The sequence below is a fragment of the Opisthocomus hoazin genome, chromosome 5, assembly GCF_030867145.1.
Source record: "Opisthocomus hoazin isolate bOpiHoa1 chromosome 5, bOpiHoa1.hap1, whole genome shotgun sequence".
NCBI classification, from domain to species: domain Eukaryota; kingdom Metazoa; phylum Chordata; class Aves; order Opisthocomiformes; family Opisthocomidae; genus Opisthocomus; species Opisthocomus hoazin.
The window spans coordinates 57,358,134-57,408,896 of record NC_134418.1 but is presented as its reverse complement, the minus strand read 5'-3'; the positions used below and the strand labels follow the sequence as shown (position 1 = coordinate 57,408,896).

At 44.6% G+C, this 50,763-nt stretch overlaps 1 protein-coding gene and 1 long non-coding RNA gene across 2 annotated transcripts; one reads left to right on the top strand and one right to left on the bottom strand.

Moving 5' to 3' along the window:
* Positions 1-10,243: 10,243 nt before the first annotated feature.
* Positions 10,244-49,709, top strand: ARHGEF38 (Rho guanine nucleotide exchange factor 38). The gene is made up of 14 exons (XM_009945266.1): positions 10,244-10,439; positions 20,418-20,608; positions 26,537-26,660; positions 30,636-30,783; positions 33,765-33,782; positions 38,167-38,366; positions 38,883-39,016; positions 40,726-40,830; positions 42,004-42,123; positions 44,846-45,166; positions 46,788-46,928; positions 48,113-48,311; positions 48,488-48,747; positions 49,524-49,709. Exons 1-14 carry the CDS (start codon positions 10,244-10,246, stop codon positions 49,707-49,709), a joined length of 2,343 nt encoding a protein of 780 aa, XP_009943568.1.
* On the bottom strand, positions 31,482-46,839 carry LOC142361343 (uncharacterized). Its single transcript, XR_012763930.1, has 4 exons — positions 46,774-46,839; positions 45,989-46,093; positions 34,358-34,501; positions 31,482-31,684 (listed from the first exon to the last, which is right to left on the bottom strand). It is a non-coding gene; the product is annotated as an uncharacterized LOC142361343 (long non-coding RNA).
* Positions 49,710-50,763: the final 1,054 nt, after the last annotated feature.

Here is a 50,763-nt window from a genome sequence, read left to right as displayed (position 1 = left end):
TGTTTGCATGGGTTCTCGATGGTAGATGCGTTTTTATACTCAAGCCTGCAGATACTTCAATTAGATTCTCGTCTGTGTTTAGGTTGTGCTGTTTATAAAGCTTGTTGCCCCTACATATGATCCGATTCCTTTGATTTCTGTTGTCACTGATCCTTGAGGAGGATTTCAAGTGAATTTCATCAGTTGATACAGGTGTTAGTTCTTGGAGTAGTGCTTCTCATTCATGGATCTTTCAAAAATTCCTGAAAAGGGGCAGATACCACTATTTGCATTTTATTGATGGAGAAACTGAGGCAGAACAATTTTTGTTGTTGCCATCACTCTTTAAATCCCAAGCCAACCATCTTGTGTATTTTCCTCTAAAGGTAGTCAATATTAGCTTTGAATTTGAACTCTGATTTGAATTACTCTGAAAGATTTCTGCAGGATGACTCCATGTTACCCTGATTATTTCATACAGTATTTTAATTGTTACTGGGAATGATCTATTTGCAGCAGAAAGGCTAAGTCAATCTCTTCCATGAGATTTAAACAGCATGTAACTTCTTCCCTTTATTTGTCCTCTCTACAGTTTGGTAGATTGGGCTTCAAAAGCGTCAGGATTGTCTGTTGGGTATGTACAGTAAGGACCCAGCATTATTTTACACCAGAGTGGGAGATTTTCATGATGGCCTCAGTCACTGTTCCCCCATGTGCTCCTCTGAGATGTGTCAGTTGCTGCTCTGGATCTTGGAGGGAGCTGTATTCTAGCGTGTAGATTTTCCGTGACAATGAAGGCTCTGGGGAAAAAAGTGCTATGGTCTCCTCTGATTTGTGCCACTGCTTGCTATATTTGTCACAACAGACTGACCTCCAGGAGAACAGAGAGGCTATTTTGCAGGCCCTTTACCCACCTCTGCAGAAGTTGCAAAATAGTAGTTGGTGTTTCACCAGAGGAGTTGACGTCTTTCTTCACTGAGTTCACCAAACACAAGGTTTTTAGGGGTAACCTTCCCAACTGGACGTGTGAGGGTGAAATTCTTTATGTACGCTCTCTGTTTGAAGTTCTTCATTTGTAAGTTTGTCAAGGGGGCAAATCATCTGCTTTTCATGTGGAATAATAAAAAAAAAAAACAAGTAGAGAAATTTTTTCTATTATTAAAAAATCTCTTCTGTGCTTTCTTTGAGTTAGCCTGCTGCTGAAACAGGCAAGGTTAAACACAAACGTGCCGTAGGCCTATTCTTCCACCTCTGCTTAGTTCTGAGGAATCTGGATTTCATTTATGGAAGGTCAGAGCCTTTGAAAAACACTTACTGAGCACACACACAGTATTTTTACACTTGCAAAGTTGGCAGTGGGGTGTAAGGTTATTCTAGAAGGAGTCGAATATATATTTATTTCTCTGTACAAGCTGGGAAGTGAAACACACTGCTGTGGCCCAGAGTCCCTGTAAGATGCATAAAGTCTGAGCGCAGAGTTCTCCATTGCCTTGTGTTGTGAATGTGGTCTTATCTGAAGCTTTCTCATCTGTAATGGGAAATCAGCTGCGAAACAGTTTGAATTTATTAAATATAAATGAGTTTCTGGGCAGGCACTTTTTAGATGCATAGATGCCATCATGTTACCTAGCAAGAGTAAATCATGCAGCAGAAAAACATGCAGAAGCCCTGTTAATGCTGCCAGAGCAGAAAACATGATGTTTTAGTACTCTAAGGTATCCAAAATTCTCTTAGTACTGCAGAAATAATAATAATAAAACTCTAAATAGGTTTGACTGCATTTCTCAGTATTATGCATTATATTACACAGAATATGGCAGAAGTACACACAGTACTCTTCAAGTCAGATTTGGGTAGGACCAGCTTCCTGGTTAGAATAAATTTACCTAATATTCTTGAATCTTTGAAACAAATTAATGTTTTTGTTCCAGTATCTACAGTAAGCAAATTCTCCAGAAATACCAAGGCTTTTACTACCAGGGTATTATTTCATCTCTTTTTATTCCCAAGCGTTTTACATCCAGCTCCTTCAAGTATCATTCCAGTTGGGCCAGCAAAAGGCATGTATAGGACTGATCCCATTTATTGACCTTGAAACAGCTCCTACTGAAAGACAATGAAAATATTGCTATTTAATTCAATGGAATTAGAACCAGGTCCTTAAGACTGAAGTAGGACTTACATGGTACTTAGGTTTTATGCTTGCCCTCTGCATAGGGGTGAATCTCATTCCAGCAGAATGCCACTGGAGTATAGCAAAAATTCAGCAGCAGTATAATCACCTAAGCCTGAAGGACATCCTTACTTTAAAAGTTTGTGCTCTGCAGTGTACATGTACATTTATATATATTTATATATACACACACATATATAAAATGAATGCTTTGCTAATAAAAATGCTGTGCAAATTAAATGCAGAAAACATTATCTATTATAATAAAAAAAAAGCTTCCCTTTCTCCTGAATGAAAATCATTTTCATCTTTTCAGCTAATAAGGCTTTGAAGAATTTCATTAGTACCACTGTGTGCTATTTTAGTGCGTTTGCTCTTGACTGGTGATAACATCATTATCATTAACTTTTGCTGTAATGTAACTTCTAGCTCCACAGCTTATAAGACCATTAATCTGAAGGAATCACTTCCTGACAGCCTTCTCTTTTGCTGCTACCTGTCTGCAGAAGGCCAGCAGTCACGGACAGCAGTCCTTCCCATCCAGCTGCCTTGGTGGAGTGGGTCACTGCCTGCACTTGCTTGCCAGCGCTCATGCCTTCAGCTGCCACCTTCTCACCAACATAATGATGGATCAGCTCGTGTCCGTGCTCCCTAGTCCCAGTCAAGCCAAGCAAGGCTAGCTGGGGCAGTTCAGGGATGTGGGCAGTTTAGGATGTCAGGCTGCTTTTCAGCAGAAGCGAGTTAAGAAGCATGAACAACTCCTTCTGCAGATCTTTGCACTGACAGTCTGCAGCAGGAGGAGGATGATGAGTCGTCGGAGTCATTAACCTCTTTCACTGGCACAGCTGGATTTGGGAGAGGATGTCTATGCGCAGCCTACTCACGTATTTGCATTTTATGTGCTGACGAATGCCTGATGGCAGCAGAAAACTACATCATCTAATTAAAAGGAACAAATTGTGTATTTCAGTAACTAGAATTAGGTTTATTAGGTTACGCTACTTTCTATTTCAATGTGAATAAAGACAGAGGCTTCTATTCCAAAGAAACCAAGTACCCTGGGTCAGATTGTGAACCCTTTTTTGTAGCAGTGAACTCACTTCAGTAACTCTGAATAAATTGTTTCTCTGAGCTGTTAGTTGCATTTTTAACCATGCTTTTCGATAGGCTCCCCATAATGTATGTTAGGATTCGCTTGCCAGATTAACTCCTCTGGACTTCTGCCTAGAAAGGGATTTGCCTATCAAGAGGCCAGGAGACTGTGGCTGAGTCAAGCTTTGTGGGATATGCCCATTTCTTCGCCCCGGGCGTCTGTACTGAGTTCATTTTAAGCCCTGTGAACCAAGGTTTTTCAGCCTACCGTAACTCAGACCAAAACTTGTTGGCGAGTATGAACTAAAACCTAGGGTTTTTTTAAGACTCTTACCTTTGTTACTCCAAAGCCACGTCCCCATCACAAAACAGAAATCACCAGTCTTCTTTCCTGTTCGTTCTTTCATTTGTTCTTTCACATATGTTTACATACACAAAAAGAGAGAGAGATAGAAGGTTCCAGTTCAGCTGTAAAAATACTGTCTGGAAACATGAAGTTTTCGTGCGAAGCTGCGAATCTAGAATCATTCAAAATAGGGACCTAGAAGGGAAATCACACCTGTTGCTCATGATAGTCTAAAAAGACTATCATTCCCCTCTGGATCTGTGAATTGCCAGCCATAGGTTCTCAAAGAATCCCACAGAAAATATTTCATCTGTGGTAATTTCTACACCCCCCTGTTTTACATCAAAACATAGCAATAATGCAGATTCATCTTCCTGTCCTTTTATCTGTGCCTCGCTTTCTTCCTTGTCTTTCCTCATTAGCTTTGATATCACAGTGCCATCTACTTGATCAGAAGAGTCAGGTTATTTTCCTTAGCAAATAACCGCGCGGCTGTAATCCCAAAGAAATCAAAGGGCTGCTCAGTTCCTGAGTGAGTTCCCCCCTCTCTGGCACCTCGGAGCCCTTTGAAAGCCACACTGCCCTTAGATGTGCGCCCTTGGGAGCTGAGCCTGGTTCACAGACTGACACAATGCCCTGGCTGGGCAGTGACGGATCCACTGGCGCTGTGAAGACAATTCAAGCCCCACTGATCCTTCTCTCAGCATCCCCTCTCCCCTCAGGCAGGTGTTTCGTTTGAGAGCCGGGTCCCTCTTGGTAGGCAGAAAATGTGTCAGCCTTTTGTATGTCTAAACTGGGGCAGAGGCTTGTTCGGAGTAAGAAAGCATCGCAGCAGTCAAAGGAGATGGATTGCAGAGCCTGATAGGTTGAGCCATCCCTTCTCAAAAATATCTACAGCCTAGCCTGAGCCCCAGCAGGCATATGCTTTTTTAATTTATTCTACAAATATTTAGACAAGAAACACTGTAGACAGGGCTAAAAGAAATTATCGCTGTGCACTTACTTCTAAAGACCTGTTTCTCTACAGGAATCACCAGTCTGGCAAGATGAGCTGTAGGAGTGAAGGTGACACTGCCACGCTAAATAGCTTTTCACCAACGAGACAGGCTTTTTTCTCTTTTTGTACTATTGAAAGGTGTTCGAAGTTTTTTTTCTATGTATATTTCAAAGTAATTTAGATTCATTCATTGTGAAAAATCAATGTGTAGACTCCAGTTTTACCTGTCCTTGAGCCTTCCCTTTTTATTGCTTTTATCCTCACCCGTCACTCTGTTCTTATCTTACCAGTATAGCTGCGAACAGGTAGGGTGTACGTACTAGCAACTTTCTGGTGCTCAAAGTCCTCAGTAGGCCTTGCGCATAATTGTTCTTATCAAAGCCTCAACTTTTTGTCCCTCAGAAGACATTTTTGCTATGACTTGTGCACACAGGCAGAGTGACAAGAGGTACATGCTTTGTTTTGTGCACACCTAGGCCTCCTTGCACCCACGAGTGCTGAGGGAGCTGGCGGATGTCATTGCTGAGCCACTCTCCATCATCTTTGAGAGGTCCTGGAGGACAGGAGAGGTGCCCGAGGACTGGAGAAAGGCCAATGTCACTCCAATCTTCAAAAAGGGCAAGAAGGAGGACCCAGGGAACTACAGGCCGGTCAGCCTCACCTCCATCCCGGGAAAGGTGATGGAGCAGCTTATCCTGGAGGCCATCATGAAGCAAGTGGAAGAAAAGAAGGTTATCAGGAGTAGTCAGCATGGATTCACCAAGGGGAAATCATGCCTGACCAATCTGATAGCTTTCTACGATGACATGACTGGCTGGGTGTATGAAGGGAGAGCCGTGGATGTTGTCTACCTTGACTTCAGCAAGGCTTTCGACACAGTCTCCCATGATATCCTCCTGGGGAAGCTGAGGAAGTGTGGGCTGGATGAGTGGTCGGTGAAGTGGGTAGAGAACTGGCTGAATGGCAGAACTCAGAGGGTTGTCATCAGCGGCGCTGAGTCTAGTTGGAGGCTGGTGACAAGTGGTGTCCCTCAGGGGTCAGTACTGGGCCCAGTCTTGTTTAACTTCTTCATCAACGACCTGGATGAAGAGTTAGAATGTACCCTCAGCAAGTTTGCTGACGACACCAAACTGGGAGGTGTGGTAGATACACCAGAAGGCTGTGCTGCCATTCAGCGTGACCTGGATAGGCTGGAAAGCTGGGCAGAGAGGAACCTGATGAGGTTCAACAAGGGCAAGTGCAGGGTCCTGCACCTGGGGAGGAACAACCTCATGCACCAGTACAGGCTTGGGGTGGACCTGCTGGAGAGCAGCTCTGCGGAGAGGGACCTGGGTGTCCTGGTGGACGACAGGTTAACCATGAGCCAGCAGTGTGCCCTGGCTGCCAAGAAAGCCAATGGGATCCTGGGGTGCATCAAGAAGAGTGTGGCCAGCAGGACAAGGGAGGTTCTCCTTCCCCTCTACACTGCCCTGGTGAGGCCTCATCTGGAGTACTGTGTCCAGTTCTGGGCTCCCCAGTTCAAGAAGGATGAAGAGCTACTGGAGAGAGTCCAGCGGAGGGCTACAAGGATGGTGAGGGGACTGGAGCATCTCCACTACGAGGAGAGGTTGAGGGAACTGGGCTTGTTCAGCCTGAAGAAGAGAAGGCTTCGAGGGGACCTTATAAATGCCTACAAATATCTGAAGGGTGGGTGTCAGGAGGATGGGGCCAAGCTCTTTCCAGTGGTGCCCAGTGACAGGACAAGGGGCAATGGGCACAAACTGAAGCACAGGAAGTTCCGTCTGAACATGAGGAAGAACTTCTTCCCTCTGAGGGTGACGGAGCACTGGAACAGGCTGCCCAGGGAGGTTGTGGAGTCTCCTTCTCTGGAGATATTCAAGACCCGCCTGGACAAGATCCTGTGCAGCCTACTGTAGGTGACCCTGCTTCGGCGGGGGGGTTGGACTAGATGACCCACAGAGGTCCCTTCCAACCCCTACTATTCTGTGATTCTGTGATTCTGAGGCGGGGAGCTATAGACGCCTGCACTCTTTGCTGTCACGCTCCACCTGTGAGGAAGGTAGGACAGCTTCCTGCGGCAGTGCCCTGGTACCTTTCTGCTTCTCCAGTGCCCGTCGGGGGGAAGCGCTTTCCGTGGGCTGGTGAAGTCACTCCACAGCTGCGTATTGAGACCCTTTCTTTGCTTGGTGGCTGTGCTGGCCATTGCAGTGAACAAACATGAAAATGGCAGTGCGGTGTCATTGCCGCAGGACTCCAACAGTAGTCTGCACCTCCACTCAAAGGGAACAGGCACAGTAGTCAACCCGCACCAGCATTTTTCATCTATGCTCTGGGATACTAAGTCATGAAGAAATCTTCTGTAACAGCTGTGAGGTGTTACAATAAAACAAATAACTGTTTGCTTACTTGATGGCCATCAGTCTTGATGGCGCGCCCGGTTTGTTTATGGCTCAGGACCGAGATAAACGTTCGCATTGACCATACAACAATAAGCTCTTCTATGCGTCTAATACAGTTGCTTGGGAACACAATGCCAATATTTTTCATGTTGACACCAGCACCTGTTCTGTCTTTTAAGCAGGGTGGCTTCCGTGCAAAGAACTCCTATGTGACTGCTCACATCAACTGGATTCCAGTTTGCTTAGGAGAATTAAATGAGCACAACATACAGCAGTTAAAATGATTTTCACATTAATTTTAGGAAGAGTATTTTTTTCCGTGTAGATGCCAAATATTCCCTTTTGTCTTATGGATTAGTGACTTTGATACTGCTTGACCATCAGTTGTGACCGGGGCCAGAAGGAAGGAGGAATAATTTGGAAATTGAGAGAGGGTTGCCTGCCCTATTGAGAGTGGCAGCTGAAGTTGAGTACTTCACAAGCAGTCCTGAGTGTGCTTTCCGTGGCATTTTGTTATAGGCCAGGTAAAGTACGGTAGACAGTAATAAGAGTTTACAGGGGTATCTCGCTCAAATATGCATCTGATTATTTTTACCTATTTCTCCTACTGATTGCACTGGCACAGCCCACTAGTGTAAAACAGTCACTGAATTTAACGCGATGATGACTAAACCAGGATGCGTCTTAGACCTCCAGAGGGGACAGGGAATACTCCGGTCCTTAATGCGTCTCCATCACTTGGAGTGTTATGGGAGACATGCTGTTTTCTGCCTTTTCCATGCTGAGTGGCACAGAGGAGATGTTTTGAGGTTGCAGATAGTACTCATGTGCATTTCCAGACTGCGGTCTAAGCTAGCTCTGGGCTTGTGGCTGCCTCAGAAACAGTGCTGCTGGCTGAAGCCAGGTAAACCATTGCAAGCACAAAGGCAGCAGCAAACCACAGCCGGCTTTCCTCACAACCGTTCCCTTGCTGAACGAACACATACCTTTTCACACCCTGCGACTGAGTTGGGGAGGAAGAGGAAGGCAACTTTTGCATGTGGGTAGATTGCTGTGGTAATAAACACCTGAACAAACTTTACTGTATCCTATCTTGGCTGCAACTCTGCGTATGTGGCAGAGAGCCGACAAAGCCAAGAGTTCTATAAAATTTGCTCTTCCACCTCCACCCAGCCAAAATATATTCCCCAGTTCTCCCCCAAACCATCTTGATTTAAATAAATATAATGGAATCTCATATAAATGGGGGGACCTGTGTCTTCTGAAAAGCAGGACACCATAAAATCCTGGCTGGGGGAAGTACCTGCTCTGGGCAATACTGGCTGAAGCAACCGCCAGCCCTATGCCCAGCTGCTCACATGTGCCCCTGCATCATCCCTTGCCTCATGCTGCCACAACTGCTTGCGTAGCTGGGTGATGAACTAAATGGGAGCACAGATCCAGATGGAAAACAGCCCAGGGGAAGGGGGGGGAAGGGGGGGGGGGGAGTTTTCAGCCAGAGCAATTCCTCCATCGCAACTCAAATGCGGGTGTTTACACCCTGCAGCAATAGTGGGAACAAAATTGTCCGGGGAAGGGGGGCAGTCAGACTGTTTAAACCAGTTTTACCACCCTCGCTGAATGCCAAGTCATTGCTTTGGAAAAAAGCCCCTGAGGAGTCCCTAGTGTAAGGAAATGGGATCGTTGATTTCCCTCAGCTCCCACCTCATAGTGTTTACTTGTTGCTGGGGCTTTGATGCTTGTCACAAGGGTGTCACCAGTGGGTCCCTGTGTACGCCTCTCTCTGCTGTCACCAGTGTTCTGCCTTTCAAGGAACTTTCGTGGTCTGACTTGCAAAACAAAGAGTTTCTTAGGGAATATCAAAGAGGAGGCGAGACTTAACACATGAATTGCCTACGTAATACGTGACTTCTCTGCGCGAGCACAAAGTCTTCTTTATTCCTCTGCCAGGCTGTGTTTGGGCTGGACGCTTTGCGCAGCACTGGCATGGTGCTGCAATTTGACATGGTAAATTGCTTAACAGTTTCATAACCTTTTCCTTTTCGCTGCCGGGTAGAAATGAGGGGTTTTGATCAGGAGGTTGCATCACAGGGCCAGCTTCTTAAAGAAAAATTTGAAATAAGGTTACGCTACTACGTTGCATCCCCACTTGTTTACTACGCAGTCCTTCAGGGACACGGCGTGGCAATGCGAAAGCAATGCGCTCGGCCAGCGTAGGTCAGAGGGACAGGGGTTTTGTCCCCCGGCAGATGCTGTGGCAACGCGCGTGCATGCAGCTGGCACGGATCAGGCTGCACGGCGGGGCTCCCGCCAGGCATTTCCCAGGGCAGGAGGCCCGCGGGGCGCGGGTGTCACCGCAGTGGCCCCGATTGCTGCTGATGGCTGTTGGGGCTCTTCCCAGGAGAAGTCCAGTCCAAGCTGAGATGCCAGCAGCTCCTGCTCTTTCAACATGAGCTTGATTAGACCGGTGCTACGGAGGATCGCTAGAGAGTGCACGCGTGCCAGAGGCCACTGCTAACAGACAGGGTAACAGGACCTCTTCCAGGGGCTGATCCAGAGCAATGGCGAGCAGGTGTTTTGGTGTCCACTTCCTCGGGCATCAGAGCACAGTGGTTTGTTACGACAGCCTCCGCAGGTCCTTGGCAGGCTTTCATGTTGCCTCTCTGTGCAAAGTGTAAAGCAGGACACAGCCTGGCTTGAGACCCTGCTTCTCACCTCCCGAAGGGGTTTTCGTCTCCTCTTCAGCCCTTCTCCTCATTGTCCTGGGGGTCACTAGACCAGGGGCTTCCAGGCTGAAGGCTACACCTCTCGGTGGGGTTGGGAGCTGTGGTCCTGACCCGGCTGCCGGCTGAGCAGCGGCCCTGGGGAAGGAGAAGGAGCCAAGGGGGTGGGTGGCCTCCCCTGGCCCTCTGCTTCCCCGCCGCCGTCGGGCATCTCCCTGCTGGCTCACGGCGGGGCGGCCCGGGCACCCCCGGCCCCGCGGCGGGGTAAGGGCCCCGGGGGGGCGGTTTTGGGACCGGCTGCGGAACCGGCCCCGCCAGGCGCGCCGGCACCCGAGGCAGGTGAATGCAAACGCTGCCCGGGGCGGCAGCTTCCCGGGGGTGGAGCCGCTCCGGCACAGGTGGCGGGGCCGAGCCCGGGGCCCTGCCGAGCCCGGCTCCAAAACCAACCCCAACCCCACCAGCCTCCGCCTGGGCAGCGAGTCCACCCCCCTGGAAATAAAGCTGTTGCCCCCCCATCACCGAGCAAGGCTGGCCATGGCGAGCGTGGACTGTCCAGGGAAGGAGGGTGTCGGGGGCCGGAGGAGGAATCTGGCCCTGCTGAGGAGCAAGCTGTACGTGGGGGAGAGAAGGAGGACGGAGCCCTTGGTGGAGAGCACCGCCGGCGGCGTGGACCAGGGCACCTTGCGGAGGAGTCAGTCGGACAGGACCGAGTACAGCCAGAAATTACAAGGTACCGGGGAAGCTCGCTTGGTGCCCTGCTGCCAGGGATGCTCTGGGCTGGGGGGTGTCGCGACGCCCGCGGCCTCGAGATGCGGGAGGCTCCAGCAGTCTCTGCCCCAGCGCGCCCACCGTCGCAGTGAGCGACTGGCCCCTCTCGCCCTTGCCCCCCACCTCCAGGGTGTGAAATGTTTTCCCAAATTTTCCTGAATAATGTCGCGTAGACCGGATGCGAAATGCAATCGAAGGTTTTGGTGGGTTCCTGCAAAATGCGTGTGCAACCGGGACCTTTCCCGTTCGTCAGCAGAACGCATCTGCGACACAGAAGGTAATGTGAAAATGCAGTGGGTCCATCCTATCTGTCTTTGGCTGTTGTATCAAGTGGGGCATATGCTAAGTAATTAGAAGCATCAAGGGCAGTTTTATCTTTCAGTTAAAAACACCAGGATCTATGATGTGTTTATCTGTTGCTCAGATTGTACTGAGGTACCGAACTGTCATATGTCCAAATACATGTTTTGATGGATATGCTGATTCAAATTATACCATTATGGAGAGGGTTTCTTTTCAAATAACTAAATTGCATCTGGACCAGAAATTGGCAAAGTATATCAGCATTGGTCCTGTCAATCAAAAATTAAATGCGATGCCACAAATTGAGGAAAAGCATGAAGAATGTGTATGGCTATTTGTGGGAGCGCTCTGGAACACAAACTGATGAATATCTGTGGGCTTACAGGGTCTTGAACAACAGGATCTCATCACAAATGTGGGGTTTGAGTATTATTATAATAACTGTGTATTAGTAATAGCAATATAACTGCCTAGTGACAGTCACTCTTGCAGCAATAGTCCTTCACGGGGAAATAAAATAGGAAAATACTTTGGGTTGCTGTATTATGGTTCTGATGCACTTAATTAGGAAGTAGCATTCCTTCAGAGAGACAATAAAAGCAGAAAATAAAATAATAAACCTGAAAATAATAGGATTTCTATGGGGGCTGCATACGCTAAGAACAACAGAGCGTCTCATCGATTATGCTGTTCCCTTCTAGTGATAGCTAATCAATGCAAAGGCGAAACATTTTCAGTTAAGTCAGGCACGCGCTGCAGCAATCTGGCGAGGCGGTTTCAGGGTACAAGCACGGATTGCTATGGCTGGGCAGGCAAGTTCCTGGCAGTTGTCCCACCAAAGCAGCAGTTTATTTACTTGCGAAGGGGGTTGCCCAGGTGAAGGCAAGGTTATCAGAGTGGTATCCAGCACAATGCGTGAGATCTTTCTGTCCTGTGTCAAGTGTATTTGAGCCATGAACGGCTCCTGTTTAAAATCAGGAGCAAAGGAGGTGGGGAAGCCTAGGTAGTCACGGCAGAGCATGAGGTTATGTTTATGGCAGCAGTCCAAGGAGACAGTAAATCCGGCTTTACAGCTCCTGCCACCGGCAGAGACTGCCACGGCCACCTATTGCAAAGCACTGCTCTGGTATCAGCTCACTCTGCTTGCTTGCATTTGTTCAAGAAAAACGGTGATAGGTTAACAAGGTACCTTCAGGCTTGATATTGGATTAGAAGTTACCTGTCCTCGGAGTGAAAATACAAAGTTGGTAGAAATTCCTGTGAAGTGTATTTACAGTCGCAATGGAAGGAAATGTAGTTGTGTGCAAAGGCCTGATCTGGATCAAATTTTGCTAAGCTAGATGTGCCTGAATCTGATAATGATCATGGATTCCAGACCTAATGTGATACCTGCTGGTGCTGCTGACGTGCTATGATTGTATGCCTTTATGTTCTTCATTTTTCTCACTGGCGCTTGGATGCAAAGCAGCTTATTCCAAGCTGAGGGAAGTGGGTTTGTAGGTACAAAGCTTTTGGGTTGCCCATTCTTGGTAAGAAAACCCACCAGCTCTGCTGGTGACACAGACAGTCTGTTGTGTATCGCCAGGCTGGGACTCTCTGATCACCCTGGAATGGTAAATGCTTTGCAAAAAGATACAAATGGTAATAATTTGCATTTGCTTCCCGTATGAAATGGAGGGAAAGCTCTGGTTTTAGTTGCGCCTTCTTTCTATAGTCCCCTGTTAATATGTTTTCTAACTCAGTCTCCAGAGCTGCGGTAGGTATTAGCACAGACAAGGATGTCAGGGAGATGCAACAGGAGCAGACCCTGCAGAGGTGAATCTCCCGTGAGGTTTCTGTAGCTAAGGTTTCCACAGCTATGAGTCAGAGGCTGCAGGACTCCCATCTCTGCTAGTGGCAGGCAACCTAGGCAGAGCACAGGGGACCAAGGTGTCTCTACACCCTAGTGCCTACGTCAGCATTTCAACAAATCGTGCAAGGTGGGGGCAAGACCTCTCTCAAAGGCCCTTCCATCCCTCTGCATGCTTTAAAGGGCTTCCTGAGTAGAAACCAGGCTGTTGCCCCCGCAGCCATTTCTAGCAGCTCTGAAGTATATGCTCAAAGTGCAGCTCAGTGTGCTAGAAATATAGGTACCCAAATAAAAGCCTATAAACAAACAAAAAAAAAAACCCGAAACACAAATGAGAAGCAGTCAGACATAAAAACTCCTGAGAATTCAGTTTCTGCCATGGGATTTCTCTTAAGTTTTGTTATTTTATACAGAATCTAAAATGTTTTCTGTACAGAGTGAGAAAGGGAGCTTACCACCCGGTTCTCCAGGGTAATCACAGTAGTTTGCTCTATAAGTCTATAAAGATGAGCACAATAGCATTGTCAAAGGTGCAAACTTCTGCAAGTGTTTTTCACTTTAAGGATTCATTAAAAACTCAAGTAAGCGTTTTCGTGGTTAATTATACTAGACACATCTACTCAATACCTTATCTTGGTGTGAATGGCCATGTAACACCTCCTGACTTTACTCTTTTTAAAAAGGAAACAAGGTGCAAAGTAACCATTATATTCTCAAAGAGCTTGGCAAGCATTAGTGCATCTATCTCAGCTCATCCTGTGAGATAACCAAATGCCTGGAGCCCCATTTTAGATGGGGGAAAATAAGGTGATTGCTATCAAATCATGATACAACCATGTAGTCACCTAGTACTTGGGTTGCAGTTGCATTCTTGGATGAATCCAGAAATACCTTGATCAAGCCATATACATTTTTTTTCTTTGGTAGTTCTCAATCAACTGGACAGAAGCATCGCTTTTCTAAAGAGGGAAGACTGGGGTTAAGGAAGATCTATTCGCTAGGATTTGTGGTGGATGCAGAAATAATATCAAGGGTCATTATAAGAGCTAAGACTGAGCTCCTGTGATATTTCTATGCACTGCTCTGCTCTGCGTTCACCAGAAAATCCCGCACATATGCCCTTTCAAGAGGAATGAAGGACTTGCTACCATGGCACAAAATGGTATTTGGTAGCTCTGTTTTCAAATGTATTATCCATAGCTGTTTAGGAGTTGGTCTCTTTTCTACAGTGAAAATCCATCAGTAGCAGCTGTAAAAGTAACTATATTAATATCTGTGTATTGCATTAATGTTGGAATCAGTCTTTGAATTAACTTAAAGCTACCATTCTATGAGTCCCTATGTATTTCATTAAGAGGAGTTTGCTTTATATAGTTACTGGCACATAAATGTTTGCAAGGTCAGGGCAGATTAAGATACAATGTATCATGGGGATAGATGCTATCAACCAAAAAGGGCAGACCATGAAAAGGAATTTATAACATAGCTCATTGACCTTTAAGTTTTGGACAGATTGTTGGTTTTTGTTAGTAATCATATACCAAACTTGTGTTTGGTGTGAAAAATGAGCTATAGAAAATGGTGGATTTCCAGAAGGGACAGGAGATCACATTTGCAGTGTTCAGCAAGACAATGGCCGCTTTGAAAACTGTCCTTGTTTTACAAACCTATTACATACTAACTTCCTTTAACTTTAGCTGTGAATGGGTCAATTGCTCTAATAAATGATTTGCACGTGCTTCCATTTAAAAGACATCAGTGACATACCTGTAATACAGTGATTCAAATCACACAGCTACCACAATATAATGCCTCAGAGCTCGTACCTGAACCCCAGATTCTGTGTTTTGCCTGTGTCTAATGTAGCTATGAGAAATAACCAACACCAGAAATTACTCAGAAACCTGCAAAATTATGCAAATTCCTGGAAAGCTGCTAAACTGTGATATACAAAAGCCCAGTCAGAGGCAACTCATCCCCCTTCGCTCCACCAGAAGCAGGGCACCTTCCTCCATGCCATCCTCCTCCCTGCCTGCAGAGCATGCCACTTCTTCCCACCTGGGCTGCCCATGCAGACAGCTTCTCCGCACCTCCTGCCACCAGCAAAGATCCCCCCACGCCCTTCTCCAGTTCCTTATTTGCTTTGCGCTCTACTTACTGATTAACCTTCTACGGACTACAATGCAGATAATATCCTACTTCTCTGCAAAATCTATTGATCTTTGGAGTGGCTGGTTTGCTCAAGTACAGTAAGGAGTAAAAGTCTGGATTATTTCCTGAAGTGCAGGAGACAGCTTGATGAAAATACCTCACTGTGCCCTGTGATGAGAAATCACCACCTAACAAACACTTTTCTCCCGTGCAAATTTAAGCTCAGAGGATCTAATTCTGTTAACTTGCACTGCAATGAAGCTGGAGTTATTCCTTGAACTTATTGCAGTGGCAGCCGGGCTGGGAAGTGAGCTCATCTTTTCAGAGCAGGATCCATTTTGTGCTGCTGTGTTTGCACAAGCAAGTCCTGCCCTGTGGCTTAGGACTCTTAGGAGCTACTGTACCATAACTAGTGACAGCAGCCGGGGGAAAGGAGTGAAGACTAGGACCCAAGGAGGTTTATGGATGCTTCTCTGAGCATATTAACAAATGTTTTATTAATTGGGATACTTTGTGTTGTGGGTCGCACAGCTCACAGTTCGTACAGCTAATCTGTGACAAATCTTGAGGTGCATGTGTCCCAGGGGAAGCCATTCAGATGCGGCCCTTCCTTGGTTGTGGCTTTATTAACATATTAGCTCAATGCCACAGGAGTGGTATATTTATACCGGTATATGACATACTGGAAAGGTTTATTGGTAAGTATTGGCGCTAACAATAAGGGCATTCTTCTGTCACCTGATGATAAGCTTTCTTCCCTTCCACTGCGGTCACATGGGATCTCTCTGTAGTCCTGTCGGCACACATATAATTAAAGCGGTCTGCTGTCAAGGAATTGAAGAAAGAATTTGCATGTTGAATGTAAATATTTTCTGTACCTTATGGAACAGAAAAATGATCAAAGATTGAATGACCCAATTGCAAGGAGGTCTCCGATGCAGATTTTATGAGTGGAGCTGTTGCCCAGGAAGACTGGTGCGAGGTCATTCTGGTCCTGCGGTGTTGTCCTCCTGTGTTCAGAAAAGGGGCTTTTTGCGTGTGTAACTCGCAGCCCGTGTGCAACAAACCCAGTCCTGAACAATGCTGCTGTTATGTGTGGCTATGAGTAAATGAAAAAAAGGCATTTTTCACAACCCTCTCCCAATCCTTTTGCGCTTCAGTGCCCAGCTTGGAGTTCAGCAGATCTAATTCACACCATGTTTGCACTGTATTGTTGCACTGTAATAACTCTGGTGCAAAACTGTAATGACACCCCTATGAAGTGATCCCTCACAAGGGGAGGCATCTCTGGAGTAAAACTCCTTGCGTGTTAGCTCATGTGATGAGCTTCTCCTGCACGCAGTGGGACACTCCATCCTTTTCCACTGCTTGTCCCGCTTCAGGCTCCCTCACTTCCAAGGATCCCAGTGTCGCTGTGCCCCACAGCCTTGCCAGCACCCGCAGTGGAAGCAGCGATGTAAGGGGCAGAGCCAGGGCTGCAGTGCGAGGCAAGATGTGAGGGGGACGAGGAAAGCTGCCACAGCAGCAGTCTCTGAATTTGGCTGCCTCGTTTCACTCCCAAATCCAGCTGATAAAAGCCCGTGTACATTCCCGTGTGTAATAGCTAGGTTATCTGAGGGTACAGGCTATCTGAGGACTTGCTTTCACAGAGGAGTAATTTTATCCAGGGTGGTGTGAGACTCAGGTTTCACATGTGAAAACACAGTAATGCTGTAATTTGTTTGTTATACCTTGATAACTTACGCCTTCACTGCTCCCTTGTGCCAGGCAAAATCCCCATATCTGCACAGCGTGAGTGCAGTATTGCATTCCTTTGGCATTCTCCAAATGCTTCCTGAGTAATGAAAAGGCCTGTTACTCACTCCAGGCACCGACATCGCTGTACTTGTTGCTATATTCTGTGCCACTACCTTCACTTCCAGATGGAAAGTGTTGGATGGGGAGAAACCTGGGTCCCGTCCCCAAGGGCAAACCTAATACCCAACCTGAGCATCTTACCTGGGAGGAAGGATGGATAGATCGGACCTCTAGGAGCTGTTCACTCTTTAGGTGGGAAAGCCAGGGAAATCTGCATGCGTGGATCTTGCAAACTTGCTACAGCTGCTCCTCCAGTCACTTGCTGTGGATGCCCCAATACCTCCACTGGGCACAGAAGAGAGCTGCTGCTTTTGCACATTGCAAGCTCTATTTCTCCATGCTCTTGCTGCATTGCTGAATGTCTCCATCTGGAGGATATTTTTAGACTTCACGCTTGCAAGAAGCTGTTTTTGTAAGACGTGTGGCTGCTTTGTCCGTGTCATCACATAGTGAACCTCTTGTTTCCTGCAACTAGAGCTGTTTACTTCAATACACAGCTGGAAAACCTAAGTCACCACCTTCCTCTGCAAAGCAAAGTCCTCCAGAAAGGCAACTCCTGCAGATAACTGACATCACAAAGCAACAATTACGAATGTTACCTTTTACTTTATATTATTGTGCCTACTGAAAGTACCAATTACTTTTTTATAAACTGGTTTTAAGACGCAGCTGTCTAATAAACCATTCAACAGACAGTTTTTTCTTTTTTCTAAACCTGCCATCTCTGAGGACGAATGAGCTAAATTCTTACTGTAACTGTTAATCCTCAGCAATGTCTCTTCCTGCTAATCCTCTCTTGAACTGTTGTGGGGCTGGTACACGTTACCAGGTAGAAATGAGTCTGCTTATGATCCAGATATGCACTTGCTGTTTGTGCATTTATTAAACTTTCAGTTACTCCACAAGGATTTCAGCAAGCTACTAATGTTCTCAAACTGGTCAAAAGCAATCCGTTGAACATGAAATCACAGGTTTTGGCTGTAACCATCGCTTCAGGATCTTGCTGTTGCATTCTATAGAGACAGACATGCCTGAAATGAAAAAGTGAATGTATTGAGTGAAAATGGAAAATCATATTACTTTTAACAAAAGGATACATTTATTAAAAAACATGTTTTCTATAAGGAAACAGCATCTAGCTGAGATTTCTCACAGTTATTTCTTCCTGCTGAGAATAGTTTTTCTTTTCTGGCATTATTATCTATCATGCAATAAGGATAATAGATGAGCCCTGACATAATTCAAGAATCAAATTTGGTCAGGGCAATCTAATGACATAACCTGAAAGAACAGCCTCTCGAGAGATTGTGACTTCAAGCCTGAAGTGGGATACAGTGGCTTTATTTTGCTCATATAATGCCTTCCCCTGCCACCAGTATAAAAGATTAGGAAGTTCTTTTGCACAGCATCTTGTGTTTACCTTCAAATTCCAACTGATATAACAGTGCTGCATCTGAGACGAAAAGACACTTCTGAGATCTTCCAGGACGTCTGGTCCTCTACACTTTCTCAGGAGTCACCCTGAACTGTCACGTATGCAAACATTTTCACATCTGATCTCAAGAAAAATGCTGATTTCAGTGCAGAACTGGAGTGGGAATGGATTGTTCATGCGGTTCCTTGTGAATGTAGAAGTGTGGTTACATACCGTTAAGTTTTTAGAGGAAAAAGCCATTTTAGTACATAAGCAGCAGACAAGGTGGTCTCATTCTGCAACTCTAGCAGCAGTTTGCTCCTAGGGAGCTGTGGAGTGATACTGGTACCAGTTTTACTCTCCTCCTCACTAAAGCAAGAGCAGAGTCTGTTTTGTCCCGCACACAGCACCTTTGGTGGATGAGCTCTGCAGCAATGCGAGCTCCTGTGCAGTCCGTGCACTCACACCAGCACAGACTCACATGGGCAAGACTCAGCTTAAATTTCCTTTGACAGCCCAAGCCTTGCAGAGGGGAGACCGCCCCATCATGTTTCCATTTTATTGTCTGTGTACAAACTTGAGAACAAAATGTTCATGCCTGCGTTATACACAGACTTCAAGGCTAAAAACTCAAAGGTAAACAGTATGTCTAAATACAAAAGAGTCCAAAAAAACAGCCCCCCCTCGCTGGTTTGTTTGTGTTCCTTGCCCTCACTGTTTAAAACTAGCAGTACAGAGGCAGAGGTACTATTTAAAAGCAGCTATTTAAAACAGTAACTGTGGCCACATCCATCTCACTAGAAAACCTGATGGGAGAAGCATTCATAACAAAACTGTCCTTTCTGAATATCGGTGGTCAGCATAATTGTAGAAGGGGTTGGGGATGACAATACATTGGATTTACAACATCTTACACCTCTCAGCGGCAGGCGGCTAAATGCCCTCTCCCCTGAAAGCTGCTTGGTTTTCCCACAAGCCCAGCTCCAGGTTATCATCTACAGCCTTGGCCACTGTACGGGTGAGCTGAGCACTGTTCGATGCTCACTTGAGCGCTCATGACCTCACCCTTGACAATCAGTTCAAACAACTGCAATATATTCAGTATTGGCTATCAGCAAGCAAAGCATCAGATACTGCTTGCTATTGCCTCATTATACAGTATGCTCCCTTCAAGAAGCTGACACGAAGGCGTAGCAGTCTGATCCTCAGCAGAGATTCCTGTCCTTTGCCGCTAAGCAATAAAAGCCCGCGCTGTCAAAGCATGACCTGGGTAATGCAGAGATGAGTACAGTAATATGTCCATCTTTGTTGGTACTCTGCACCATCTTGTGGCTAGCTGAAAAACACCAGAATAGCCTCTGAAATCTTTCACTTGCGGGTTTTGGGGTTTTTGTGTGTGTGTGTGTTTTTTTCCTAATGAAAAATACAGATTGTCAGTGTACACAGATAAAATTCGCTGCCCTTTGTACAGCTGACACAGATGTCTGCAAGCTGGCTTACGAACCAAGCAAAAGGGAAGACCATCACTACAGATAAGTAGGTTGTGCGCAGGTACTGTAGCATACATAAATTACCTATCTGTAGAAGACTCGCTTGCTTTTCCATGTATTTTATCAGATATTCTAGGTCTTAAGTATGGGAAAATAGTTCAGGCTGTCCTGGTCCAAATGATCTCTGTTGTTCCAAGAAATGTTTGTTACTGATCATTAAAGGTTTGCCCGTATTCTCCTGTAATACCTTTCCCTCTTTCAAAGAAATCTTTTTAAACAGAATTGCAGGTTTCATCACCATTGTTAATAACATTGTCCTTGTTTGAAGGATTGTCTTCCAGTATCTGCAGCCCTCAGCCTCCCATCAATAGACTCAACATTACATTGTATAAAGCAAAGGTTATTCCAGTGAAGCTTATTTACGGTAAACACAGCCTTTTTCTTCCACAGGAAAACATTTTCTCCCATCCTCCAAGTCATAATAGAGGTCAGACTGAGCCTGTGTTTCCAAAGGAGTAGAAGAGCATCAGCTATCCTCGAATTTCAGTTTGACAAGGATCAGACTGTCCTGTACTCCATGGAAAATTTCTGCCCACATACACAACATCAAAGCCAGGGGAGCCTGTGATGCGTTATTCCCTTACTGCCAAATGGACAGTTTCCTTTGCCAAACCCATGTCTGCTTTTAGAGGAGGGAGATGGAACCACACTTGGTCTGATCTAGGGTTGCCATTTTTTATGCTTCTTTTCTGGCTCCCCATGGAGGTTTGGGAGTTTCCAGCAGGCACCAGTTATGTTCCCCCATGGTCGTGCATGGCAAGCTGGGCAAGCACATGTGATTACGATGCTCCTCACAAAGCTCCCTCTTTTAAACAGAAAAAATGGCCCCGCAGGCAGGGTCCTCATCCCCTGCCACTTCACCACAGGAGGATGAAGAACAAGTTAGCAGACGCATGATGGCCAAGAGGGTGAAAATCATCACAGAACTCATGCAGACGGAGAAAGACTATATCAGCGACCTGGATCTCTGCATCAAGGAAGTGATTCAGCCCCTAAGAAACAAGCAGGTGAGCTCTGGGGGTGGAGGACGAGGTGGTGACATCAGGGTCTCAACTCACCCATGTTCTGCTTGCAGATAATCTTAATGCAAACACAAGTGTCAGCATGAGAGTGGCGTGGTGCCAGGAGCGGGTTGGGAGCTAGCTTTTTTTTTTTTTTTTTAGGTGTTGGTTGAAAGCCGGCTGAACATGAGCCAGCAGTTTGCCCAGGTGGCCAAGGCGGCCAACGGCATCCTGGCTGGTATCAGGAATAGTGTGGCCAGCAGGAGTAGGGAGGTGATCATGTCCCTGTGCTCCGCACTGGTGAGGCCGCACCTCGAGTACTGTGTTCAGGTTTGGGCCCCTCATTACAAGAAGGACATTGAGGTGCTGGAGCATGTCCAGAGAAGGTCAACAAGGCTGGTGAGGGGTCTAGAGAACAAGTCTTCTGAGGAGCGGCTGAGGGAACTGGGCTTGTTTAGTCAGGAGAGGAGGAGACTGAGGGGAGACCTTCTCACTCTCTATGACTGCCTGAAAAGTGGTTGTAGTGAGGTGGGTGTTGGTCTCTTCTCCTGAGTAACTAGCCATAGGACGACAGGAAACGGCCTCAAGTTGCATCAGGGGAGGTTTCGATTGCGTGTTAGAAAAAATGTCTTTCCTGAAAGAGTTGTGAAGCATTGGAACAGGCTGCCCAGGGAAGTGGTGGCGTCAGCATCCCTGGAGGCATTCAGAAGTAGTGTAGATGTGCATTACGGTGCGGGAAGACCCGAGCCATAGAGATTCATTTTTATTCCCAAAGTGAGATGAAGACAGAATGGCGGTCAAATGCTGCCAATCAAAGAGGTTGATTGATCACTTGTTGAATGGAAGGCAGGAGGAAAGAGCGAGAGGGAAGAGAGGCAAAGACAGGAAAGAAAGAAACCTAGTGAGCGGTCAGAACAGAGTGGCAAGAGATAGTCACCAGCATGGATCCAGCGGCGTCCCGTTGGTCCGTAGTTCCTGTGTGCATCGGTGGTGGGGGTCCCCTCGTCGTTTGGTCGCATGGCTTTTTCTAAGGTGTTTGGGGAGATTGTCCCGTAGGCAGTGGCACGTAGGCCACGTTCCCCCAGTCCCGTGCATGTGTTTGTTTCTCAGTCCTGTCTGTGGCAGGCTGGGGAGGGGGTCGGTGTCTAGACACAATTTCCACAACGAGGTACCCGCCCTCCAACTCCCTTTGAGGCTGGTTTTGGGTGGCTGTTTCTTCCTTGTCTGGTTTGTATTCGGCTGGCCCACCCGGAGGTCCTGCAGCGAGCTGGGCTGCAGACAGGCTTTGAGGCAATTGTCTTGTCTTAAGACGTGGTCTCAGACAAGATGGCACGTCGGGCCATGCTTTAGAAGGTGTGGTGGTGATGGGTTGAAGAAGGAAGAGGAGCCGGAGCAGCGAGGCGGATGGCTGCCCACCTTCGCGTGGGACGCCCCAGAGCCGGTCCCCGCACCCACCGAGGAAGATGGCACCTGCCAGGAGGAGGAAGCAGAGGCAGCGCAGGACGAGGAGGAGGAGGAGGAGAGACCGCCAGCCTCATGCCACCAGCACTGCTGACATCGATGCTCTGATCGAGGGCATGCGGCACCTGGCTATAGCCCCAGCAGAGAATGGTGCAAAGCCGAAATGTGTCTGCCTGCCTGAGAGCAGGTGGAGCAGCGAGGCAGCTGGCTGCCCATGCTGGCGGGGGACAGCACAGAGACGGTTCCCGCAGCTGCCCAAGAGGAAGGCACCTCTCAGAAGCCTTAAGTGGGACAATGAGCGGAGGATGAGGAGGAAGAACATCCCCCCTCGTGCCATGAGCGCCATGGTCTGCACTCACGTTAGCACCATCGTCCTGCGTGCAGCCGTGGGCACCCCGGGCAACAGCATGGGGCCGCAGCAGGTCCATCTGCTGGGAGCCAAGCTGTCAGGCCCAGGTGCCACATCCCGCCAAAGGACTACGTGAAGCCCCTGCAGGTGTATCCACCTCAAGATTGATGGAGTCATCCCTGGCAGCGGCTCCACCTGTGACAGCTGTGACCTGGCAGCACCCCAGCCATCCAGGCTCCCTTGCGGGACATGGTGCCGACAGCTTCGCGGGAGCATCCGGCCGGCGCCTTAGCCTCTGCAGCTGCGTGGCTGCCCGAGAAACAGCCACAAAACAATAAAAATGCTTTCTGCCTCCCTTATTTGGCACTTTGGCGACTGCATCTGCCCTCCTGTGAGCCCTCCTGCTCCTCATCTTTGAGCAGGAGGCTCTTTCTCCAATCTCTCCATTTCCATGCCTGCCTTGGCGCTTTGGTGGTGCCTTCCATTCTGCAGTTTTCAGGCTAGAACGTCCATAGGTTGAGACTAGTTTTGCAAAGGGAGTAAAATGATCCCAAGCAAAGCACTGAACCCTAGGGATTTCTTCTTTCCAAGTTATCAGTCTCAGTTGAGGGCCACATCAAATTAGGGAGGTCGTTCTGGGACTTACCAGAAAACACCCAAGAGACATTGCAGTCACTGGTCACGGCCAAGACGGCTTCATAAGGGGAAAGCCGTGTTTCCCTGGGAAGAAACTCTATGGACTTGGCGCAGGCTCACCTCCAGCATCTCCCACCAACAACGACATCTTCTTTTGTTGGTTGTGAAGTGTGGCGTGGGCTCTTCTTTCCCATCGCCTAGCACCGCCGCCCCTCGGGAAGAGGTGCCATCTCTTCTGCACCGAGGGAGAGGGGAGGAGAGGGCCGGGCTTGCATTGAGCTGCTGCCTGCCCCAGATGCCGAGGAACATCCCCACCAGATGTCCTGCCTTCCCCAGATGGGAAGGGGCACCCCCAACCTTGCGCAAGGTGGCCTGTCCCACTGCCACCCAGGCCCTTCCTTCTCACCGTCCCCAGCATCAGCCCCAGCCCTGACCTCAGGCACAGCACCACGACCAGCTGCCCCGCGGGTGGCCTTGGTCCTGCTGAGCACAAGGCGGGCCCCCCCCCCCCCCCAATGTAGGCCCCTTCTCCTGGCCACGCCTCACCCGTCCTGAGACCACGCCAGGCTGTGACACAGGCCTTGCTGAAGGCTCTAGAGAACAAGTCTTCTGAGGAGCAGCTGAGGGAACTGGGCTTGTTTAGTCAGGAGAGGAGGAGGCTGAGGGGGGACCTTATTGCTCTCTACAACTACCTGAAAGGAGGTTGTAGTGAGGCAGGTGTTGGTCTCTTCTCCCGGGTAACTAGTGATAGGATGAGAGGCAATGGCCTCAAGTTGCATCAGGGGAGGTTTAGATTAGATATTAGGAAAAATTTCTTTACTGAAAGAGTGGTCAGACATTGGAATAGTCTGTCCAGAAATGTGGTGGAGTCACCACCCCTGGAGGTGTTTAAAATATGTGTAGATGTGGCACTTGGGGATATGGTTTAGCAGGCATGGTGGTGTTGGGTTGGTGGTTGGACTTGATGATCTTAGAGGTCTTTTCCAACCGTAATGATTCTATGAAATCTCTTGCCCGACAGCCTAGTGAGCACTTCAGAAATTTGCATTCTAGACAGAAAAGGTACTTCTAAGAAGGAAGGCTCACAAACTATCTTTCAGGCAAAAGATCTTGTTAGGCCAATGATACCCATTTTCTTTTTCAGCTGAGACTTCAATGAGCACCTTTTCCTCAACAGCATTTCAATTTGTAGAACAATTGTACAGCTGAAAGCTGGGAACAGAAGAGCTTGTCCAGAGAAAGATTCGTATTTGTGGGGCCTGCAACATAGCGTTCACAGGGGCTGCACAAATGATATCTGCTGCTAATACAGAATAAAAATAACTTTAAACAGACCTTAAACCAAGCATTCTGTAAGTAGAGTTTCTTACAAAACTGGTGACAAAACACAGGTGCAGGGGCCAAAATGTCTTTAGATGACATTGGCACTGCCTCTTTGGGAAATGCTATGACCAGCTGAAGCCTGTGCTGTTTAAGCTCCTGCAGGACCTTTTTTCTTTCTTAAAACTCTGTCAGAGTTTGTTCCAATGCATTTTAAGAAGAGCTGGCGTCTGCTGGCATATCTGTAAGGAGTTCTTAATTTCTTCTTCCTCGTCACTTGTTCATCTGCTTAGAAGCAGTCCTCACTTGACTCTCTCCCCAGCCAGGCCAGCACCGAGCAAGAGTATTCCCTGGTTGAACCCTCTGAGATTTTTGACAAGCGTGCCGTGTTCCTTTGCTCTTTTCCAGCTGACTGAAACCATATGTTTGGATTCTGTCCTTTGTCACTGTATTAACGTGCGTAAGTACCCATGCACAGCATAGTTCCAAATACTATGTAGCCATTGTGGTGGAGCAGAGGTTGGAAATCCTGTGCTAAATGTATACAGGAAAAGTAATTTAGAGATTATAACTGTCTTAATTTAATAACCTCTGCTTTTTTGAAAGGCTTTCAAGAATGTTATACGGTTTTAAGGCTAGTTCTCAGATAAACTACCATATTGAAAGTTTGTAATGTGTTTAGAGAAGGACAGCATTTGAAAAATTGACCTAGCAATGAATCTGTTTCATATTTCCAAATGGAGAAACCATGTTTGAGCCCCTATAATACTTATAAAGAAATTAAGTGCGTTAGTACTGAAAGTATATTTCTGATTCTGTTACAATAGCATGCAATTTGATCCTCCTGGCATCTGGTAAGCTGCTATGTCAGTCAGCAATTCTATTTCTAATGGAGAGATATTTTCAGAGGGTATCAATACAGATGTCAAAATCAGTCTTGCCTTTGTTCTCAGTATTAGCACATTACCACTGGCTATCTCCAATTGTCCCTGAATATTAACTATTGCCCTGCTGTGCAAGGAAATAAATAACTGAATGTATGAAAAGTATGTGTCCTGGAAATCTTTTACTTGCTCTAAAATGAGTAGGGATACAGAACGCAATTTTCTGTTGGTGTATGAACACTGAATTTTCAGTTCACTGAAGTCAATGTTGTGTGCCCAGGCTCTGCAGGAAGCTCTTTAGATTATATTAATACCCAGAATTGTAAATGTGTTATTTACATATGTGGAAATTATATGATCATGACTGTATTTTTGCATTTACAGGACAACTAATTTCAAATGGTACCACCATCTAGAAGTCTTTGTACGTGGTAGCCGGCACCAAAGCACCAAGGTCTCAGTTTATGTAGCGGCCTCTGTTAGCAACTGCTAATCAGGGAATCAAACCCACTGTCAAGTATTCTTTTCCTCGGTGGGAAAGTAAAATGTTCGGGTCGATGTAGCTTGAGAGTTAGCACGGCTGGGCCGCTTAAGCAAAACCGTTAGCATAACTGAACCGGCCGCTGGAAAGGACAGCTCAGAATAGCCATTGAGAAAGTTCTGATAGTGCACATGGTGTGGGTTAGCAAAAACAAGATGTGTTCAAGGACGTGGAGGCGGTCTGTTGCTTTTGGCATTAGTGCATAGTTACCGATCATAAGGGAATGTGCGGCGCGTGAACAGCGTGTGATTTATGTCTGTAGCCTATCCGAATAAGCGTGATCGTGTGTACAGATATGGAAAAATGTATATAACCACGCAAGTGGAGCAATAAAGTGAACTGACTGTGCATTGCATCAATGTGTGAGAGTCATTCCTGACCCTGCATGGATGCTGAAACTCGGCAGTAAACAAACATTTTAAAGCCAGCTAAGGATCTTTTCTTTATTCAGATGATAATATTTATTTCCTTCCTAGGTAAACACTTTCAGATTAGGAATAGTTCAAAATAAGGTTAAAAGCACTTGATAATATGCCTTTTGTTAACTGCGCCAACCATACTATACTAATCTGAAAACTGTGTATGTGTCCTTGAAGTCACAGGGAGGATGTTTATATGAGGTTTTGCAGAAGTGGTGCTTCCTGGAGTGTTGAACATTCAGGGCATAGCAAGAGAAGATCTGTAATACACAATGTCCTTCTTTATCCTTCGTCAGCAGCCGCTTAATATTTGTATTCCATTAGATTGCTCGCTTTGACGTGGATGGCTTGTTTAGCAACATTGAATTGGTCCACCAAGTCTCAGCCAAACTGCTGTCATTGTTGGAAGAAGCCACGACAGATGTGGAACCACCCATGCAAATAATCGGTATGTTTACCGTCCTCTTGAGTTCTACAAAGCTACGTGAAAGAATAAACATAATGCTCTCCTGTCCTCTACCCTCATCAGACTTAACTAGTACCACTCCCAGAGGCTAACATGCTACAAGCTGTCCGTAATGACATGGGAAAAATGACATGTGAAACCTGTCTATTCACTCTACTGTACTCGTATGATCGTGATGCTCCTTTTCTATCCATCTGGATGTTGAGGGGCAGGAAGGAAGGAGAGTGAGTTTAACAGGAGTAAAAACTGCAGCACTGAGTTATGCAATGTACTGATAATATCCTTTTCATCTAGATTGATATTGCCTACCTAACTCTGCTCATGCTTACACCAGCTCTTATATTGCATACTCATAATTGTACCATTCAAGAAAAGCATTAAAAATTATTGGAATAATAAACACAACTGCCCCCTGAACATTGTAAATGTATCTACTGGCGATACAATTCATGTAAGAGATGGATAAAGCTTAACAGGGACATGGTCAATAAAGGCAAGAAAGCTGTAATTGATACAAAGTTTGCGGGAATCTGTGCGGGAATGTCCGTAGGGATCATGGGTATTTTCAGCAAACGGATTGCCCCTGGGTATGTCACAACAGTCACACGTTCTGCAGGTCATGCCATGAATGTTAAGGCTGTGATCTATTCATTTGACATTCTGGCACAGCTGGAGAGATTGAAGAAGTTACTGCTCATCAGCTCTCCCTTAACGGCTGCTTCAGAGCAGAGGCAGTAGGTGATCCACCTTAAGGGATCAGGTGAGAATTCTCAATTTGCTTCAGTGTAAAGTCAGCCAGTTTAGTTTAAAAAACCTCCAGACATGATTCAGAGGTCAGAGAGGTTCTTTCTTGCCTAAACTGACCACATATCACAGGTAACATGTTATGGAAAGGACCCCTTTACTCACAAATAATGGGATAAAAAATTATCCGTTGCCATTTGACTAAGAAACATGATATTAAAGCATATGAGGCTTGGGAAAAATATTAATCCTAGCACATCTCAATCTGGTTTGCCAAGGCAACAGCTTAACGTAGTTTGATGCGACTGTGTTGTTTGGCGGTATTTCAATAAAAGTGCATCATGATGAGTCATACCCTTAATAAGCAATGTTCTATTCTAGCAGGAAGTGCCTTTCTCACAGCCAAGAGAATCATCCTTTCAGTTCCCTGCCACATCCAGACATAAAGACAAACAATTTCATCCATCTATTAGGGTGTATTTCTCCTGAATCAGACAAAGAACCATGAAAATGTATGGGACTGTAGATCACAAAGTTGGCTAAATTATGGCAGGGAAAAAGATGGCAAGTAAGGTGTGAGATGTTCTTTCAAAGGCTGAGACAAAAGCAGAGAGAATAATTACATCACTATAAACAATAAATTAGTAAGTTTGTCATCCTCTAAAAGTACAGCAAGGTGATAATTTTGTCTTCAGGATCTTCGTAATCACTGTAAAAGTTGTTAAAGTCGGTCCATACAAAAAGCTGGCTGAGAATCTGTTTAACGCACTCATCATATTCTATCATGTTTATGTTATTTAAACATCTTGCATTGAAATATCTTACTTTGGAAGGCAACCCAGTCATGGTGAGGTTGAGGAGAACTGCTAATTCAGTGGTTTGAAACCAAAACAATGTGGTTGCTGGTATCATGTCTTGTTTTAGTCTATGTTCTCCACATCTTATGCTATGCCCACATTGATGAGTAGTATATGTCCAATAGGAGCAGACTTGTAGAGTGAAACAGTTGGTGCTAAGGACCTGGTATCCATACTATACATGTCAAGAGGTCTTACTTCAGATTGGCTGTAGCCTGTTCCTGTAGATTGAGTCCAACCCTTTATGGTTGCACTGCGTAAGATATGCTCTCGGACTACATCTTCTGGTAATTACCATCCTCAAAGGGATCCAGTTTGTGTGTCTGTGCAGCTCTACACACACATCCAAGGCATGGAAGATGAGGACTACTGTGAGATTGGCTTCAAAAGCCCTCTCCTAATCTGAGCTAAAATGCTAATGTAGACGGACCTCTTGTGGTGCTTGTTCTTCTGATGCTAAATGCCACTGAGGTTAAATACCCTTTCTACTTCTCTCCTGTATTTTTTCTGCTCTCTGTTCTGGATACTGTATAGGGAGGAATATGCAGACTTTGTAACTTCAGCCTGGCTTTAGCTATTAGACTCCTTCTTCCTCCCTCTCCCACTGCTGCCTACGCAGGGAACAGCACTGAAAGCCACAGGGAGAAACTTTCTGTCACTCAAAGCCTTCCTCCTAGGATTTTCTCTTTAAGACTGATCACCACCACACTCAAGAAGAGGCATCAGGCAGATCTATCTAGTGTGGGCCATGCTAAGCACTTGGAGCTCCACCTAAAGTTAGTGGAAACTATGAGAGCTCAGCATCTCTGAGAATTGGGTGCCAAAGGAGCAGGATCAAGAGAAAGTTTGTTAAGGTGTCCTCTTACACCGTTGGCTAATAAAGGTCTTGTAAGGATTGTTCACGGGAAAGTCAGGATGCAGTGTGTGCTGGTAGCCATCAGTATTAGCATTAAGCATCAGACAGAGAAGACAGACAGCTAAAGCGCGTTTAACTATGGGATGCTGATGCTTTTCTGACTGTGGCCTTAGAGTGACTAAAATGAACTCGTGTGGTCTTAGCTCCGTCATTGTTGTTCCCTTATTCGCACCTTGAAACCAACATACATTAGACAGCCCAGTTAACCTTCGCTGCTAGGGGAAAAAACCCAGAGCTGTGTTACTGTGGTAACTGAATCATTTTTCACTTTAAGACGGAGCAGTTCAATGCAATGTATTATGAAACAGCCCACTCCGGTCAGGATGAAACATGCAGGATGCGTGACAGCTTGGCGCTCACTCTGTGAATGAATAGAGAGCTCACAATTAATGTGGTGTTCAGCTTTTAACTTTAATAATCATTGCTCTAACTCAACAGGAATGTTTATAAAACATTGGACTGGTTGCCACATAGATATAATTTTCAGTAAATGCCCAAGACAGGAGTTTTCACCGTTGCTGTTGTTTATTATATGCATTTCCAAGGCTGCTGATCAGGGCACTGCTACGTAAGGGTGGAAGAACTGAATGAATATCTCAGCAGAAGAGATGAAGCATGGCTTCTCCGCTCAGATCATGTTTCTTACGTACACAGAAACCGACACAGGAGTTTTAGGCTGGGAGAATTAGGCACCAGAATTAAACAGGAAACGGGTGCAGGACTACTTTAGTGCGTCTAAAATTCCGAACTGTTCTTTGGGGTAAAATGGTGGTGTGGAGGACTGGAGATGGAAATGTTTTCCCCCTTCAGTTGCATATAAACCTAGAGACTATATAAAAATGGCTGTAATCCATGGTGGTTTTTTTTAATTAGGGGAGGGGTGAAGATTGTTCCTCTGTCATGTGAAGAAAATTTTCTGTTCTAGGCCATTACAATTGCCATTGCAGGATTTTGCAAAACAGATAAAACTGAAATGGCTAATGGGAGATAGAGTCATTATTCCTGTTATAACCCATTTAAGTTCATATTCAGTTGGAAAAAAAGTCAAAAGGAAAATTAACAGCCTTACATTCATTCCTCCTGCCAGCCCACGACACAAAACCAGTTAAGCTTTCTTGTGTGGTTTCCACTGAAGGGGCATTAAGCTGGGGAGGTGAATTAGGGGATTGTGTGTGAAGGGGTGCGGGGTGTAGAGATTTCATGCGTTTTCCTGAGGGAATTTTTGTGCATTAACACTCATATAATGGTGCCTGGCTATGACAAAGATGAGCAGCTGAGAAATACATGTAATAAATAATGCACATAAACACGTAAGATCGTTTCTAAGGGAAGTAAAGTGGAAGCCAGCCTTTTTAGCTCACGGCTAATGTGGTGGAATAATAAAACTCCTTCTGAGATGCTGTTGTCTGGCTTGACATGCTTTGTTTTTCTCCTTAACAGGCGAAGTGTTCTTGCAGATTAAAGGCCCACTAGAAGACACGTATAAAATCTACTGCTATCGCCACGATGATGCACACACCATGCTGGAATCCTATGAAAAGGATGAAGAACTGAAGCACCATTTAAGACACTGTGTACAGTCCTTAAAGTAAGATCTTTTCAAATGATGATTTCCGTCCATAGTCAGTTGCCTGGCAGGGAACATTTTAAATGGATGTAGATGAAAGGTCCCCTGTAAATCTGGAGTTTTATGAGGCTTGCTGGGAGCTCTGGCTTATGCTGCTTTCATGAAAAGATGACAAGCCAGGGGCCATGATTAGATTTCTTTCTCTCTGAGATGGCCAAAAATAGTGCAAGAAAGGTTGCTCTTCCCTTAACTTCAGTGCCCCACACTGGTGAAAAAAATGCTGTATCATATTGTGGGCTATTGGGAACACCTTGCCCAGCTCCCAGGAAACTTGCCACCCCCGTCTTCAGCAATTCTATTGCTTGACTTAAAAAACGCCCGTAATGGAGCTATTCACACACACTGGTGTTTCTGGGCCCCCCTTGCAAGGCCCCATGGGTCTGGAGCGGCTGTGTGGTGCCGGACCCCTTATGATGGGGGTATTTGAGAGCGATCAGCGCTGGAGCAAGCTGCCAGGTCCCACCAGTGGAAGGTGCTTTGTGCCGTCGGCACCAGTGCCAGCCCCTCAGGGAAAGGTGTCAAGAAGTGGGGATGCTGCAGAATAGTGGATCCATCTTTCCTCCAGTGCGGCTTCCTCCCGCAGCCAGTCGCAGGAACCAGCTCATCCACTCCACGGAGAGTGCTTCTCTTCCCACCCATAAATCCCCTCACCCTCTCACTTTCCCAAAAGCATTACACAGTGCTGACAGAAGGGAGCGTGCCACGGTCTTTCAGATTGGAGGCTTAACTCCAGCTCCCATGCTGCATGCTTGTAGGAGGGATATAAAGCTATCACAAATAATGGAGATATTTCAACCACACCCCAGTTAGTGTGCAGAGAAGTCTTAAGACTTAGGGGATGGGAAGTATGTCCAGGTGAAATCTGGGAAGAGTGGTGGAGGAAAATATTAAAAACATTAAAAGAGAAATATTCACTTTGAAGAGAGGTTATGTTGAAAATAAGGTTTATTTTGTGCAACGTGTCCAGTTATTAAATACCTAACAAAGTATATGGTACGGGGTACTTAGGCTTTAGTTATGCTGGAAGTTGAAAGAAATAGATTTTCATATAAACTCAGGCTTTCAGGCTAACGGATGGCCAGGTGTCTCCCCTAAGGAGGTGTTTTAGTTTCTGGTGCCCACAATATTCTTTTCTGGCTAATCAAGAGAAGCTGCTACTGTCATTCATTCATCCCTGCTGCTAAGGCAAGGGGACATGGAAGGAAATAAAGATAAAAGGTAGTGTCCACGTACATGCTAGTGTGGATGCTGCCACTTGAATTCCAGAGCCAGCAAGAGGAGCTCCTGTTCCAAAATCACAGCTGGGATTTGTGAAGAGAAAGGATATTTTCTGCTAAGCCATTGTAGCCTTTGCTAGCAGGAAGTGACAAAGCCTTCCTCACAATGAAGCCTTGTTTTGTTCTTCCCTGATTAGCCTTTAAACAGGAACCAACAAAAAAATAACTGGTGCATGTATACTGTGTTGTGTTTTTTCCCAGAGCATAAAGATTGCAGGCAATTCAAGTATTAAGACCTAAAAGTGCACACTCAAACGCAGAGCTGTGGTCACCTAAACCTGTTACTACTGATTAGAGAATACTTGTTCTAAGAAGAAAATTATGCAGCATTTTTACCAAATAAGTTATAGGCTGTTTTCCATTTTGAGGCATAATAAATGCGGGGGCTGGTGACGACTATTCTTGAAAAATGCTTACTTCTTAAATACTTCTTTTTTCCTTGGCAGGAATATTATTCCATTTTTTAAAAATTAAAATGGGCTAATGTTACTAGAGGCTTCTGTTCCTCAGCTGAGTAGTATCTGCCATGTGAAAAATAACTTCTATATCAGGAGCAATTTGAGAGTGGCACTCTGCACATCTGTACAGACAAATCAGATTTAATTAGTCTTGCTGAGATTCCGATTCCTCCTGTTGACTGAAAAGGAGAAATTCCATCCCAAAATGTAGGTGTCTGCTTTGGAGACGTGAAAATCCAAATTCTGTAGAGTCCTGTGTTTCAGCAGTGATTATGCAAACTGGGGATGTTGTTTGCTAGCTTAGCCAAAGAAATGCAGCTGGTAAAAATGAAAGGAAAGGATGCTGGCAACTACCTGCTCTGCTTTCAGCCTGAAGTAGCTTGGTCAGCTATTACAGGGGCAGAGGGACGTCATAAGCACGCAAAGTGCTGACAGTGCAGAAGCAATGAAAGCACCAGCTTCCAGATGCTTAGCCAGGCACTGGTGTGCAAGGGGATGAGTGCAGGCAGTGAAAAAGCAGTGGCTGATGATGTGATGTCAGGAAAGCCTAACGAGAGATGAGTGACATTTTGGTTCCTTTGCATTTGAGTGAATTCATACCATAAGGAAAATCTTCTATGTGCATGTCTGAGTGCTTCCAAACTACAGTTGTGTGTCCCTGCTGCTTTCAGTGTGTGTATCAACAGCATCCTACTCTGCAGAGGTTCCAGTTCATGTGTAGCTGACAAAAAACTTAACAGCTTCATTTATTCTATATCCTAAAAGGCTGCAGTGTAGTCTTTCTTATTTACAAATACATTTCTATTTAAAGAGAGTAGACAAGAATGTATGTAAAGTACAAGAATGACATGTTTAACTTTACTTTTTGTATTAAGGACTGGATGTTACTTACTGTTGTTAGTACAGTGACCCAAACTTCCTTCTCTAACAGTGTCAGGACAAGGCTGGGTCTTATAGCCAAAGCCAGGTTTCTGACAATCCTTTCTCATTTGGGGCTGTCCTTTCAAAAAGATACAGGGCCAGATTCACTGGTACCCTCTGGCTGTTTTGTGCAGTGCTGCTGACACACAGCAGCCATAAACCAAAGTTAACCGGCTAGTTATGGCTGCTCTGTGTCACTGAAGAGTATCTGAGAATCTGGCCCCTGATTTGTAGAAATCCTTTTAGCAGGAATCTAATACACATTTTGTTTTCTTCTCTTTTGCAGAAAGATATACGAGGAAGAGTAAGTACTGTGCCTTTCTTATGTGTAAAATAATCTTGAAAATATCTTTAATTTATCCTCAGTATGCTTAAAACTGTACATGTGGAAATTTTAAGAGCACAGGCCTTTTGTGTCAGTATAACCCATAGATTTTTCCAGGACATATGTGATAAAGACTCTCAGGTTTAATTTCCCTAAGCCTGTCTAGTTTTCTAATTACCAGTGCACTAGCTTTGCAGTATCTTTCAAAACTTGTGGTTTATGAAGCTACTTAATTTAGTTGCCAGTTCATTCGGAGCCCTTTATTATAACCTCACTGTCTTATAGATGTGGTTAGGGAGCTCTGAGGTCCGCAGGAGTGCTTGTCAACAACATAGCGTCAGTCTTCAAAATCCAGACAATCTGAAATCATTTTGCATAGGCCTTTGTAGACCTGCTACAATACATGTTAGGTTCACCGGTAAAGCTATTCCTAAGGTGACGACCCCTTCGGTAGTCCTATATGAGAAGTCCACCTTAGGATCTTCCCTCTGACAGTGGCTGGAAGAACATCAGAAAAGAACAGGCTCATTTCAACACTTTGCCAGAATACTCACCTAGCCACCGATCACTTGTGGTTAAGGGACTTCTGTGCCAAATGTGACATCTTTGAAAAGCTATAAAGGACAGTTTATCACAGCTGCAGTTTCTGGACATCCAGCAGGTTGGGCTCATTGAAATGCAGCATCTCCTGAAGTTACCTGCAGGTAGAGGTTTGAGGAGGGGTTAGCTGAACTGAAGAAAATGATTACAACCCCATACAGAAATGTTAAGAGAGAACAGAGGAGCAAGTGTACACTATATTGGTAGGAGACTAACACCAAGTCAGATAATTTGTTAATTAGTCAATCGCACGTCATAAATACGAGCAGTGTAAAATAGACTTTGAAGGATTTGCATGCTGAAACTCTACAGTTAGGGTTTTCAAGCTTTAGTCTAAGATAGGAAATAGTTTTTCTGCATTTTGTTTTGATAAGGGACATTCTTGTATAGTCCTGTCTCCCAAGGAGTGGGGCTCCAAGAGGAACAAAATACCCCAAGAGTCACAGTAAGATTGTGCGAGACAGCAACGCACATAGAAATAGCGCAAGACTGGCTGCTCTGCCTTGCGTAACCCAATCAGAAATGAATGCCTAGTCTTCTCTTTCAAACAGTTTCCAGTGGAGTGTAGGATGCAACTCACTCTCTGAGTTTAAACTGGCTCTTATAAAGCTGTGCAGAGTGGAGTGAGCCAGGTTTAGCTGCGGGACCCTCCCTGAGCTTGGCTACCTTGCACGGTGTGGTGGCATTTGCCTTCCCCACTGACCGGCAGGGCACCCAGAAATGCCATCGCCTGCAAATCAGCTTAGAGGTTGCAAAGCCTAAGCAGCCTTTTGGTGAGACTGTGCCCAAAAATCTGGTTAACGTTGAACTGGAAAATACAGCGTAACTCACCCCAAACAGCCTGTGATGTGGCTGCTCCCAGATTGCTTTTCATTCAGGCATGATCAAGAAAACAATTACATAAATACCAGACAGTGCTGCCCTTTGCTAGCAGCTCAATAGGTTAAATTCTGCTTCGCTTAACAGCTGTGCAGCCTCATTGAATTCCCTGGGTTTGCATGAGAGTCTTATGGCACAGTGAATTATTTGCCCTGCATGTCTTGTACTAAAATGAACTCACGCACAGTAAACCATGAAGCCCGAGGCTCTAAGTCGCGCTGCAGCCTCTGATGCACGCACACCATTTCAAAACTGCCAAGCTGAATATGACACCGGCCTCAGCCCTGCTGTACCGCACGGGCTATCGGGTTTGCCACTGGACCTCGTTGCTGGGTAATGAGAGCAAATGAAACTAAATCCTGGATCACCTGTTTTTGCATGTCTCACCACCAAGTGTTTTTTAAACAGGCGGGATTCCTTCTGCATTTGTGACTTTGTTTTGCTGGGAGGAGGGAGGAAGGGTATGCTGTGAAGCTCACTGCAGTTAAGCCAGCTGTGTTTACTGCAGAGCTATGGTAATAATTTGCGGTGAGATTAGTACAGCTACATATGACCTAGAATACTTGCTAGACTCCCAGTAACGGGGGGGAAGGCTGAAGTAGCATCCCAAATGAATTATCAACCTAATTTTCTGCACAATAGATGTCACAAGCCATTACTTGCCTATTTCGGTCGCGTGGCAAGGCCATGTCCTGCCCGGCGGCTGGATACCTTGTCCTAACAGGGCGCATGGCAAACGGGACCCGTCCAGGGAGAGTGGCTATCAGCAGCTAATCTTGCTGGGGAGAATTAGATGAGTTGAACTTTGTGGCATTTAGTGCCCCAGTGAGTCATTATCTTATAACAAACCTACCATCTCTCAAACCATATTGCAAGACTGTGTCATGCAGATATGCGAACAGAGGGCTGTTTATCACTTGGGCAGCTGTCCAAAGTGCAACTATATAAAGAGAAGACACTTGAAGATTTTTCCATTCATGAGGCAGCTTTTATAGATTTGCATTCATGGGGCTTTTCAGAGAAAACAATAACAATTTAAGATTTTTTTTTTTCTTCATTATTGCTGCCAGAAGCTGAAAGAAGGGAAAATAGCTCTCTATATTTAATGTAGGATACAGGGGAAATGAGGGGGATTGAAATGATGAGAAGGTTTGGGGACATCAAGAAGCCTTAAAAGGCATCTACTGTTAATTTTTTTTCATGCAGAACTTTTTTACAGATAATGCCTGTGTGAGAGAGATGGTTTAAATATGCAGATGTCTCTTCTCAAAGGCATTCAAATTGTTAATTAGTCAGCAGTAAGGATTGGCTCTTGTACATTTTATACATATAAAAGTGGGAATGAAAGCTTTTTTTTTTTCCTCTTTTACTCTTCCTGCTGCACAAAACAATAGATGTCAGCCTGAAAAACCAAGTGGCTGTTCCCTGTCTTTTTGTACTTTCCTTCTACATTGTGTTATTGCATCTTTCCATATGCAGAAATCCTTCTTTGCCTAGCATTAAGTCTTGCATAGTTAATGTCAAACAACCTTTTCCCCTCCAAAGCAGCCTTTTCGGGCATGCAAATGGAAACCTCGCTCTGCTTGGCTGCCCTTCACACTGTTACCAACAGCTCACGCTCGGTTTCAGAGGGGAGGTCTGTGAGTCACGGGTACGAGACACAATGGACATGTCTGTCCTGCTGCTGGAGCCTCACTAATGGCTGGCCCTGGCCCTAGAGCTCGGCCACCTGGTGTTACCTTCTCCGGGGAGAACCCATGTTTCTACCAGCCACATGGAAAGTAGTGAAGACACGTGTGGCTTAGCCTTGCCCTTCCCCTGTTTTCTCCCAGGCTGTTGGGATGACCTGCAAACTGCACAGCCTTTCCCCTTCAAGCCTAGAGAGTATGAGCAAAGGCTTTTGTCCAGAGTGGAGCTGGAGCATGAATTTGGCTGGCTGGTAACCCCCTTGCATGGAGGCCAGAGAGCTTGGTTGGCCTTGATGGCTGGAGCCACTTGGGTGCCTGGGGAAGCTGCTCTGCAGCCCCTGCTGAGCCAGCTGGTATCGAGCCTGGAGCCGCAGTGTCCCTGTGCCAATGCTGGAAGCTGTGACTTTCCTACTTTCATCCTTCTGCCACCCCAGGCAGCTACCGGCTTTGCCTTTGTGTAAGGTGACTTCTAGCAGGTTGGATCAAGCCTGGGTGAACACCCTGTAGGTTCAGCGTTTCCCCAGCCCAGATCTGGAACCCTTTGGAAGCTCAGGCATCATTAGAAATAACCTACCGGCAGCCAGCAAAGAAAAACCACGGGTGAGAGACAGTAAAGTTTAAAGGTCACTGTGGCAAGCTGACAGATGTTGTGAGAAGGGATGCAGCCGTGAACGGGCATCCCAGTTACTTGCAGCAGAGAGATACTGCAATTTTAAGCCTGAGGGGCCAGAGCAGGATGTAACAGCCCCTCTCACACACCTTTCTCAAACTTCCTGTTATTTCTTCTTCCACCTACATCTCCCTTCCTGGGTGTCGTGGTGTGTGAGTTGTACCACACGCACCCTCAGGCTGAGTGGGACTGTTTCAGAGGTAATGTCTAAGCAACAGTCTGGCAGATCACTGAAAATACAGAAAACTCAGACCTGGTGTGCGTTTCTCATTGAGGGGGCAAGAGGAGGGTTTCGTTTACAACGGCCCCGTGCTCCCTGACAGATGTATCTTATTTATTGACTTCAGTGGTAATTGAACTTCTATGACTCAATGCAAAGCACTGCTCTGCTTTCGGTATTTTCTGTAGTTGAAAGCTCAGCTGAAGGATATAAAAGGCAGCAGCTTCAATGACTAGACAGAAATAGTAAGAAGTTTTTGTCTTCAAGGAGTTTCTCCTATGTGATATTTTTTTGTACAAATTATAGAGGAAAGCCAAATCTAATGGACATGGGATCCCTGATGATCAAACCAGTGCAACGGGTGATGAAATATCCCTTGTTACTCTGTGAACTCTTGAATTCAACTCCTGCTTCTCACCCTGACCACAAGGTGCTACAAGATGCCCTTTTTGCTATGAAAAATATTAATGTGAACATCAATGAACTTAAAAGGAGGAAAGATTTGGGTAAGAAAATGTCACTGCAAATTCTTCTGTCTTTGTAGGTTTGGGCTGACAATTACAAGAGAGGTTTCAACTCCAGTCATATCACTACAACAGTTTTGGCTGGTGCTACCCAAGTTGTGCAGTACGCTGGGTTTCAAGAAGGTGACAGATGCCTTAATGTCACTTGTCCTCAGCCAGCTATATTATCTGACTGATAACTCCAGAAATATGAAAATGATGAAAGAATTCATGTTATGCCCATGTTCGTTGTCTGTAATGCAGTTGCAAACATTGATAATAATTAAGATGCAATGATAGCAATATTTCTTATAGACTTGCCACCTTGAAGCCCTAACTTCACTCTTCCCAAGGCTAGCGTTGATAACAGAGTTTTCATCGTCTCAAGCATTCTCACACAAGACTACAGCAAGTGACATCAAAGTGTCTGCTCTCAAATGGTTTCATATTTGTGTGCCTGTCCCTGTGAAAAGCCCTGTGAATACAGATGATTAGTGTCATGAAACTCTCTGTCTGCAGTGCTGAAGTATAAGAGGAATGATGATGATGACACCCTTAAAGAAAAGTTTTCCCGACTGAATATCCACTCCATTAGCAAGAAATCCAAGAGGGTCACCAGCCATCTGAAAATACTGACGGGAGGAGAACCTCAGGTGCTTACTCATCCAACTGCAGATTTGCATTGACAGCTTCTGTTCTGCTTTTGCACTGGGCATTTTTTAAAACATGTTAGCAATGGAGTTTGTGGTGTTGCTTTTTTCCCTGCATCATTTATAAAGTCATTTTCTGACTGTCACAGAAGACAGGAGAGACCTTTGTGATTGAAATAGAAAATAACGTAATGTGTTCTCCACCTTTTCCCTTTTTATCTAAGGGTTTCTCAAACTTCTGGTCTTCAGCAGAGAGGAAGTGACTGGTAGTTTTGTGAAACTCAGTCTCAGATCAGGTTTTTGCAGACAAACTGACCATAGTTATTGTCGGTACTGAAAAGGTGTTCAGTCCATCTTGCTCTGCACCATAACATTCAGGTTCTGAATCTAGCAAGGAAGATGACCAATACTTCTGATCAGGAAGGGCCATGGGGTTTGCCTTTACACGTGCAAGGACCTGGAACTGTCAAAACTACCAGAAGCAAAGAACCCTGTGATAATTCTGATGGGTGTTGGGTGGCCAAAACGAAAACACTCCTTCATAATTTTGAGGTTGTAATTCAAAACCTAGCAGGATAAACATTTTCAGGAAAGCTTAAGTCTGAATCTCAAAGAAAATCAATTACAACTGAACTTGAAAATGATACCCAGTGCACCTCACTTCATGAGATGGCTGATTATACAAGGTCACTTGCCTTTCTAGATGTGACTTTACAAGATACGTGCCGTTTTTTCCTGTTTTGTTTTTTATCAGTGGTTTCCCCCTTTCTCTGACGCAGACTACCCACATTTATTTTTTCTGTTCATTTATTTGTACAGTGGAAATTTTTTTATTCAGAATAGAACAGCAGCAAGGCTATAAAATCAGAGAAAAACAGGGAATTAAATTTTGATTAAGAGGAGATGTGATTTTTCTTTTTTCCCTTTAGAAGCTTCTGTTTTCTGGGGGTTTTTTACTTTTTTTTTTTTTTAATTAAGCTTAAAACATTTGAGAATCATTTTAGAATCAGGATACATCTGTTAAAGATTCAGCCCTCTCTCCTGCTTAATTAGACTGTTTCCCAGTTCACATCTCTGAAACCCGCTGTGACCCTTACAGCAAGACCACTGAACATGAGACTTGAGATTTCAAGTAAAAGGTAGGCAGAAATCAACGTATTTTCAGGTGGTTGTGTTTTTTTTTTTTTTTTTTTTGTCAGCTGGCATAAAATAGTAGTACAAGCCTATTTCCAGCTGCTGAGGTTTCTAGCTGAAGAGCTGGCATTGCTCTAGAGGTAACAGCTCCACCTACAGCCTGCTTGAGGGAAATCTCCCCATCACCCCCAAATCAGCACCCAGGGAAGTCACGCCACGAGATGAAAATGTCTTACCATTTTCACCATTGTTTCCTCAAATGGAGCAACAATATACAGAAAATTAAAAGTTTTATTGGCACACATAGGTGTGCTTTTAATAAAGCAACTCCCTGCTTCTGCAAGGATTGAAAGTTAAATTCTGTGTCATGTTGCCCTGTGCCGTTGACTTTTCTTGGATTAAAACTGGAGAGAAATTAACTGGATTAAAACTTCGGAGAATTAGGGGCTGATCTGTTCTGTTCTCAAAGGGAGGAGTTCAGAGAAGGTCTGGGATTTTTCCAGCAGCTGTCTGGACATTTCTTTCATTAGCCAGGCTTTTTTGGGCTGCCAAATAAACAGTGCAAACATCTATTTTAGGTGAAAGATCAAACTTTTAATAAGGAAGAAAAGTTGTTTCGAAGTTTAGAGAAGACTGTGAAATGGTGCGTGAAGAACATTTCACTCTCCTCGCAACATCTACAGGTAGGTACAGGCTGTTTTGAAACATGGGGCCACAAACCATGTCCATAACCAGCTTAACACACATTTCTGCCACTGGTTAGGCAACACCAAGTTATTTATAAGCAGGCCTGTCTACATCACCACATTAAATAAATACGCTGTGCTGCTGCTGCATTACTGAGCCCATGGCAAAGAAGGTTTGAAGCCCACGCTTCTGCATTTTTCCCTTTTCACAAGCCAACTCTGTGGAGACCCATGGGTGCAGTGCAGAAAAGAAGGTGCTGTCTGGTGGCACTGTGGGAAGCTGTCATATGGGTCAGGCACATCTGCTGCAGTGCAGCACCAGCTGCTTCTCATTACAAATGGAAGAACTGAGTTGCAGCCATATGAATTTAAATGTCCTAAAATACATACTTTGGATGTGAGGACTCCTTCCTTTATCCCGTTGCTAGGTTGTGTTGAGGGCTAGTGTAAGATGTACAGAGTGCTCAAGTGTTGTAAATGCCTTTGCTTTAATCCTCCTCTCCGAAGATGTGGGTTGGCTTGTAGACTTACCAACTTTCCCTCTCACAGACAACTTGACAACTTTGTAGATGGCATGAGGCCCTTCAAAGTGTCAGTGTGCCCAGACCGGACACGAAGGTTGTTTGAGAGGTAGGCAAGACCAATAGCCAGCTGGCCAGAGCTTATCACAAATGCACCTTGTTTGGTTCAGCAAACAGGGGAAGGCCAGTGAGCTCAGCTGACAAGGGTTGTTGCCTGGAATTGGTGTTGACAGTTCCTTATCCAAACGGATGCATGCTTCATTAAGATTAAAATTCAGAGTAAGTGAAATACACCACTGTAGTCCTACTTAGTCCTCCAAAAGAGGCCTCTGAGAGTGAATGGGCTGGCTTCTTGCTGAGGAGTAGCTAACTTCCAGTGGGACATTCATTAGGTTGAGGCATAATTTTTTAGTTGAACATTAACAACATGATTCTTAAATAGTTTACATTGAAAACAGACAAAATATAGGAAAATGTTATCACAGTAAACAACCCCACAATGTCTGGAGACTGCACAGAAATGCACAGGTGTCACAGATGGAAAATATTTCTGATTCCATCAGTATTATTGCAGTATCTGCATAAGTGAATGCAGTATATTGAAATGGATCATAATACAATTTCATCTTCCTACCATCTTCTCATTTAGGATTCTATAAATCTGGCTGCACAGAATATAATTGGGCTTCAGGAAATCTTGCAAGACAAAAACAACGAAGTTGACGACTGTTTAAAAAAACAGAACACTGCAAATCTCTGTGAAGACCTTGTAAGTTTATCCAATGTCCAGTATTACACAGCTATCTGTGTGTGTGAGAAAACAGGTGTATGTGAGGAAGACTAGGACAGAAAAGAGCAAAAAACCTTAGGTATCCATTGGGAAAGATGAGTGGATTTTTTGGTTGAGTTTCTGTAAGAAATAAGATAAAATTCAGTGTAAGTGCACTGTGTTTTCCCTAGCAGAGCTAAAGAAAACTTCTCAAGCTCAGTTCCTGGGTTTAAACTAACAAATCTTTGTGCTAAATTTGCACGTTTTATCTGAGCTTCAGACAAGAGCAGCAGATCTGCTGCTGCAGCTGAAGGGGGCCTACAAGAAAGCTGGAGAGGGACTTCTGACAAGGGCATCTAGTGATAGCACAAGGGGTAATGGCTTCAAGCTGAAAGAGGGTAGGTTTAGACTGGATATAAGAAAGAAATTCTTTACTATGAGGGTGGTGAGGCAGTGGCACAGGTTGCCCAGAGAAGCTGTGCATGCCCCCTCCCTGGAAGTGTTCAAGGCCAGGTTGGATGGGGCTTTGAGCAACCTGGTGTAGTGGAAGATGTCCCTGCTCATGGCAGGGGGGTTGGAACAAGATGATCTTTGAGGTCTCTTCCAGCCCTTACCTTTCTATGATTCTATGATCTTTGCTTTGCTACTTTTGTATCAACACTTGCAGTTTTAGAGTGACTTGCGTGATCTTTGTTGTGCTCATGAACTATTAGCTTCTGGAACCACAGATCTGTGAAAATCTCAGCTTTACTACCTTTTCAAGTAAGTTACTATCCTTCCTACAACGAAACCATGAAAAATCTGAATATAGCCCACAGGAATTAAAAAGCAATTAAAAAAAAAAACAAAGGTAATAATAGTTTTTCAACTAGTCTCTTGCTTTCAGGATCCAAACAAACTCCAATGCTTGGCTGTACTAAGATGGACTAAAATTTCTCTTCAAACTGGGGCAGGCTGCTTCTTCAAACAGCTGCTCAAGCTGGAAAAATTCAGAGGTGGAGGTTTTCTTATACCCCTCTAGGTTTGTGCTGACTAAAATACAGCCATTCAATCCTTTCCAAAACACTGAAAATGGAGTCTACCAAGAAACAGAAGGATCTTTGACAGACCACATCCCCCCAGATAGGGAAATAAGATGTTGTATTTCCTTTCCTTTGAAGTTCCCACATTTGAAAAGAATCTCAAAAATTAATCTCAATAATCAGAAAGATATTTCCAATGTCTTTACAGTGAATGAGTGCATAAAGTGCAGAAGAGTACCCTTCTGTCACTGCAGTGGTGAGTGTGTCCAGTATGGGAGATGCCCCCCTATTCAGAAACATCAAAGAAAAGCAGAAGCCATTCCACAAGAGATGAAAAGGAAAACTTTTTTTCAGGGAAAAATTTTGTAACTCCTATTTGGCTCATGATCCAGCTATTCTGAAAGTCTAAGTAATAGTAATAAAAAAATCTTAATCATTTAACTGTGGACTATTAACCATGCTAATTTCTACTTATTTCTGTGCCTTGGATTTACAAGATTACATGGATTTACTACCCTACGTATAAGGTTTTTTTAAAAAAACTTTTGTCCTGACATTGCACGATGAGTAGATATTCTCACTGAACCATGCACAGAGTTCTTCACATGTTTTCCTGAAAGGGTGTTATCAATGGAGATCTCAGCAATGGGCCCAGGTTAATTTTTTTTTTCCTTTGTGCATTTGTCCATAATGAGTACCTTCCTCTCTCATTTTATTTTATGGAAAATTTTAGGGCAGAAATCCACAATAGCCTCTTCCAGAAATCAGGTCCAGGAATTTGGAAAAATTGTTTTCTTAATGCATCAAAAATTGGTTTGCTAAACACAGTGCAGGTTTTCAGGTGGAAATAAAGTAGGAACTATCTAGCTAGTGTACATCCTCTTGGCCTTGGAAGAGCAATTCTGGTGCTAAAATGGATCTTTCCTCAACTGCGGTGTGTTACGGAGGATAGAGGGACAGCTGCACTTTTATTCTCACATTCAGCCCAACAACTGAATTCACACAGAACATCCAAGAGCTTTAATATGATGATGAGTTTCACTCACTATAAGCCTGTGCTGTATTTGAAGTGAGTTACAAAAATAAATTTTATTTCATGCAATATTAATCCCTTGAGACAATTAGAGACTAATAAAAAAGTCTGAGAAATGCTTCAGGTTTTTTTACCAGGTGTCTAATTTTGTTGATTACTACAGATAAAACCAACAAGCATAACATAATATAATCAATCAAGCGATTGTTTGTGTTTGCTTAAACAGGAATTGAGTTACAGCTGTTTGCAGGAAAAAAAAAAAAAAGAAGCTTTGATAGCATTCAAGACTGCAAGCCTGCCATTTAACAAGACCTCATTGCCTCTAGGCTGTATATTGGCATAGGCCTTCCAGTTACGGAAATCCCACTTTCACTGAACCACTTCACTGATCCTTGCCCAGTTTTTCCTCCGTGGTAACACGCTAAGGGCAGTACCGCAGGCTGCATGCTCCCAGGGACTGTTACCATTACCAGACACTTGAAGCTGCAAAACTGTTACCTCTCCTTTGCAATGTTACCTCATGCTAGACCCTGCTTGAAGCTGCCTCTGACAGCAATGCTATGCAAAGAGTAATTAACAGATTGCTCGATAGGCTGCCATCAGGCTTAACCTGTTACTGGGTCTGAAGAACTGTATGAATAAATAGGTCTGTTTTATACCTCTCCAGATGGCTCAACTGGACAAGCTTGTTTTGAGTCCTCTCTCAGCACTACAAGCCTTGTTTCCAGGCCCACAGAAGCTCATCCAGAAGCGCTATGACAAGTTGTTGGACTACAACAGCTACCTTCAGAGGTCAACTGGAGAAGAGATGGACCTGGCAAAGAAAGACTATGAAGCTCTAAATGCACAATTAGTGGAAGAACTTCAGGTATTCAACAGAGCAGCCAAAAAGATTGTGTTGAACTGCCTGCATTGCTTCATCACCCTCCTCAGGAATATTATGTCTGCAGCACTTCGATCAAATTATGATGTGGTGGTGCCTGTTCCAGTAAGTACATTAGAAACAGGTGTAGTTCTGCCTTTATTTGTCTTTTTTCTTTCTGTACGATTTGGCTAGAGTGACATAGGACACATACCTACAAGCAACCCTGACCTTATTTGTTTTGCTAAGCACAGTCAGGTTTGGGTTTTTTTTCCTTGCAAGCTTAACAAAGGTCAGGCTCTGAGCTCAAGTTTTGTCAGGCCTGGACTTGTCACCAAGAATGATCCTAACGCAGCTGTTCCAGCTGCTACAGTGATAGTAATGGCAAGAACTTTACAGTAAGGCAAGAAGGAGGCAGCTGCTAGCACTTTAGTCTTTGTTTCTTAGCATCTACCCTGAGTAGCCCAGAAAACACAGGAAGAGAAATTCTAAGAAAGTACATGAACCCTCCCGTTGCTGCTAGACCTGCAGAGTCACAGTTGACTGCAGAGGAGAAGCAGGCTAGGAGAGCTGATGAAATAATTTCTATGAAAAGCAAATTGCTTTTAAACCCAAATATGCTGCAGAAGCTCCTGCATGCATCTCTACGCAGTAAGGAATAGCTTTGTCTACGCTGGCATTTTTAGAAAGCTCAAATCATTTCACTTGTGTAGCCAAAAGTACCAAAGATGCCTGTCTGAGCTACACAGTAGAGCATCAATTTCTCCAGCCCATTCTTCTCTTTCTGGGCACTGTCATCATTACCTGAAGACTGAAGTTGAGAAATTATTCTTCATTTGCGTGAACACCCTACAGTGTTTCAGTTTTGTTGTACTTTTGCTTAGAGGACTTGAGCCCCCCAAGAAACACAGCTGAAACAATGCCTTCCACACATCCAAACCCACTGACCTGAACAAGAGCAAGACTCCAGATCAGAAACACATTGCAGTGAGGCAGTTCTGGAGTATTCCTTTCCGTCAAGGCTTGAACACAGCACTTTATAGTCAAGAGCAGCTGAAAAATTAAGAAAGCAAGGTCAGGATCAAAACATAGAGCTGCGCTGTTTAATAGGAAAATGAAGGATTTTCCCGCATGAAGAAATTGTATCCCTGTAATTTGACCATTTCATGTTTTAAAAGCTGTTGTGTCAAGCATTGTTTTCTGTGAAGCTCTGCCTACAAAATTACCTTCATATTTTTCTGTTTACATCAGCAAATACTTTTTGGGTTAGGCATAGACCAAAAGCATTTATTCAGTGCCACAGACAGAGCTTCAGCTTACCCAACGATTCTTAACCTGGTGGCAGCACCCAGTTGCACAAACACACAGCTGGAGGGTAAACTACTCCAAGCCTTACAGCACATTGGCCACTGATAGCTGCTGAGATGCACATTTGCATCTGAAAGCAGGTGGCTCAGTAGCATAAGTGCAAGGCTGTTCATTTTCATCACTGTTTAGAATATTTTTTTATGATTTAACTTTAATTAGTATGTTTTAAAAATCTAATAGCAATCATTAGAAACTTTCTTTAAGCAAGGACCTTTCTTTGCTTTCCGTCTCATACCTAGCAAACTATGGGCTCTGCAGAAAATAGCAGTAACGTGTCAGATTTCCTGACTCCTAGCATTCAGCCCATTAAACCAAATCTGCTCTCTCAAATCTCCTTAGCATGTTGTTCATGACATCTAACCCACCTTTGTGTTTGCAGCTGTCTTCCTCAAGCATCTGTGAAGTGCAACATCAGTTGATGGAGGAGGTTCACAAGCTGAATTTTGTGAAAGAAAACAGCAGTGCAACCTTTATTGAGAGAAAACTGAGCTTGGAAAAAAAGAAACCTGTCCCTTCTCTGGTGAGTACCATACATCCGAATGCGTATGAAGCATCCGCTTTTGCTTACTTTTGAAACAAATCCATTTTTATGCCACCTAGAGGTTTGGGCTTGGTCTCTTCACTAGGACTCTGAATCAGGTTGTTGAAATGAAGCTGTTCCATTGACCAGCAACTTCTGAAGATTTTTCACTCATTTTCATGTTATTATCTTAAAAATCCACTTGAAATTATCTCTGATTACCCTTAGGTCTTTAAGGACATGTTAAGTCTAAGGTTGTATATGTAAACTTTGATTACTCCTTTTGTGAAATACTCTTACAGGGTGTCTTAGTCTTCTAATCCAGAACACGTTTTTACCTTATTCTCAGCTGTGAGTATGTGTACTGTGTTTATACACATGCACACACACACATGCCCATGGCAGAACATTCAGAAAATCCACCAGGAAATCTGTGTGTCCCTCTCGTTCCCAATCTTATCAGACATTTCCAGAGCTTTTAGGACTCTAGTTTACAGTAAAATAAAAGCTAAACTGCAGATACACAGGACAAGCTGAGGAAGCTGTAGGATTCCTTTTAGCATCAGCAAGGCACCTGCGCTCTTGCTTCTGTGGTATGTTCAGATCACGCTGAGGTGCAGCACCTCCCTCCCTGCGCTCTAACCAGACTGAGCGAATACGCTGCCAGCAGTTAATAGCACCCTGCCCTTGTTTCGCCAGGTAGTTTCACACAAAAAGCAGACCGTTTGGGTACCACTGATTTTTTTGCCTAGTGCCTTATCACGCAAGTTGTTATGCGACCTTAGCACACCTCAGCTGATTTTTGGATGATGGGTTTTTTTTGTGATATTACATAGGAATTCAAAGATCATTGCTACGGAAAAACATTTAAGCAAGTGACAGTTCACACACGGAACACCAGCTCTTTGAGAGCAGAGGACGGACTAAGAGGTCTTTAATTAGTGAAATTCCTACATTTCTTTAAAATCTGCCCTTTATTGCTCACTTATTAATATAGCAGTTGGACAGGTCCTTGCTGCATATGCAAAGGACATTTGGTTACATACAGCTGTGTAACTCCTTAATCTGTGTGCAGAAATGTAGGGCCAGCTGCCGCATGCAGCATACGCTGGTTTTTATGCATCTGTGTTGCACTAGAAATGGCCTCTGCATTATTCCCAGTGAATAATTTTTTTGCTTTTCAGCTTGCATCCCCACGTCAAACAGAAGACCACAGGTCCAAGCTGTTGTCTACGTACAGCACAGAATTGCTATACCAAGCTAAGCGCAAGTGCAATGCCACACAGGAATTTGATATTGATTTACATGAAGGAGAACTGGTGGCTGTTGTGGAGCAAAAGGACCCCTTTGGAAGTACGAGCAGATGGCTTGTTGACACAGGAAGTAAGTTCTCTGCACAGACATCCCAATAACAGCTTCCCTTTGGGATACTGATTTCATTCTGGCCCCATCTGTTTGCCTCTGTCATACTGACAGCTGCATAAAATGGTTGGTTTTGAAATGGTTTCAGCAGTGTTTTACTGTTTGTTTATTTTCTCTCTTTTTATTCTGGTGCCTAGTCCTTAAAGGGTATGTGTATTCCTCCTTCCTGAGGCCTTACAATCCAGCCAAAGCACAGAAGGACGTGGCAGAAAACAGCTTCGGTGACGACGATTTTGATAATATCAGCCTCTTCGTCTCTTCACGGTCCTCTACTGACAGCAGCACAAGAAATCTGGGGCACAAGAAGAGTGACAGCAGCTCATCTCTTCATTTCTGCAAAAATTCCACATTTAATGGCACAGGGACTGATGCTTTTCAGGATATGGATGATCAGCATGTAAGTACGATACACGCTGTGACTGTCTTCTTGTTGTTCCCATTTCAAATCTAGAATTACACTCCTTGTAATTTAAATTATTTCCTTTTACACTGGAAAAGACTGGCACTAATCTGTCAGTATGACACGGGAATTCATTATCCTCTGTTCTTTGCCTTTCTTAAATAGCTATAAGGTAGGAAAAGAGAATCAGTTAAACCATGAATCGCAGTCCTGTCTCACAGAAAATACACTGTTGCATTACGCCACCCCACATACAACACCTCAAGGTTCTCCTATGGAGCAGGAACCTGCAAAATAGCTCAGTTTGGGAGATTTTTCCACTTGCCGTTGACAAGAAAGCTGTGCCAATGCTGACCAGCAAGGCACAGAAGTGACCCCTGTGCCACATTTAAGTACAGGAGCTTTAGGAAAAGTGATTCTCCCTGAGGAAACCTTGCTGGAAAATTCTGCATCCAGCCTGAGGCTGCTTGGTGTGACAGAAACAGACGCTTGGTGTGAGCTGAAAACCTTATCAGTGTAGTAAGGTGATGAGGTCTTGGAGCTTGGTTTGTTCCTCCCTCTGCAGAATCCCCCAGATCCTTCAATTTTACTTTTTATTTTGGCCCTGTTCATTGTAGTCTGTCTAGCAATTGCAGACCCTGTAGTTGCAGACTGCTTCGTCTATTAGTTACACATTTTCTGTATACAGAATTCATACTAATACACAATGACAGGGTAAGATGTGACTACATTTCTGAATTCAGATTTTGGTTTTTGTGGCTTTCCTTTTTCAGACCTTCTACGCTGTTTATGCATTTCAAGCAAGAAATGACCAGGAACTCAGTCTTCAGGAGTACCAGAAAGTTAGGATACTTCAGTTTGCCGACCTGAGTGGCAATAAGGAATGGTGGCTAGCAGAAGCAGAAGGTCAGAAAGGATATGTACCATCTAATTACCTCGGGAAGATGACATACGCTTAGGAACAGAAAGGCACATTGAGCCAGTTTCTCTGAAGCAGACAGAATAATCATCTATTACAGTCTGTAGCAAACAAGGCAAACTCACAAGTGATTGACAGAAGCCATGGTATCTGGTACAGCACACAGATGATACAGAGAACCTCCGTCCTCTGAAAGCCATCACCTTGTCAAGACCTGAGGGAGGAAACACTTAACAGGAAGTCTGATTCTGATTAACATCTTGAAGAGCCTGCTGTTCTATTACCCCATAATTTTCTCTTTTGTCAAAGCGTCCTACGTCAAAAGTCAACCTACAAGTGCAAATCATAGTGAAAATTATGTTTTTCTTCCATGATATTTAGCAAATCATATTCAAGATGAAGAGAATTAGCCTTGAAAAAGGACAAATTCAGTCTTCGGGGATGCTGCAGTTCAGGTTGAATTGTTCCTGAACTGCTATCTCAAGGAACATTGACACATCTTTAAACTTGAGCTTTTTGGTTGTCTGATCTTATCCTAAGCCACTTTTGTAATGAACCTTTTTCTCAGTGGAGATTATTGGAGTGGGAAAAAAAAAGGGTTTCATTTTTGTAGGAGACATTTCAACATAAAACATACCAAATGTGCTGGTGCCAGTGGCTGGTTCCAGGGAAGAAGGTATGTTTAGTTAAGTATGGAAATGGGGGGAGGGAAAGGGGGGGCACAAGAAATAGGTACTGTGAAATCAAGAAGTTACAATTTTCAAAAGAATTACACAACTACTACATGTGGTAGGAAACAGTTTGTAGCAATATAAGAGAGCCACAGGTTTGAAATTCCACATATGTCTCCACACTAACTGCTTTGTAGTAAAAGATCTGTGTAGTGAAACAAAACCTGTGTTATTAGACTTGGGAAATATTAAGAGTTAAAAAAGAAGAAAAAAAAAAAGTCAAGCAGTACCTTTCAATGAATATTTACTGCCTATCTGATTCCTTAGGTTGGATACATGGATGATAAAGTTTAGTGAATAAATTACAACTTAAGATGCATCAAAATGTCTCTTCCAGAAAAAAAAAAATCATTCTCAAAGTGT

What these genes read in the sequence shown, in the direction of transcription:
- ARHGEF38 (XM_009945266.1), top strand. Translation starts at nt 10,244, where the DNA reads ATGGCGAGCGTGGACTGTCCAGGGAAGGAGGGTGTCGGGGGCCGGAGG. An exon ending in ACCACCCATGCAAATAATCG is followed by an intron (nt 26,661 to 30,635) that starts GTATGTTTACCG and finishes TCTCCTTAACAG; the next exon opens with GCGAAGTGTTCTTGCAGATT. An exon ending in TCTCCTCGCAACATCTACAG is followed by an intron (nt 40,831 to 42,003) that starts GTAGGTACAGGC and finishes CTTCTCATTTAG; the next exon opens with GATTCTATAAATCTGGCTGC.